At 36.6% G+C, this 70,456-nt stretch overlaps 8 protein-coding genes across 8 annotated transcripts; 4 read left to right on the forward strand and 4 right to left on the reverse strand.

The window, feature by feature from the left end:
* The first annotated feature begins 2,871 nt into the window (after nucleotides 1-2,871).
* On the forward strand, nucleotides 2,872-5,779 carry LOC126374076 (arylphorin subunit alpha-like). Its single transcript, XM_050020546.1, has 5 exons — nucleotides 2,872-3,005; nucleotides 3,357-3,490; nucleotides 3,604-4,431; nucleotides 4,521-4,687; nucleotides 4,859-5,779. Exons 1-5 carry the CDS (start codon nucleotides 2,912-2,914, stop codon nucleotides 5,736-5,738), a joined length of 2,103 nt encoding a protein of 700 aa, XP_049876503.1. The 5' UTR covers nucleotides 2,872-2,911; the 3' UTR covers nucleotides 5,739-5,779.
* Nucleotides 5,780-9,590: 3,811 nt separating this feature from the next.
* LOC126374082 (arylphorin subunit beta-like) lies at nucleotides 9,591-11,811 on the forward strand. Its single transcript, XM_050020554.1, has 4 exons — nucleotides 9,591-9,640; nucleotides 9,735-10,562; nucleotides 10,649-10,815; nucleotides 10,930-11,811. Exons 2-4 carry the CDS (start codon nucleotides 9,759-9,761, stop codon nucleotides 11,777-11,779), a joined length of 1,821 nt encoding a protein of 606 aa, XP_049876511.1. The 5' UTR covers nucleotides 9,591-9,640; nucleotides 9,735-9,758; the 3' UTR covers nucleotides 11,780-11,811.
* A 3,277-nt stretch (nucleotides 11,812-15,088) lies between these two features.
* On the forward strand, nucleotides 15,089-18,093 carry LOC126373725 (arylphorin subunit alpha-like). Its single transcript, XM_050019961.1, has 6 exons — nucleotides 15,089-15,299; nucleotides 15,847-15,983; nucleotides 16,086-16,913; nucleotides 16,996-17,162; nucleotides 17,265-17,586; nucleotides 17,740-18,093. Exons 1-6 carry the CDS (start codon nucleotides 15,206-15,208, stop codon nucleotides 17,947-17,949), a joined length of 1,758 nt encoding a protein of 585 aa, XP_049875918.1. The 5' UTR covers nucleotides 15,089-15,205; the 3' UTR covers nucleotides 17,950-18,093.
* Nucleotides 18,094-18,538: 445 nt separating this feature from the next.
* On the reverse strand, nucleotides 18,539-24,291 carry LOC126374081 (arylphorin subunit alpha-like). Its single transcript, XM_050020553.1, has 5 exons — nucleotides 24,159-24,291; nucleotides 21,365-21,426; nucleotides 20,108-20,914; nucleotides 19,865-20,010; nucleotides 18,539-19,465 (listed from the first exon to the last, which is right to left on the reverse strand). Exons 1-5 carry the CDS (start codon nucleotides 24,271-24,273, stop codon nucleotides 18,616-18,618), a joined length of 1,980 nt encoding a protein of 659 aa, XP_049876510.1. The 5' UTR covers nucleotides 24,274-24,291; the 3' UTR covers nucleotides 18,539-18,615.
* Nucleotides 24,292-25,772: 1,481 nt separating this feature from the next.
* Nucleotides 25,773-30,145, reverse strand: LOC126374097 (troponin C). Its single transcript, XM_050020573.1, has 5 exons — nucleotides 29,998-30,145; nucleotides 29,398-29,569; nucleotides 27,700-27,802; nucleotides 26,787-26,935; nucleotides 25,773-26,185 (listed from the first exon to the last, which is right to left on the reverse strand). Exons 1-5 carry the CDS (start codon nucleotides 29,998-30,000, stop codon nucleotides 26,157-26,159), a joined length of 456 nt encoding a protein of 151 aa, XP_049876530.1. The 5' UTR covers nucleotides 30,001-30,145; the 3' UTR covers nucleotides 25,773-26,156.
* Nucleotides 30,146-34,279: 4,134 nt separating this feature from the next.
* Nucleotides 34,280-38,649, reverse strand: LOC126374067 (arylphorin subunit alpha-like). The gene is made up of 5 exons (XM_050020526.1): nucleotides 38,553-38,649; nucleotides 37,412-37,545; nucleotides 36,290-37,084; nucleotides 35,892-36,016; nucleotides 34,280-35,729 (listed from the first exon to the last, which is right to left on the reverse strand). Exons 1-5 carry the CDS (start codon nucleotides 38,647-38,649, stop codon nucleotides 34,355-34,357), a joined length of 2,526 nt encoding a protein of 841 aa, XP_049876483.1. The 3' UTR covers nucleotides 34,280-34,354.
* A 4,668-nt stretch (nucleotides 38,650-43,317) lies between these two features.
* LOC126374069 (basic juvenile hormone-suppressible protein 2-like) lies at nucleotides 43,318-46,740 on the forward strand. Its single transcript, XM_050020530.1, has 5 exons — nucleotides 43,318-43,430; nucleotides 43,960-44,093; nucleotides 44,189-45,022; nucleotides 45,109-45,275; nucleotides 45,394-46,740. Exons 1-5 carry the CDS (start codon nucleotides 43,343-43,345, stop codon nucleotides 46,472-46,474), a joined length of 2,304 nt encoding a protein of 767 aa, XP_049876487.1. The 5' UTR covers nucleotides 43,318-43,342; the 3' UTR covers nucleotides 46,475-46,740.
* A 3,783-nt stretch (nucleotides 46,741-50,523) lies between these two features.
* On the reverse strand, nucleotides 50,524-53,771 carry LOC126374073 (basic juvenile hormone-suppressible protein 2-like). Its single transcript, XM_050020539.1, has 5 exons — nucleotides 53,677-53,771; nucleotides 53,089-53,222; nucleotides 52,040-52,873; nucleotides 51,780-51,955; nucleotides 50,524-51,664 (listed from the first exon to the last, which is right to left on the reverse strand). The coding sequence occupies exons 1-5, from the start codon at nucleotides 53,753-53,755 to the stop codon at nucleotides 50,620-50,622; spliced, it is 2,268 nt and encodes a 755-aa protein (XP_049876496.1). The 5' UTR covers nucleotides 53,756-53,771; the 3' UTR covers nucleotides 50,524-50,619.
* Between the last annotated feature and the right edge of the window lie 16,685 nt (nucleotides 53,772-70,456).

Raw genomic sequence — 70,456 nt, forward strand, 5'->3', positions numbered from 1 at the left:
ATAAAATTTTAATCTAGAAATAGAAGCCACATAAAGATGGTTAAAAATGAATCTCATTTTTCAATTTTACTTATTTTCGAAATTTAAAAAAATATATGAAAAAATGAGTACGATGGTTGACCGCTTTTTTTATTTATTTAACAGTTTATTGCACACAGAACAGAAAACAAAAACAATTAGACTAAGACAAACGGTTCAGTTTATATCTAGTACAAATCTCTTCCAGCAGAACGGGAAAGAGATAAACTTAGAAGTAAGAGAGGGTAGATAGGCATGTAGGTACATCAAAAACAAGTTCAATTTAGGAAAATAAAAAATATAGAAAAACCTACAAATTAGTATTAATTAATATATTTTAATGTAATTGAATTCCGTAATAATATTTAATTTCATTGAATTTTGAGTGACGTGTAATTATTATTATCAATAAATGACTATGACTATGTTAATAGTACTTTACATAAAAGTAATTCTTCATAAATATAAATCTGTACACTTTAATAAGTAAATAAATAAATCTATATCTTATATGAATAATGGGCCGTGGTAGTCCAGTTGGTTGAACGCTTGTTCTCTCTTTGAGGTCGCAGCTTCGAATTCAGCACAGGCCTAAACCAATGATTATCGAATCTATTTTCGAATTCATGTTTGGATCATAAATTATTTTCACGTGCTCAGCGGTGAAGGAAAACATCGTGAGGAAACCCACATTCCAAGGAATGCATCTCGGAGGTATGTGACATAACCTAGGCTGATTTCCCTTCGCGGGTTGGAAGGTCAGACAGGCAGTTGTTTCCGTAAAAAACCAGACCTGTCAAATCTTCAGGTTAGGTAAGCGGATCCTGTGAGAATCGGGATAATGCTAGGAAGATGATGATCTTATATGAATAATTATATTTTAATTACAATACCATATATTACAATACATAGAGGTTGATAGTGTTTCCTAACTCTTCGCTTGAAAATGTCAATAGATGTACTGTTTCGTATTGTGTAAAGAAGCAAATTCCACAACGTTGCTGCTTGAACGGTAAAGGAAAAGGAATAGAAATCGGAACTTATGGAAAGGAATAGACAACAACGACCTTACCAGAGGACGACATGGCTGATCGTGTGGCCGTCCAAATTTAAAACGGTCACGGAGGTAACTAGGAGAACAGGGATCATTGTAGAGGAGATCAAAAATATGATCATTCGAAAGCGGATTGGGAGCCTTTTGAGCTATGCACGAAATTGAGAAATGTGAGAAATTGAGATCAACAACTACTGTTCTTCGAGTGTCACACATAAATTTTCTCTCTCTCTCCGATGATATTTGCGAAGATCAAATTCAAAACGAATGCAAAGGTTTTGTAATTTCTCAAGCTTGCTAAACCGCTCCTTTTACACTTTTATTGATGACCTCACTCGCACAGAATTTTCAAACAAATTCAATAGTTTTTGTAAAGTAAGTGGTAACCAGGACCAACGGTATAACGTGCATTCCAAAGCACGGATCATCTTACTTTAACTAACTAAACCAGGGCTCATAAAGTGAGTCACCACCAGGATTGGAACTCAGGATCTTCGGATCGTGAGCCTAAACCTAAAGCACTGGATCACAGAGGCACATCGGCTAAAACGGAACGATATTGTTGAGATATAGAGTGTTTGGTCGGTGTCTATGGTTTTTTTAGTGAAATGCTTGTCGTAATACAACCTACCTTACCCCTTACAGCATCAAAGCGGAGAGCTCATATTAGCTTACTTTTCGATTTGTGATTCCAAAAGAGTTCAAATAGTGTGCACGATATGGAAGTATTTATAATAAACTACCTGTCAATACTATAGAGTCGACGAATTTTAATATAAAACAAAAACTTAAAAAACGTTATAAATATTCCCAATATTCATTACTGATAACTATCTTTTCCGAATGAAGAAGAAAAAGAAGATAAACCGGGTCCAATTACAATTTATGCACATGATTCCACAATTATTGTTTTCGTTCACCGTGATATCAATTAGATTGACACACAAACAACATTTTTCTTCAAATTCAATTTTAATTTCAAAAGTCCTGACCAGGTTTTTGAACATGCAAATTTCAGAGCTGAAACGCACGGTCAGATCAGACCAATAGACCATAACGACTGCGCAACAATTTTCAGCATGTGCTATGAACTAGAGATTTCAAATAATACGATAGACTGTATGACACCAGCTTTTGCTAGTTTCTAAAAAAATCATAGAGAAGAAGAAGAATAAGAATAAAATAAATTTAATGCCAGTAACAATTTACATTTGCTATAACAACTAGGTAATTATTAATATTACGAATACGGGCAAAAGGAAATGGCGAATGGAGAATCCCCGCATCATAGGCACAATTTCTCATATTTGGTTTGTGAGTGTACCTATACGATAAATGGACCGTTTATCTAATCTAATCTAGCCTACAAGATCCCACTGCTGGGCAAAGGCCTCCCCTTCCTCTTTCAATTTTTCGCGGTCCTGTGTGGACCCTGAAAAAATGCTTTATCCTGTTTGTAAACACTTTATACTTAAGGCATTAAATTAGCCATCGCAACCATGTTTTCTGAAATAGTTGTGTTTCACAAACTTACTTGTCGCTATACTTTAGCAAACTAGGACAGCGGAACTTGTTGGAAGTACATCGACTTAGTATTTAATGAAGCATAGTTCAAACTAAGAAAAAGTTTTGGAATATTACCTACTTAATTAGTGAAATAACAAACAAAACACGTTCAAGATGATATGCCCCGAGGTCACACACGAGATAGTCGATAAAGAAATATTGAATACAACTATTCGTTGCTATGTCTGATAAGGTGGGTCTGAATGCTCCAAAATCGTATAAAAGCTAACCCGAGTGAGTGTTGAAGCACAGTTGACCCCTTGTCTAGGAACAATGAAGACTGTCGTCGTATTGGCGGCCCTCGTGGCCTTGTCGCTGGCAGCTAACCTCCCAACTCCTTCTCACCATGAGGTTGAGACCAAAGCGGGTAAGCATTCTACAAAATATTCAAAACCTCATGTAATTAAATCTCCTGTAGTTTGAACACTCAAAAATGTTTTTTTAATATACTAACTTTCATTTATAATTTGCATTTTTTTACCAAGTTTCATATATGATAAATTCAGTGAAGATACAATTTGAAGATGCCATTGCTAATTCCACGTTGGACTAATAGATAGCACGGATAAGCATAGATCCTAAGTTCATGTTGCGATGGATGCACCTACATCTAACCGTATAGCCCATAATAATATGAACTGATCATTCCTCACCTGATTTTAATTTAAAATCAAGATAAATAAATCGCAATCCTCATTGTTTCATTCTTCTCCTTTAGTTGACGCTGAATTCGTTGCGCGTCAAAAGAAAGTCTTGACTTTCTTCAAGCATGTCGAGCAGTTCGACCATGAGGAGGAGTGGTACAAGGTTGGCAAGGAATACGAATTCGAAGCTTCCATTGACAACTACACCGTAAGTTTCCTTACAGTAATAAATTCATATTGACTGGCATAGTTTACATTTATAATTAAATACACATTTGTTAAAAGAAATATTTATCCTAATAGTGTGAATTTCCTTTACAGAACAAGAAGGCCGTAGAAGAATTCTTGGTGCTGTACAGAAGCGGATTCTTGCCCAAATTCGAAGTATTCTCAATCTTTGACGAGAGGATGCTGGAGGAGACTGTTGCTCTCTTCAACGTGTTCTACTATGCCAAGGACTTTGAAACCTTCTACAAGACCGCTGCCTGGGCCCGAGTTCACCTGAACGAGTACCAGTTCATCTACACATTCTACATTGCCATCTTCCAGCGCCCTGACACCCAAGGCATTATCGTCCCCGCTCCCTACGAGGTCTATCCCGAATTCTTCACCAACACCGAGACTATGTTCAAAGCTTTCCGTGTGAAGATGCAAGATGGCCTCCTCGATGAGAAGCTGGCTTCCCACCACGGCATTGTCAAGGAAAACAACAACTACATATTCTACGCCAACTACTCCAGCTACTGGACTTATGGACCCGAGGAGCAGAGGCTGGCTTACTTTACTGAAGATGTCGGCATGAACGCCTACTACTACTACTTCCATTCTTACTTCCCCTTCTGGATGAGCAGTGAACATAAAATTTTCAAGGAGCGTCGTGGTGAAGTTTGGTGGTTCTACTACCAGCAACTGTTGGCTCGTTACTACCTGGAGCGTCTTTCCAACGGTTTAGGCGAAATCCCTGAGTTCTCCTGGGAGAAGCCTATCAGGACTAGCTACACTCCTTTCATGTCTACCCTGTATTACCCCTTCATCCAGAGGAACGGTGAATACCATATTCCAGTAGAGAAATACACCGAAGAAATTCAGTTCCTGGACACTTATGAAAAGACCTTCGTTCAGTACCTGCAGCGTGGCCACTTCAAGGCTGTAAGTGTCTGTTATACCTAATTCGCATATTTATTAATTATTATTATAGTTTATTATAAAATTACTCATAATTACTATTTATTCTACAGTACAACCAGGAGATTGATTTCCGTAGCTCGAAGTCTATCAACTTCGTCGGCAACTATTGGCAGAGCAACCCTGACTTGTACTCGAACACTGAGCCCAGGAACTTCTGGAGGTCCTACGAAATCATCGCTCGTCACCTCTTGTCTGCGGTTCCCGAGTCCTACGAGAAGTAAGTACTGAAAAAATAACGAAGATTTGACTTAAAGTAACAGCAACATATTATACATCTATGAGCATTATAGTAACATTATACATCAATGAACGTAACAGTTGAACTGTAAAATTAACTTCTGTAGTGTCTAATCGAACATATTTATCTAAATCAAACTTTTTTGCGCAGGCACGCCGTGCTCCCTTCAGCCCTCAACTTCTACCAGACATCTCTCCGTGACCCCATCTTCTACCAGCTGTACGGCAAGATCCTCAAATACTTCCTGTTGTACAAGGAGTACCTCCAGCCTTACACCCATGAAAAACTTCACTACGTAGGCGTCAAGATCAACGACGTTCACGTTGACAGGCTGGTTACTTTCTTCGACTTCTTCGAGTATGACATTACTAACGGAGTCTACCGTAGCAACAACGAAATCAAGACTGGCACTGAGAGGTACCTGGTCCGCCAGCCGCGTCTGAACCACAAACCTTTCACCGTCACCATTGACGTGAAGTCTGACGTTGAGAGCGAGGCCGTGTTCAAGATCTTCTTGGGTCCCAAATACGACAGCAAGGGCTTCCCCATCACCCTGCAAGACAACTGGATGAACTTCGTCGAGCTTGACTGGTTCAAGCACAAGCTTACCAATGGCCAGAACAAGATTGAGCGTAGCTCTGAGGACTTCTTCTACTACAAGGACGACTCTGTACCTATGACTGAGATCTACAAGTACCTCGAGCAAGGCAAGGTCCCCAAGGACATGTCTGAGGACTTCGACTCTGCGCCCGCTAGGTTGATGCTGCCTAAGGGTACTGAGGGTGGTTTCCCCTACCAGCTCTTCGTGTTCGTGTACCCGTACCAGGGTGAAGCCAAGGCTCACGAATCGCTGATTGACAATACGCCTTTCGGCTATCCATTCGACCGTCCTGTCTGGGATGAGACCTATTTCAAACAGCCTAACATGTTCTCTGAGGATGTGTTCGTCTACTTCGAGGGTACCCACTTCCCTTACCAGATGAACAACCCCTTCTACGTCCCTCTTAAGAACCAGGTCCCCAAGCACTAAGAGGAGAGAGAAAGAGCATTGTTATGGTGCCGCAATAGAGTCTCAAATTAAAATGTGATTTAAAGATATATAAAATAAAAAAAAATAATGTATTTATAACATTTTCTTTCACTTCTTACTCTTTTTAATACACCCCAGTGACATAAAATTTTATTATTTTCATATATTAAAAGTAAATAAATTATTATTAGCAAGTAATAATAACGATACAACGTAATCACTTATAATAGCATTAAAATAAATGTGGTCTTTAGTATCACACAGTTCCAGTTACAGAAAAACAGGAATTAAAAAAGTACAAATGAAGTTGATTGAACAATCATTGACCAATCACACGAACTTCCACATACACGCAACAACGCACCCATTCAAAATCTGGCAATAAGTATAATATTTTTTTTTTTCATATAATTGTGCATTTATAAAGTTTATGTTTACTTAAATACAATTGGCTTGAGTTAGTAAGTACGTAGATATTAAATCAAAATCAAATAAAATATTAAGTACTTAATTGCATAATAACACAAACATACAGTATTTTCGTAAGAAATTAATATAGATGCGGGAATTATAAAATATACGTGAGTTCAGTTTTTTTTAAATATCTAGTATTAAAGTTATTTTGATAAAAAGAAGTTCAATTTACTTGTACAAGAAGACGCATTTAATCGACTTTGCTCAAAATGTTTAGCTAGCGAACACGATAAAAATCTTGTCAAGCTCCGAAAGCTCCAAAAACGTAGAAAATCCCCAAGATCCCGATGAATGTGTAGCAAATATCACACGTGAGAAGATGATAGCTACATTAGATTCTACAACTTATATTTGTACTTGGTTAACTAATCGCGTCATAGTCGATGTAAGGAGCCAATGGTTTTTCAACAGCAAAATTAAATTGTTTTTCAATTACAAACTTATTTGCAGTTGGTAAACTAATCGCGACCTAGTCGATGTATGAAGACACAGTATTCCAAGAACAGTTTTCCAACGGCAAAGAAAAAAGTTTACAAACTTATTTAACAACATAACATAGCATCACGCCTGTTTCCCCAAAGGGGTAGGCAGAGGTGTTGCTCCTTGCTATGTTACGTGCGTGCGTGTGTTGCGTTTGTTGTGTTGCTCTATTGTGTTATCTCTTTAATTGTTGTGCTATTTTTTCAACCGCAAAGTCAAATCTTTACTGTTTGTTGGCAACAACGCAGCACAAAGTGGGGTGTTATAAGTTTCATCCCGTCTATGTATCGTATCAATGCAATTTAGATGCCTTTTTTTCGTTTGATAGGTGGTATTATCGAGAAGGTTCTTAGTTACGATTTTTAAAAGTTCCAGGGTCTGATGATTCTCGAGTTTGGAATGGTTTAATTAGTCTTGATGAGCACTTTGGCCCTAGGAGGTTGGTATTCAGTGTCTGATGATGGCAAGGTGATCATAGTATATGAACTCGACATTTAAATGATGCACGACTCCCGAATTTGGACTTCTTTGATTTGTCTTGATGAGAAATCTGGTCCTAAGTGGTTGTTGGTGGTTGGTATTAAGGGTCTGATAATGGCCAGGTAGTCATTTGTGCGGAACCCTCGGTGCACGAGTCAGACTCTCACTTGACCGGCTTTTTTATTATTCATCCTTATAGTTTAGAGTAAACTCTTTGTCGTGTCAATGTACTATTATCGTTTTTTTTTGCAGAGCGAGGCTAAAAAGAAATTGAAAAAAAAAAATACATGTATGGTACATGAACGGCGCGCATAATAACAATCTTCATACATCGCTAATATCTTCGATAGGACTGGTGAGTTAACTAAATGCGATGAGGAGCGGACGTATGATCCAACTAAAAAGATAAAAATACTTCATGGATCATAAAGAACACCACTAATACGAATGTTACGAATTTTGTCTCTAAAGAGAATATGGATGAGCGGCGATCCAAGAACACCACCACCAGAATAATAATAATAATAATAAAAGTTTATTCAGGTAAAATCTACGACACACATATACATTTACAACATTAAAATATACACACGTTGACATTAATATTTAGTTGGTATACATAAAGGTATATGGGTGCCGCAGTTCACCAAAAAAGGCTAGGGTTCAGTGAAAATTTACCCAGAGGGCAACACTGATTTTCAACCCACGCCGATCGGTGAATCTGTTTCGGTAAAAGAACAAATGCTCAGTCATGATAAATAGGTCGAGCCCTGCTGCAAGGCAGTACCCTTAGCCAATAAATACCCACAAGCGACCTGAATCATTTAAAAGTTGGTGACTTAGTGCTTGCTAGGTCAGACATCTGAATAAAACACCTGGCCTCGATGAGTAGTCGACGCCAAATACTCTGGCGCTGACGGGTGGTGGACGTGTAGACTGTTCAAAGCACCTTGCAGCACCTTTGCCCACACATGCGGAGGGGAAAGCGTATTTGATATGTTTTTTTGATAAAAATAAAGTTAGTTGTCGTTGTGACAAACATGTGACTATTCTTGTATTACAAGATTTTCCTAACTCCACACGCCTTTTCAATTACCTACGTTAGCATCTATTATCTACCCATGAACTAGCTAATCTAGGTATGATAGGTGGTAAATATCAAGTATGATGATAGACTGATAGATTTCAGTGATTACAACATAATTATCATTGCTAGATATATTATGTTTCTAACAAAGTTTCTTATAAAATCCTCGCATTAGGCACAATTTATACCGTCATATTTGGTTTGGGGTGTACCTGTCACAAAGTACAACTTAATAAAAGTTTATAAGTAAATAGTTCATAATATTTAGTTTGTAATGAAAAATATTATATCGGACCCTAGAAGGATTATTTTGATGTAACTTACAATGGTTACTTCTTCTTTTTACATGATTTTAAAAAACGTCGAATATTACCAAACTAATTAATGATGAATCTTAAATGAAAAAAAAAAACAAATTTGAGATTTTTTGATGTAACTTACAATGGTTACTTCTTCTTTTTACATGATTTTAAAAAACGTCGAATATTACCAAACTAATTAATGATGAATCATAAATGAAAAAAAAAAAACAAATTTGAGATGGTTTACCCATAGGTCAGAGAATATAATTATTGTGATAAAGAAATGTTTAGTATTATTCATTTCTATATCTGATAAGGTGGGACTTAATGCTCCAAAATCGTATAAAATGTAACCCGAATTAGTGTTGAAGCACAGTCGACTGCTTCAGCAGGAACAATGAAGACTGTCGTCGTATTAGCGGCCCTCGTGGGCTTGTCGCTCGCAGCTAACTTCCCAACTCCTTCTCAACATGAGGTTGAAACCAAATCGGGTAAGCATTTCACAATAAGTAGTTAAGATTTTTATGCGATAGGCTAGTCCTTTGTCATCATAAGATTTATCATATTCACCCTATTAAGGACTACTGGCGTATTTTTGTGAATTCAAGGCTCACGATCTGGAGGTCCGGGTTCGATTCCCGATGGGGACATTGTCGAAATCACTTTGTGAGACTGTCTTTTGTTTGGTAAGCACTTTTCAGGCTTGAATCACCTGATTGTCCGAAAAAGTAAGATGATTTCGTGCTTCGGAGGGCAAGTTAAACCGTTGGTCCCGGCTATTAGCCGTAAAAGCACCTCCACCAACCCGCAATGGAGCAGCGTGGTGGAGTATGTGCCCAGCAGTGGGATGTATATAGGCTGTTCATAATATACCTGAAATTGCTATCACAAAACTCTTTCATTTAATTCTATCCTATTCAACAAAATATTATCTCTTACTTTTTGTAAGATGTAACTTGTTTGAATACCTTCTGTAAATTCTTCTCTTTCAGTTGGATCAGGCTTCGTTAAGTGTCAAAAGGTAGTGGTATATCGTTGGCAACGATTACAACCCTTTACTTTCTCTTCACAGATACGACGTAAGTATCCTCAATGTATTGTATTGACTGCCATACTTCACGTATGCTGTGATAAATGAAGAACCTGTCCTAATAATGATTATTTCTTTTACAGGACAGAAGGGCTGTAGAGGATTTTATGGAGCTGTATAGAAACGGAATGTTGCACAAAAACGAAGTTTTCTCCATTTTTGACGAAAGGACACTGGAGGAGACTGTTGCTCTCTTTGACTTCTTATACTCTGCCAAGGACTTTGAAACCTTCTTTAAATCCGCTTCCTGGGCCCGAGTCCACCTGAACGAGTACCAGTTCATCTATACTTACTACATTGCCGTCATCAGCCACCCTAACACCCAAAACATGGCCATCCCTGCTCCTTACGAGATATATCCCGAATTATTCACCAACTCCGAGACTATGTTTAAGGCTTTCCGTGTGAAGATGCAGGGTGGTCTCCTAGATGAGAAGCTGGCTTCCTACCACGGTATAGTCAAGGAGAACAACAATTACATCTTCTATGCCAACTACTCCAGTTACTGGACTTATGGACCCGAGGAGCAGAAACTGGCTTACTTTACTGAAGATATCGGGTTAAACTCCCACTACTACTTCTTCCACTGCTTCATTCCCTTCTGGAAGAACACTAAAGTCAACAATTTCAAAGAGCGTCTTGGTGAGTTCTGGTTGTTTCACTACCAGCAATTGTTGGCTCGTTATTACCTGGAGCGTCTTTCCAATGGTTTGGGTGAAATTTCCGACTTCTCCTGGGAGAAACCGATTAAAACTAAATATACTCCTTTCATGTCTACCCTACACTATCCATTCATCCAGAGGAGTGGTGAATATTATATTCCGGTGGAGAAGTACAACGAAGAGATTCAGTTACTGGACACTTACGAAAAGACCTTCCTTGAGTATCTGGAGCTCGAAAAGTTTAAATCTGTAAGCATTGCATATAATTCGCAAGTTTGTTACATTTTTAGATGCATTAATTATAATTATATTTAAAATTTATATTTCTTCTACAGCCTGACGGGGTAATCGACTTCCGTCAAACCGAATCCACTAACTTTGTCGGCTACTACTGGCAGAGCAACCCCAATTTGTATTCGCAAACTGAACCCAGAAAATTCTTGAAGTCCTACGAAAATATTGCCCGTCATCTCTTGTCTGCGGTTCCCGAGTCCTTTGAGAAGTAAGTATTTAAAAAAAGAACAAACATTTGACTTATAGCAGCATTACAGTGAAACTGTTGGAATAATTACTGTACCAAATCAAATTTATCTAAATAATATATTTTTATCCTTAGACGCACTGACCTCCCTTCAGCTCTCAACTTCTACCAGACTTCTCTCCGTGACCCCATATTCTACCAGCTGTACGGCAAGATCCTCAAATACTCCATGTTAAGCAAGAAATACCTATATCGCTATACCAAGAGAATTCTTGGCTTTGATGACGTCAAGATCAACGACGTCCAAGTTGACAAGCTTGTTACATTTTTCGACTTTTTCGAGTATGAAATTACTAACAGAGTCTTTAGGAGCTACAATGAAATAAAAAATGGCTCTGAAAGGTACTTGGTCCGCCAACCGCGTCTGAACCACAAGCCTTTCACTGTCACCATTGACGTCACCTCTAAGTATGCGGGCAAGGCCGTGGTCAAGATCTTTTTGGGTCCCAAATATGATAGCAAGGGCTTTCCTATCACCCTGCAGGACAACTGGATGAACTTCGTCGAGCTTGAATGGTTCAGCCACAACCTTACCGTAGGCCAGAACAAGATTGAACGTAACTCTAAGGATTTCTCCAACTACAAGGGCGACCCTTTGCCTACATCTGAGATCTACAAGTACCTTCGTCAACGCAAGCTCCCCGTGGAAATGTCTGAAGATTTTGACTGTATCCCCGATAGGATGATGCTGCCTAAGGGTACTGAGGGTGGTTTCCCTTACCAGCTCGTTGTATACGTGTACCGGTACAGGTATGATTCCAAGGCTAAAGGGATTCTGGTTGACGGTAAACCTTTCGGCTATCCGTTCGACCGTCCTGTCTGGGATGAGACTCGTTTTAGTGTGCCTAACATGTTCTCTAAGGATGTGTTCATCTACTTCGAAGGTAACCGCTTCCCTTACCAAATGAACGTCCTCGAGCACTAAGAGGAGAGTGTCAAATTAAAACGTGATTTAAAGATTTGTATATGATATGAAAAAAATATATTTATAGTATTTTGTTTCACTTCTACTTACACTTCAGTAACAGAAAATAATTTATATTCATAATATCAAGTAAAAATAATTTTTAACAGCTAGCTTATGATAACGACATAACGTGATCACTTAGAATAAGACGTGTTAAAATTGTGGTCTTTAGCAACACAATAGTTTCAGTTATGAAATATCAAATAAAATATATACTTAATTGTTCAATAACACAAACATACAAAATTTGAGTAACAAGAAATAATCTTTGGAAAATATACGTGAGGTCAGTATTTTTATATACCTACAGATAAAATGTTAAGGTCACGTAAAATTTTGATTATTATGGTTTAGATAAAAAGCGACAGCCACCGTGGTCTGACAGCCTCCGTGGTTTGACAGCCTCCGTGGTCTAGCGGTTAGAGCGTTAGGCTCACAATCTGGAGGTCCGGGTTCAATTCCCAATGGGGACATTGTCGAAATCACTTTGTGAGACTGTCCTTTGTTTGGTAAGGACTTTTCAGGCTTGAATCACCTGATTGTCTGAAAAAGTAAGATGATTCCGTGCTTCGGAGGGCACGTTAAGCCGTTGGTCCCGGCTATTAGCCGTAAAAACACCTCCACCAACCCGCAGTGGAGCAGCGTGGTGGAGTATGCTCCATACCCCCTCCGGTTGATTGAGGGGAGGCCTGTGCCCAGCAGTGGGACGTATATAGGCAGTTTATTATTATTATTATTTATTATTAGATAAAAAGCAATGCAATTCGCACTTTTGTGTCATAAACTCGAAAACAATTTTAGTTTCAGTGGTGTTCTGTTGACTTCTATTTTTCTATGTTCTCGTTCACCGTATTTTACATTGACACACAAATATAAATTTCAATTTCAATTTCTGTTGGGCCTGACTAGGGCCCTGCAAACTTCGGAGTTGGAATACGCGGTCAGAACACTAAATCATGATTTTCCAGCAATTTTAAGTATGTTATATGAACTAAGTGCGAAGGCTAAGTCTTATAACCTCTCCCTACCAACACCGTACCTTAGTCACAATTTGTGCTTTAACTTTATGGTTTGTGGTTTGTGAATGTACCTATAACACAAGAAATAAACTTATAAAAGAGAATACGTATCGATGTAAATGAGTGACTCTGCTTATTTTCTATACTTATGCTATCTTTGCTAAATCTTCTTCTGTCATGTGGGTTGTGAGGTGAATTACCAACCTCATCAACCCTGGTGTCAGGTTTATTATTGAGCCGCCAACGGCCCCTGACATGGCTCATGTAACGACTACTTACTTACTTTCTATCTTGGTAAGTAGTAACCGGGACCAACAGTTTAACGTTCCTTGCCAATCACGGATCATTTTACTTTTTGGACAATCAGGTGATCAGCCTGTAATGTCCTAATGAAACTAGGGATCACAAAGTGATTTTTGTGATGTGTCTCCACCGAGATTCGAACCCGGGACCTCCGGATCGTGAGCCCGACGCTCAACCACTGGACCACGGAGGTCGTATCTTTGCTAATGAAAGATTGATATACTTGTTAATAAACTAATAATAAATGGTATAAAAGTTGGGTGAATAAAGAAAAAAGAAAACGATGGATTGAAAATCTGATTTATTGTCTACACAATACTCTTATAACTGCGGTGTTAAATGATATTGATATCGTTAATAACATATTTTAAGTAGACAACTGGCAGTATGAAACCTTTCTGAGGGCATGTCATGTAATTGGGGCTCGCACACTAAAGGATAAAGTACTTATTATGAAACATCCTATTAATTTATATAAAATATGACTTGTTCGAATTAAGTAGATATACCAAATTGACATTTCACTTTTATGAATGAAATCGATGTAGCCAACATTACTTTTTTGCATGACTTTACAAAACGTTGCGGAATATTACTAATCTACTTACCTAATAAAATGTAATTAAAAAAAAATCTACGCCCCGAGGTAAAAAAAAATAATTATTGTGGTAAATAAATGTTTAGTATTATTCGACGTTCGGCAGCCGGCCAGCGCTGGCGTCGCGTCGCCGCGGCATCGACGTCGCGTGGACGTTGCGCGGATGCTGACACGATGACGACGCTCGAAAGCCGCTAGTGTGGGGGTCTCTTAAATGTAACCCCAATTAGTGTTGAAGCACAGTCGACTGCTTCAGCAGGAACCATGAAGACCTATAATTACCTCCTCCTCCTCTTACCTTATTGGACTGTCGTCGTATTAGCGGCCACGAGGCCTTGTCGCTCGCATTTAACTTCCCAATGCCTTCTCAACATGAGGTTGAAACCAAATCGGGTAAGCATTTCACAAACAATTCAAAACCTCATGAAATTAAGATTGGAGGGATTGTGTCCATTCTGACTTGATAAATGTTATCAGCGATAGGCTGATCCTGTGTCACCATTACGTTCATCATATCCATCTTAGGATGTCGTATTAATAGGGGCAGCAAGTTGTTTTTGATTGCTTGTGGATCTGTGCAACAAACACCAAGATTTACATACGTGTTTATATATAGTAAGTACCTATGTTATGTATCTCATCATCACTAATTTAAGAGCCACGCTCTTGTCGGTGTAGCATTCTCCATGCTACTTTTTAGGGAGAAATAAGGCAGTGGTTTCCTTCTTGCCTTCCGCCCCATGTTATGTATCTGCTCAAATCAAATTATGTAATTATATTACTTTTTATGCACGATCTTATAAAACGTCGTGGAATAGTACCAACCTAATTAATGATACAAAATGAAAAATAAAACATCTTTGAGATGGTACGACATGAGGTCAAAAATATAATTATTGTGATAAAGAAATGTTAAGTATTATTCGTTTCTATATCTGATAAGGTGAGATTTAGTGCTCCAAAATCGTATAAAATATAACCCAAATTAGTATTGAAACACAGTTGACTGTTTGGGTACTTTGTACTCGTACCTGTGACATAAAGTAAATAGTCCATAAGAGTTTGTAATGAAAAATATGATATCGGAAGCATTATATTGATTGATTTAATGTAGCTTACAATGGTTTCTTCTTCTTTGTAAGTACATGATTTTATAAAACGTCGAATACTACGAAACTAATTAATGACGAATCTTAAATGAACAACACACACACATAATAACCCTGACACCAGGGTTGATGAAGTTGGTAATTCACCTCACAACCCACACGATAGAAGAATGAAAAAAAAAGAAACAAATTTGGGATGGTTTACCCAGAGGTCAAAGAATATAATTATTGTGATAAAGAAATGTTTAGTATTATTCGTTTCTATATCCGATAAGATGGGACCTAGTGCTCCAAAATCGTATAAAATGTAACCCGAATTAGTGTTGAAGCACAGTCGACTGCTTCAGCAGGAACAATGAAGACTGTCGTCGTATTAGCGGCCATCGTGGCCTTGTCGCTCGCAGCTAACTTCCCAACTCCTTCTCAACATGAGGTTGAAACCAAATCGGGTAAGCATTTCACAAAATATTCATAACGTCATGATGTAATTAAGGTCGAAGAGATTGTGCCCTTTCTCACATACCCACTGCTTACACATATCGACAAAGGAAAAAATAGCCTATATTGAAACATCGATACATATTATTTTTGAGACAATTTCATTACCAAGTACTAATTGATTTTATAATTCTCAGCGTAAACAGGTGGTTAATGACCGAAGGGAAACTATTTACTAGCGTCAAATATAATGATTTATCTTATTAACTGAGCTTCATCCAGTGAAAATCTTGCTACGAAAATCTTTTTTTGGACATGTTCTCGCCCGACTTCAAACCGCATATTTTAGTACTTTCCTGTACTTAATTCGGCACGTTCTCAGTAATAATCTGAAAAAAAAAAACAATATGAACCTAAAATTTCGAGCACTAAAACTCTTTATTATGTCTATCCTATCAACAAAATAATACTTTATTTGACAGGTTTTTAAGTCGATTTATCTGTACCTACATAAATAAATAAGTTGTTTAAATTAATTTTGCAATTTTTTTGTTTCAGTTGACGGAGGTTACGTTGCGCGTCAAAAGGCCGTTTTAGACCTGTTCAAGAATGTCGACGAGCAGTTCGACCACGAGGAGGAGTGGTATAGAGTTGGAAACGAGTATGACCCCGAAGCCTCTATTAACAAATACACCGTAAATATTCTTATATAATTTGACTGCTATACTTCACGTTTATATTTGTATGCACGTATTAAATGAAATTACCTATCCTAATAATGTTTATTTCTTTTACAGAACAAAGAGGTCGTAGAGGATTTTATGAAGCTGTATAGAAGTGGATTCTTACCCAAATACGAAGTCTTCTCAATTTTTGACGAGAGAGTACTGGAGGAGACGGTCGCTCTCTTCAAGTTGTTCTACTACGCCAACAACTTCCTAGATTTCTACAAGACCGCTGCATGGGCCAGAGTTCATCTGAACAAGAACCAGTTCATCTACACTTTCTACATTGCCATCATCCAGCGCCCTGACACCCAAGACATGGTCATCCCCGCTCCCTACGAGATCTATCCCGAATTGTTCACCAACTCCGAGACTATATTCAAAGTTTTCCGTGTGAAGGTGCAGGATGGTCTCCTCAATGAAAAGCTGGCTTCTAACGACGGCATTGTCAAGGAAAACAACAACTACATATTATACGCCAACTACTCCAGTTACCGGACTTATGGACCCGAGGAGCAAAGACTGGCTTACTTCACTGAAGATGTCGGCATGAACTCCTGCTATTTCTACTTTCATTCTTACTTACCATTTTGGATCAACTCTGAAAATCACATTTTAAAAAAGCGTCTTGGTGAGCTATGGGTGTTCTACTACCAGCAACTATTGGCACGTTACTACCTGGAGCGTCTTTCTAATGGTTTGGGCGAAATTCCCGATTTTTCCTGGAAGAAGCCTATAAAAACAAGGTATACTCCTTTTATGTCAACTCTGCAGTATCCCTTTATTCAGAGGAATAGCGAATATCGTATTCCAGTAGAGAAGTACAATGAAGAGATTCAGTTTCTGGAAACTTTCGAAAAGAACTTCCTTCAGTATATGCAGCGTGGCATGTTCAAAGCTGTAAGTACAGTTATATAATACGCAAGTTTATTACATATAAACGATTATTATAATATACTTTAAATTTATTTTTCTTCTGCAGTATGGCCAGGAAACCAATATCCGTAGCCCTGAATCCTTAAACTTTGTCGGCAACTACTGGCAGAGCAACCCCAACCTGTACTCGCAAACTGAGCCCAGAAAGCTATGGAAGTCCTATGAAAACATTGCCCGTCATCTCTTGTCTGCAGTTCCCGAGTCTTTTGAAGAGTAAGTATTAAATAAGAAAAAAAATACCTACAGCAGCATTACAGTCAAACTGTACTTTATTAAAACAGCAGATTTGTCTAAGTAGAATATTTTTGTCCTCAGGCGCACTGTCCTCCCCTCAGCTCTCAATTTCTACCAGACATCCCTTCGTGATCCCATCTTCTATCAGCTGTACAGCAAGATCCTCAAGTACATCAAGCTGTTCAAGGAAAACATCTATCACTTCTCACATACCTACCTAAAGTTTTATGGCGTCAAGATCAACGACGTCCAAGTTGACAAGCTTGTTACCTTTTTCGACTTCTTCGAATATGAAATTACCAACGGAGTCTATAGAAGCAACACTGAAATAAAAAATATCACTAAAAGGTACCTGGTCCGCCAACCGCGTCTTAACCACAAGCCTTTCACCGTCACCGTTGACGTCCTTGCCTACATCTGAGATCTATAAATACCTTGATCAAGGCAAGGTCCCCATGGTAATGGCTGATGTTTTTGATTGTGTGCCCAACAGGATGATGCTACCTAAAGGTACAGAGGGTGGTTTTCCCTACCAGCTCGTCGTAGTTATGTTTAGTACTGGTTAGAATATAGGGCCCTAGAGACTCTGATTGACAACAAGCCTTTTGGTTATCCATTTGACCGCCCTCTCCGGCATGAAACTCCCTTCAGGGTACCTAACATATTGTTTAAGGATGTGTTGATCTACTTCGAGGGTACCCACTTCCCTTACCAGATGAACAACCCCTTCCACGGCCCTCCTAAGAACCAGGTATCTAAGCACTAAGAGGAGAGAGAAAGAGCATTGTCACGGTGTCGCAATAGAGTGTACATTTTAATGTGATTTAAATATATACAAAATAAAAAATAATTTATCTATTTGGAACACAACATTTTAACGTTTTCACACATTTTCTAACAAAATTTTATGTCACATTTTCACCAGTCGCAGAAAATAAAATAATAGTGACATGGTGTTCTTCTTCTATCGTGTGGGTTGTGAGGTGGATGACCAACCTCATCAACCCTGGTGCCAGGGTTATTATTGAGCCGCCAAAGGCCCCTGACGTGACTCATGTAACGACTACGTACTTACGGCAGTAAGTAGTAACCGGGACCAACAACTTAACGTGCCTTCCGAAGCACGGAGATATCCTATATAGTGTTAATTCCTGAAGACACCATCTTATTTTAAGTTAGTATACCTATCACTCTTTTATCCGCTGAAAATGATAAGGACGATAATTGCTGGCTGTTAATTTTACAATGAATGAGTGAATGAATAACTAACCCGGCCGAATCAAACAGGTACCTCGTTGGTAGGCAAACTGTTTGACGTGTGCTGTCAACTTATTAAATTAAAGAAAAGACACCAGTTATTTATAAAACACAACGTTTACTTTATAAAATAACAACATCAAAAACATTGTTATTAGTACTTATTAGTAAAAAATTAGTATAAATGTGGTGAAAAATAATAATCATCTGCTGGTCGCTTTTTATGTGAGACAGTCACGTTATAAAATCTGTAGTTGCTTACAGCACTCTTGTAATTTTTAGATGGCATATGAAAGGGGAAACCTAGGGGTCTGTCGTCAATTTCAAGGTTGGTAAGACTGTAGTAAGTATTTTTGTTCTTAACGTAATCAATCTTCTGTGATTCAAACGGCGCGGGCGTAATCATTACAAATAATGTCAAATTCAGTCCTTGTTGTACGCCTTTAGGAAGCAATAGGTTTCGAGGGAACTTATACATATTATACTCTGCGTTTTTATCAGATTGTGACATATCTCCTTTGTTGAACATCGCATCTGTGGTGTATCTACTTGAATTTTCTGGCACCCAACTTATAATGTTTTCACCTAACTCAAGTTTGAATTTAAACGCATCAAGTTGAAAATATTTACGATATTGTTCCCAACATTCTTCGCCTTGGCATGGTGGGCCTAAGAATAATCGTACGACAACTTCTTGTTCAATATTCGTTATAACATTGAAGTTAAATACAAAAGGAGAGTAATTAAGGCGTCTTTTTCTGACTGCAAAAGATACTATCCGATCTGGAGTATCTCCTATCGCTTCATCAATTGAGAATTCATAATTTTCAAAGAGTGTAGTAAGGGGACTGAACTCTGCATCTTCTATAACGATGTCACTATTTTCATACTTTGATACGTCGAATGGCTCAATAGATTTCTGATATTCCTTAATGTAATTCAGCAAGTACTGAATTATAAACCAGTATCCTGGATCTCTTAAACAGGTTTCAGGTTGATGAAACAGCGACGGAGCAGGGTTATACCTAAAAAAATATAATATATAATTAGTAAGTAAGGAAAGATCCGTTTTTAAGCATAATTGAAGACGGTAAAATATAACGTGAAAGTAATTATTTGATATACGAGGTATTGGATAATAATAGAAATAATGTTATCCTAAATACCTGCGTACTAGAAAAAGAAAAACATGCTATTTTAACACATTTAAATATTGAAACACAATCGGAAAAACTGTGAAGTCTCTTAAACCTGAATAAGAATGAAGCCCTGAATAAAATATACGTAATATTGGGCGTCTTTTAGTCGTCCTTCCCAATCGCAGACTATCACTTTCGCTCCGCAGCTTGCGAGTTTGGTCATAATTACGGTCGACAGAATATACCTACATAAAAATAAAGACGAAAAATGGTCAAAATACTTACTGGTCCAAAGGATAACCATTTCTGCCGTAACCATAAAGAGATCTCATAATCTTTGCTGTACTGTTGCCATCGTAGTGGGCTCGTATCACATTGGATAACACGTTTATATGATTCTCTTCGGTTAAGTTTATAATGGTACCGTTTTTCTGGGTAAATAAAACATAAATTAATAGGTATAAATACATCATGGTTACGTATAACTGCAACATGTTGATATGATGAAGAATGTAGATTTTTACTTACCATAACAACAGTCCCACGAGATATGTATTCCGTCAAAAGGATGTCAGACATTTTTAGTCTAGCCCTTTCCTCGCTCCATTCTCCTTGAATATCTGACCTGACTGGGAAAGGAACCCCATTATCATAAGTCAAATAAGAATATGAATCATAAAAGTTACACTCCTTTTCTTCTTGTCTCAGGCCTTCTTTTTCCAAGTTGTATCGAGCTATAAGTTGTTGGTGTCTGTAATAATAGTCTTCACCATGTGTGGGATTCAATTGGCTTAGTTCTTCGTTAGACATCCAGTGTGGATGTAGCAGATGTATGCCGAAATAGTAGGCGTTCAAACCAATGTCTTCTCTGAAGTAGTCGAGTTTATCTACACAACCCTCAGGAGGATCATTCCAATGAGAATAGTTGCTGTTTAAAGTTTCTATTACTGGAGTAGAAGGCCATGTCTCTCCCAAAGGTTTTCTTGGCAATTCATAACGAATTCTAAGTTTTAATGCTTTTGTAATAGTTTCAGCGTTTACGTAGAAATGCGGTCTTAACTGAAATGGGGGTTGGTTGGCTTTGAACCTAAATAGTATCGGATCCATTTTAACTAAAGAACTCATTCGTTCAGCGTAGTCATACATTTGTTTGTTTATGCCTGCGATTGAAGCAAAATCCCTGAACCTGGGTATCAATTCTGGATCGATATTTCTTATTATGTTAAAAATTGCTATAGTCGCATCCTTCATGTTGTCATCATAGATGTTGAAAGTTAAATTATTCGATATGTGTCCTTTCTGGAGGTGATTAGTTAATTTGATATTGGCTGCCAGCTGAAAAACGTTGTGTAATAATTTATTGGATACCTATTTTTAAAATGTACAGATAACATAATATAACAAATGCTTTATTGCACAAATAGAAAATAAAAAATACAAACAAAAGAGAAATAAAAAGAGTACAATAGGTGGCGTTACATTCGTATACGTTCAGTAATTATTAGGAAGCTATAAAATATTTCTGAAAATCAAACATCAATTTACCTATAATAATATATTTTTTATTTCCACACACAACAATTTACATTTTATTGGCAATTACATTGACAGTTTATAAGGTAAGATATTTATTGCATTCCTGATGTATATAATTTTGATGGTGGCTATTTAAAAGCAGAAGGTAACCCTGTCTCTCAAACTAGGGGACCTGTATCTTGAGACACAAAGACCTATACTGAACCATCTAATTGAAACAAAAAAATATCTATTATTGATTGTACTCACCATTAGTCTGTTGTTAGTTGTTTCGGGTTCGGTATGGTCTGACCGAATATTAACAATATGTTCTGTAAATTAAATATGATTATTTCTTTATTTAAGTATACAAAACAGGTTATACATACAAATATCTTATTAGGCAATATTATGTTTAAAGTTCAGAATATAAACTCAAAAAATGTAAAAACGGAACAAACACGTTATGTCCCTGTCTTCAATTCACATCAAATAATTATAGTTTAATATCGTGTATTATTATTAATTGTATCTCTTCTTCTATTGAGTGGTTTGCAAGATGGATGTCCAACTTTAGTAACCCTCGTGTCAATGTTATTAAGTAGATTGCTCTGAACATTTTTTTCTATGACACCAAACGTGTATGACCATTAGTTTGGCTTTAATTGGATTTTAAAAATCTCGATTTTTCATACAATTTGTAAAAAATAATATTATGTCCGTTTGGAAAAAAAGTGATACAGGCGTATTATAAAGGACCGTTACAACATTTATTAGTATGGCGCCAAACTTCTATGACCATTATTTTGACGTTTATTGGACTTTCCGTTTTGGTTAATATGTTAAAATGCCGGCAATCGAAAAGAATACGTCGAATCTGTCTAATAGTTGCTTCTCAATATTTCTTAATATGACACAAAACATCTATGACCATTATTTTGACTTTTATTGGAATTTACGTTTTAGTTCAAATGTGAAAAGTGCCGACCAGCAAAAATACTATATAGAGAGTATCGAGTAGATGCCTATTATCATTTTTTTCTATAGCACCAAACGTGTATGATCATTAGTTTGGCTTTTATTTTATTTTAAAAATCTTGTTTTCTTATTTATTTTGTTTAAAAATAAAGTACTTTGGGCAAAAACTGCGATACGGCGGATTACAAAAGACAATACAACTTTGAACATTTAATAATCTGGCGCATGATCTTAGATATGAATCTAAGATCAGATAGTATTATACTATCTGACCATTACAGATAGTATTATACTATCTGATCTTAGATATGAATCTAAGATCAGATAGTATTAATATAGAAGTTCACCTAACAACACACAAAACAAAAACACAAAGTATTTATCTGACTAATAACTAGTCATTGGGAAAACTACAGCCAACGTCATCGTTGGCTGTAGTTTTTGCATTCCACTCAACGTTACGGCCTAAGTTTAGGTTGAATTATTATGACCGTAGATGGTTACTACACTCCAAAGATAAGCTTGCCATCTAGTGACGAAACTCGTATTTTGGTATGACGTCTGAAGTAGCTGTTAGGGAAGACAGGAGTCGGGCAGTTGTAATTTGCATGTATGCCGATCACAATGTCCTGGTGCTACTCGGCCAATAACGTAGTACCTCTATTACCCCACTGTATTTTCCTTGTATACACAATTTTCTTAACAAAAAAGTAGCTTCTAAAGCGTAAACGCAAACCTATTTTTAATTTATAAAAATGTGTCAAAAAGACGACTATATTACGCCTTTAGCAAGATAGTTCCATTATCACCAGATAAAAGTTTTTTCGCCAAAGTGTAGGTATCTATGAAAACACCAGATTTTTGAAAAATCGAATTAAGTTCAAAATAGTGGTCATAGACGTTTAATTCCATTTAAATAACGCGCCTGTTATGTTTTATTTTTTTACAAAAAAAAAATCCAATTAAAATCCAACAAAAGCCAAACTAATGGTCATACACGTTTTTGTCATAGTGAATAATGTTTACGGGTATCTTCTCGATAGCTTTGACATGTGTTTTTTGCTGACCAGCACTTTTCACACAGAAACTATAACGTAAAGTCCAACAAAAGTCAAAATAATGGTCATAGACGTTTGGTGCCCTAATAATAAATGGTCAAACGGATAAGTTATAACGGAGTATACCAATATTGTTTCTTGGCCGGCACTTCACATTTTCACCAAAAATGTATGAAAATTCATGTTTTTTTTTTAATTCGAATAAAACCGAAAATATTGACCTTACAGCTTTGGTGCCATAGTAATAAATGCTCAGACGGATAAGTTCTAAGGATATATACCATTATTGTTACTTGGCCGGCACTTTACATTTTGACCAAAAATGTATGAAAAATACAGTTTTTTTAATTCGAATAAAACCGAAGATATTGACCCTACAGCTTTGGTGCCATAGTAATAAATGCTCAGATAGATAAGATCTAACGGATTATAGCAAAAATATTTTTTGGCCGGCACTTTGACTTTTGATCTCCTTTAAGACAACAAGCCTGGGTAATTACTTCATCAGCTTATTGTAGCGCTTTAAGCACTGAATAAGGGAAATCGTAGACTACACCGGGGCGGAGCCGAGATCTCTGAAGTGATTGCTGCCATGAATTGCTTGGCTACCTTTATGGCTACAGCAATCAGGTCGACAGTATCGTATATTACGCCCTTCGAGTGCCGATATTTTTCCGTACCAACTACCAAGGGATTTGGGTGGTGCGGAGCAGAATCGAAGAAAAGTTTATAAGCTGATATGAGCGATTGGGCAATGCATCTCTGAGCCACAATACTTAAACAAATTATTTGTAAAGTGAGAGCCATCACTGCTTCCCGTTTGACCGTGAAGTAGTAAAAATCCTTAATCCTTACGACACAAAATAAAATTACACAAAGATATGAACTGCATTCATGCACGAGTAAAAATTCAAACAGCTTAACCTCAGCTTTTGAATAATGAGGGCTAGTAGATATTTTCTTTAACTGCTGTAACAGAATTAACCTTTCATGAAGGCGAGTGGGAATAATTGTAACACTGTCCTTACCTAGGCCATTATTTTCGTCCTTATTATCTGCAGGGGCAGATAGAGCTGCTCCCATGAAGAGGAACCAGAGTAGCATATTTAACAGTATCCTCTGAACTGTTTGCACCGATGCCATGACGGTACTAACTGTATGGGTTGTAATCACCGCTTATATGCGCTTTAGATTGGTACGTTTCTCTCATCCAATTGAAATCCTGGGGTCAATTTAGTAGGAATAATTTTCCGTGTACATTCAATGTCACAAGTTTCGCTTAGATCATCAGCTGTTGTCAGGCGCCGTTTGCATATATCTACTAAACAATTTCTGAGTCCCTTTATGATATGTCATAATATGAATACTTTATGTATTTTGGTGTTATTTTATGGTTCATCCGTAGATGATCTATTGATAAAGTTATGATTATAATCTATTGACAAGTTATTAGTCGTTATATGAGCCTTATCAGCGGCTCAATAGTAACCTTGACACCAGGGTTGATGGGATTGGTAATCCACGTCACAACCCACACGACAGAAGTAGTGTGTAGGTAGCCTAAATTTACAATGTCAATAGTTTTTTGCGCACGAATGTATTTCATACTGTTCTTAGGAAACGAAATGCAATTGGTCAATTTTCCAATTGTGCTGCTTTAGATGTAGCTAATTTTAGTCGAGGTAAATAGCTCGTCACTTTCAAGCTATTACTGAGTAACTACTACACGTGAGGGGAAGGAGGGGCGTGATTTCATTACGTAACTGAAAAACAGGATGTGTAAATCATCCAGTGATTTATTGTAGCTAAATGCATGTGCAAAGTGCTATTTACAGCAGCGGGTTGATTTTCCTGTGTAAGAGGACTTGTGTTTGTGGCCACAGTCAATGTCAAGACTAATAAACTCTGTGTTCATACAATCTTCATTACAAATGATGGTAGTTCGACCAATATAAAATCATAGTTCAATGAAAAGTTAATGAAGCAAAAAAAAATAAAGTAGTATCAACATAATTAAGGTGTTTTTTTAAGTTGGTTATTTTTCATACGAATACTTAGGTTAAGGTATTTATTCATTTACTACCGGGTGAGATCGTTCAGCGCTCCCCATTTGTCCGGCCAAGTAGTTAATGCCATCTGTAGCAAATCTACAATAAATCACGTCAAAAAAAATGTATTTATTTATTATTTAATTTGTATGGGCTTTTCGAGCCTGATATAAATAGTTTATTATTGTCGTTATCATAGTTTATCTTGTTTTTACTATGCTTACGTAATCTAAAGTTATTGATAGATGTTTAGAGATATTTACTGTCTCGTAGGTAAGTATTTATTTTAGCACATGTCACAAAATACTAAGGAAACAGTAAATAAATAAGTTTAGTAGTAAGCTTTATGATAAAAATAGAAAACCTTTTTTTCTGTTTGCAACGCACTTACTATAAACTTTAAGTGCACGAGACATGGGCCAGTGAATTTTATATATTTTAGTCGAAGTAGGGTTTGAATTTTGGGCAGAAGGCTAGAGGGAAACCACTGTTCTATTTTTCCCTAAAAAGTAGCATGTAGTGGACAGGAATGCCATACCGACAAGAGCGTGGTTCTTAAATCAGTGATGAAGGGTCCAATAACAAACGACGGAATCTTATAACAACTTTTTATTATATTGTGAAAAGTATGCCTTGTAAATCAATACAACATAGGTAGTCCAAATGGAGTTGATGCGTTATAAATATTAGCATAAAATTGTTAACAATGCGTTCGTTACGTGTGAATTATCCTGGACATAATCCCTTAGAACGAACCTGGCCTACCGCTGTAGACTAAATATAACAAAAGTACACAAGTGCCTATCTATAAGATAGATTAAAACACAGTTCAATTAAAATTTTGCTAAATACAACCATGCTAATACCGCATATATTGGTTTTGTACTATTATCGAAGTCTTGAACTTCTTAAAGTATACAATAATAAAAATCTAATAATAACAATAATTTTAATACTATGGAAGTAACGACAAGTTGCTTAGTCGCCGGTCATCATCTCCATGAATTCTGAAAGGAATAAAAAATAAATTGCTTAGTAAAACGTAAATTAAAGAATGTGCTTATTACAACATTTTTACGATAAGTATTTTCAATGTGTAACTTAAGAAATTGGAAATTTTAAACGAACCAATTTTCAATTTTCATGACTTCGTATATCTATAACATAATAATTTCCAAACTAAAATACAAAAAGCTGTGACATATTTAACTCAAATAACGGTTTTGGTTTAGTTAAATTACACATACTGTTATTCTTTTTTATTATTATATGTGTAAAATATTTTTAACGCAATGGTTATCTGTAATGTTGCAAATATACTAAGTATAATATAAATAAGTAAATTCTAAGATCATTCAAATTGATGTTTATGGTGATTGTGAAAAAGTCTCACACACTAATCAGTGTACAATGAACGTAAGTAAACTACTAAAAAGATTTCAAAACATGAATGTAAATTTACATTTATGAAGAATTACCAATTGGATTGCTATTTATCAAAAATGCCGCCTATTGTACGTCTTCTGTCTTACTTGTTTACTGTTATTTTCTGGTGTGGTTCTGCAGTAAATAATTTTGTATTGTATTGAAGAATTTATATTTACTTACCATCGAAATCGACGGTTCCAGAGCCGTCAGTATCAATCTCAGCGATGATGCCGTCCAGGTCAGCGTTGCTCAGTTTGTCATCAAGGGCAGCCAGGATCTCCTTGAGGGTGGAGGTGGTGATGTAGCCGTTGCCTTCACGGTCATATAACCTGGAGATGGGGAGAATACATATCAGTTTATGTATAGATTATCTTTTATATTAACTTTAGTTTGCTTTTATTTACTTCTTGTCGCAACATCCCGCATATAACAACAACTTTGATTTGAATACAAGAGACGACGAAAGGGACATAAGCATTGCTTTGTATTATTATTACTATTGCTACTGCTGTTGCTCCTTTTATGAGGTAGTGATAGTGATCGCTGTGAATTCAAACTTCTGCTCTGTGTGCTAGTCATTTTTTTATTAGTCGGAGGTTTCCAGACACAATAGTAAAACAATGGAGTTTGAATTTTAAAAGAACTGTCGGCGTTACGACTTTAACATAAATTGACCACGTTAATGTTGGCAGAGCTTTTATCTAGATTTTATAATTATACAGGGTGTTAGTGACATTGTTACAAATACTGAGGGGCATGATTCAGACCATGATTCTGAGGTGATATCAAGTGGATATTCTTGTCGGAAAATTCATGAAAGTTTTAGTTTATTTTTTAAATTATTTTCCGTTTTATACTTTTGCGATGAAAAATTCTACTTGATATGAACTCAAAATCATCTCTGAATCATCCCTCAAAGTTTCTATTACGACGTCACACACCCTGTGTTAACGTAACTTTTGTTATATCGAGCATATATTGTTTGTATTCAGTGTACATTTGTTTACAATTACAATTTTTCATAGTTTCAGTTAGGTATAGTTAGGCTATAGTTCCATTTTGCATAAAACAGTTTTGTGGAACGTCAACTAACCTGAAAGCTTCCTTCAGTTCCTGTTGCATGGCCTCAGCATCTTCCTCCTCTAAGAAGTGAGAGGCGATGTTGCAGAACCCGTCGAAGTTGATCTTGCCAGAACCTAAAAACATACAAACGTTACATTTATAACTACATTATTAGACCTTGAGCATTCGAATAAACGAGTGACTTTGAAACTGGGAACTACTAATAGATGATTCTTGTTTTTGTTATATATAGAATCCAATTCCATTTTTTTTCGATTTTTTATGTTTCTAGAGTAAAATTACCAGCGGTATACTTTTGCTAAGAGCTATCAATGAAACCCACTATAAGACCCTACCATTTGCGTATATCGTTTGCCTTCAATAAACAAATCGTAAATCAACACTCAAATACTGACTAAATCCACTACTAAGATCACATCTGCGAATAGTCAGGATGAATGCGCTAAGATCTTTGAATGTTACGCAATTCACACGTGAACGCTATGAAGTGTGCGTTAGAAAAATAGCGTTTGTCTGTCAACAGTTCCAAAAACCGGCGCAAGGCGAGACGGTTTGAAGGAGCAAGAATTCCAAGGGACGGAAATAGCGTCACCTGAGAAAAATAGTCTGAAGTATACGATATGTCATGCGCGTGGCGTATTGGGTTTCTTTATTAATTGAAATCGAATTAATTGTCTGACCGTGTTACTTTATTCAATCCTGATGATTGATCTGAATTTTAGAGTTACATTGATTTAAAAAATTATAACATCCAAAAGAAACTAAAACACACAGGAAGTTTAAGACACGTTGAATATTTGAATTAATGGTTATTTAGATTATATGTGGAGAGTACCTATAATTGGTTTTGGTTAACTTCGACATGTGTTTATATCTGACCTTGATATAGTATTCCGAGACGTTTAAGAAATCGCATTCATAATCGCGCGCAATTATCAAAAAGAGTTTCAAAATTTCTAAGGCGTCTCTGAAGTACATAACGTTTGTAGTATCTTGCTCCTCGTGTAGTAACTAGCACTTGGCATCTCTTGGTGGCACCTAATTACCGCGTTACCGCGAATCTCGAAAAATCCTATTAGTTTCAATCCTACCAAAGAATATTTGTAGAAAAGTATGATTTCAAAAATACGACAAGAATATCTGACGCCTTTTCTGTAATAATATCTTGAGATATTTCCAGACGGCACATTTTTGTCTTTTAATGATTAATGGCAATCTCATTAGAATACACACGTTCATTGGTATTCTCGTGCCAAACCGCGGTGTTGAAATATTTCAAATGTCAACTGGTTTACGAGTTTTGTGAACAATTGTCGACAATAAAAGTTTATTATGCTTAAAATTTACATTTGAAATAATAGCGTGTGTAATAGAAGACTACACTTACAAGGATAATATGGAACGTACTAACTTAGAGGTTTTACATCGGTTTTTTATATCTAGGAAACTATTAGTTCGACGATGATTATAATTATAATTATAAGCCCTCAAGTTGTGAATATATTTCTCATTCACGTTGGATTTTTCATTGTTGTTCTAATGGTATTATTTTTATACATAATATCTAATGGTATATTTATATAGATGAAATTTAAATTGGATTTTTGAGTCATTTTGTTTTTAAGAATTTATTGCTCCAATACTAAAAAGTTTATTTTTGAAATTTTACTTTAGTAACACACAAAAAAAAAACTTTGAAGAATCTTACCTTCGGGGTCATTTTCACTGATGAGAGCCTGGAGTTCAGAGTCGTCGAACAACTGACCCATGGTGTTGAGGATGGTGGAGATCTTCAGGACATCGATGTATCCAGACTTGGTGGTATCAAACATCTGGAAGGCTTTGCGGAGCATCGCCATCTTCTGATCATCGTCAGTGTCCTAAACAATGGAAATTGTTAGATAGAAGAAGCCGTAGATAGAGACATTAAATACAGGAAGATAATATCGATAAACATAATTGCTGCAGTCTTTAAGTGCAGAGGCGTTGAGAGTCAGTTTTATTATATAGTAAAAGGATGGTTTGATAGCAAGATAGGCTGAATTTAAATTATTAGAAAAAAGGAGGTGATAGAGAATTAAATAAAGATTGATATAGTGAATTTTAGATAATTCAGTAAAATATATTAAAAAAATAACAACGTCACAAGTTAGTAAAATTAGTATTATCTCCTTAAACTTTTAAAATCAGCCTGTTTTAACTTTCAAGCACTATCCGTTTTCAATGTCCAATAAACTGTTTTCACATAATACAAAACACTTGAAGTCACTTATCACATCACTAAGTTATGCTTAAACTTGATCCTCACCATGTTGCTAGTGTAGGGTTGGCAGTAGTAACAAGAACCGAATCCGAGTGCGAGTGTTGTTACACTGAAACATACCTCACTTCGCCACCCCTATATATAGATCTCGACACTCTCCGCGGAAGTAAAGGAATACAAAAATAAGTAAAAATCTACTGTCTTCTTCCATCACACGTGGAGTGTAGTATTTATAGATTTCAGTGGTGGCTATAAGAACTGGCACTCCGCGAAAGGAATCAAAATAAATAAACTTTTCTAACGGACTGTAAGCATGTTCAACATTTTAAGCAAACCATGTGTCGATTGGTACGTTTAGATTGGTTATGTCATGTTTATTTTTATACAACTGTAGATAGAGCGAGGATGTTTAGAAACTCTATAAAAATGAAATACCTTCATAATAGGGGCACCTTACGCGGCTCCCTTGCCTTACAGTAACTGTAGTGATTTAAGAGATAGCTGTGATATATTCAGGATATTTCATACGTCTTTTCTATCCAAGCGCAAGATTCAATTATATGTACTTACCTATGTAAGTCATACTTTGTCACGAAAAGAAACATAATGAATCGTGACTCTTCAAAAGAATGATTAAAGGTTGCTGGTCAAAATCACCGATCGGAATCGCAACTGTGTATGCTCAACGTCAGTATCAGATTAAAGCATTCCAATGACGCGGGCGCATATTAAGGAGTTTCTTGATTAAGAGCAGGAAATTCCTTTGAACCGTACGCAACAATTCAGTGAAAATATTACGCGTGGCCACGTCACTACTTATTGGGATGAAAGACATAGTTTGCAGTGGTGCATAACACTTAGTATTATATTCTGGATTTTATTATTAAATGTGATCCATAATTTGCTGGCGTGCTTTTACCGAAACCAAATGCAGAGGCCTTCATTTATTGTAAAATCATGAAAATACAGACTAATTGATTGTATGTTAATATAAGTGGAGAATTCCACCATGTGCATTGTATTTGTAAAACCAAGGAAAATTTACAGAAATGTAACTATAATATGTTGTGCCTACCTAAATATTGATAGATGTCTAGCAAAAATCACGTTCACTAATGAATTTATTGATTTTTCTAAATGATAAATTCTACATTTTCAAAGGACATCGTTCATAATATATGTCAGTGAATTTAAAACCTTTGTGGAACCTTTTTGTTTATTGTCCTTTTGGAGAAAACCTAACTTTAATCATTCACAAAACTGTATAAACAGTAAGTTCTTTTTATATAATTTCCTTTTCACCGCCACGTGGCTTTTCTTCCAGGATTGGGTGTCTGCCGTCATCGATTGGCGACTACTGGCGCGTGAAACGGGTTATACGCCGGCGCCCGCGCAGATATAGAATGCCGGTGATCGACTATAATTTTTGTGTTCCCGCGTGAACCACTGACAGAAACGTCTGCGTACTGCGTGACGGTCGTTTTGTTGTGAATTATTGTGGAAAACTTGGAACTGGGTCATATATTTTTTTCGCTCTCTGTACACATTACTTGTTAAAAATAATAACACATTTTCAATATAACGTTTCTATTTATTGGACCTGTCATTCGTTTTGTGGTCTGTAATTAACGTGTCTATTTTTATTCAACTAATTTTTTTTTTCAATGCACTGCAATCTGCTATCGACTTGAATATCTTTATCAGATGGATTGTGGTTGTTTTTATTTATTTAGAGGTGCAGTCTAGTAACTGCTATCCTCAAGGCTATGTTTTACCGGTATTTGATCTCTATATTTTTAGAATCGCCTAAAAAAGTATATTTATTCACATTCAACTGAATAATGAAACTTTTTGAGGCGATTCTCACACACGGTACCCCGTACCGACGCGGCCAGCGGTGAAGCGGTCGGTAAGGTCGTATTGACTTGTATGTAATCCGCTGATGCCTAAACTGAAAAACCAACTTAACTTATCTTTTTTCTTGTTAACTGTTGGTTGGTGGCACTACTACTCTGTCCGGCTAAGTAGTTAATGCCATCTGTGGCAAAACTACAATAAGTCACATCAAAAAAAAAAATGCTCTGTTATGTATGTTATGTGTGTTATGTATGTTATGTACATATGTATGTTAGGATAATAATGTGTGATAAATGGGCGGGCGTGCATCCGTACACAAAATGATCCACGTGATATTAGATAACTATTTTAATCTCATTCATGAATCACTATAATTCGCTAGCGGCAGCGGTATTTGGGAAGAGTAATTAGGTGTATGTTTGGGCTTAGATTTAGCTAGATGTAGCTGGTATGTTTAATGGAGCAAGTATGTAGATTCACTTATAATTTCTTATAAATCGAATATTTCATTGCAACGACCCAACACTGCAAAGTTTTAATTAAGCTTGTAGAGTAAAGTCGCGCTACCATGCTGTCCTAATGACATAGACCCCTAGAGTGTAATCGAAATATAATTATGGAATTAAGTAACTCATTTCTGTAACTATATTTGTTATTTACACAAGTTTCTTTTAGACATTGCCATGTTATAGATTGAATTATTTCGGTTGTTGTTGTTGTGTGTTATTTTCTATTTTTTCCACATAATGTATTCCCATAAACTTGTTATTATGGAGTAGACTGACAGGCACTTACGTGTGCTAAGAATATTAGGAAGTGTTAATCACCCAAGGCAAAACAGGCATATAATTGCGTACATAAGAAAACAAAACAAATTACAAAAATGTGTTCGCGACTGCAATGTATTGCAAAAATAAAAGCGATTGCGTTTACATTACGGCAGGGGTTAACGGATTTGTCTGTCAGTTATGGTGAGGATATTGCGCGGCTCATCTATACGTAGGTGGCATGCGGCCCGCGACGGAGCCAAGACGTCCACCAATTTGATGCGATTACTCACTGCGATCACAATTTTGACGCAACATAACTATACGTCAGAACTAATCTCCTTCTCATAGACATCTTTTAATTCCTATCCAGTTGTAAGTAATATTAATTTAATATTACTTTAGAAATGTGTGAAGTTTATTTAGATTTATTTGCCGATCCGTAACCGACAGATGAGCAATTTATTGCGAGTGCATTCAGAAAACTAAAATAATTGGATATCATAGCCAACAGCAATATTTGGATAGTTCCCATTGCTGCGGTCTTTGAATCATCGGTGTCAATGGAGTGGAAATATAACTTGATTTTGGCACGGAAACTACAATTTTCTTGGAGAATGTGCTATAAAGTTTACTCGCTGTAAATGCAATGTTTGTTTAGTACCTATTCAGATTCGTGGCACGAGGACGGCATTGGCACTGAATATATAATTATTGTTTGCAATGGCAAGTCTGTGTAAATCAATGATAATCAAACGCAATCTCTCCTGTACTTAACATACCTTCTACACAAACGATGTCGATAGGATCAGACAATAATTTAAGAAAAGACAGTGTCATTATCTATCTCACTATAAATAAAGATCGTATAATAGGTAAAAGGATAAATAATTGCAACTACAATTCTATTATTGAAAAGTTATAATATGTACATTTTTTTTTAATTACCTTCGTGCATATTATGTATTCCATCTGACGCATTCATCGGATATTTATGCGCGTAAAACATCATTAATCTTTTATTTACTTTAAACTATAGAAACAGATGATGGCAATAACATTTCTCTATTTAAAATTCATAATATCCTGCTGGCAACAACTATTTAAATCTTTCATATTATGTCACTCACCGTTGTGAAGGTAGGTTTTATGAGTGAATTATCTGTAATGAAATTTTAATTTATCGCGAGTGTAAGATTTAAAATAATTTACTGTTATAGTTATTTTTGTTTATTAACATCTATTTGGTCAGCGAAATAATACTTCTTAGATTAATGAGGACATTCACTATCCAGAGAGTCCATTTATTATTCATGTAACATCATAATAATATTGATATTATACTCATGACAAATCTATAGAACACAAAAACCTTGTAACCGACTATAAAAGTATTTCTATTTGTATTCTAGCTGTTGTCACAGTAGTGAGCGATGGTTTTTAAATTTTCAACGATGAAAATAGGGAAAGCGAATCGTCGTTGTAAAATTTTTGGACCCATTCCAGAAATAATGATAGAAAACCGCGTGAAATAGCAATAATATGCAATAATTTCCCTTGTTTTAGTATTTATAAAGCTATTTTAAGTTCAATGAAACTCGATATTTTATTATTGTCTTAATGATTCGGTTTAAAGTGACATTACGGTTGCCACATGGTTTATTTGAAGTAACTTTGTATAGGTAGACAATAAAAGTCTGAAATTACGTAGTTAAAATAATTTATTCAATAACATTTCCGTACATTTTACATTACATAACATGATACTTAATTATACTTTAATAATATACTTCATCGTTTGTGTGAATTTCGTAACTATCAGGATAAAGTTCATCGTTATTTAAATTTCTACTAGTAATGTAATCGTATACTGAAGGTTTTTTTGCTGTGGTCAGAAAAGAATATAGTTTTGCATAATAATTATCTGAAATATCGTCATCAACTAGCTGAGAACCTTCTTGCTGTTTAACAGGCTTTTCTGTGAACACATCGTCGTTATCTTTCTCCAGTTCTACTTTTCTAATTGTTTTGTCATCAATTACATTTTCACCTGCATACTCATTTAAATCCTTTATGATAACATCTGAATTAATATCACCGTTGTCATTTGTGTTTGTGACTATGTCGGTATCCTTAGAGTCATCTTTTGTAGATGGATAATCATTTTTTTTTCCGTATTGACCTTTTTTAGCACTATAATCAAAATTTCCTTCCTTCTTTCCATATTGACCTTTTTTGGAACTGTAGTCAAAAGGTTCTTTTCTGTTAGCTGCATAATCAGATTTAGTTTGCCACTTTTTTGTCCCACCAGTGCCTCCAAAGTTAGAGACTTTATCACCTTTATGAGTAATAAGAACATCTTTTACAATAACGTTTGGGAGATCAAACAACTGGGACTCTGTAATGTCTAGATCTAGAGGATATCCGGGAGACATCACTGCTGAATTGAATTCTACATTTGGTGAAGCAAATAAACCACTGATTGTGGTTTTTATAAACGGTGCAACGAAAACAAATATTTGAAGAGGAAGTCCTTCGGGTGTACCTTTAGGTAAAATAAGCCGGGATGGGAATCCTGTCAATGATTCTATATCCTCAAGAGGCAAAGAGTTTAATCCAAATTCTGCGTCTTCTACGTTTTTTCTAAAAGTCTTCAAAGATGTAAAATCATTAGATAAATTTGTCATTTCCTCTGAAGATCTCGTTATGACATTTGTTCCAATCTTCAAATTACATTCAAAATTGTCAAGTAGCATAAACAGATTTTTCTTCAATGCAAGATCACCGGGAGCTATTTTAGGTCCCAAATATATTTTTACCAGTCCCTTTTGCGTCACAAGCGAAGAAATGTTTACTTTTACAACGAATGGCTTGTGATTTAATCTTGGTTGACCAATTTTTACTTGGAAAGCAGTGTTGGTTGACGCTGTTTTCAAAGCATCCGTCACGTCAAATTGGAAATAATCAAAGTTGGTCATCATTTTCTTCACGTCTACGTTTAATATTTCTACTCCAGGAAAGTAAAGTTCGTTTCTTGTGTAGGTAGGAAACATTTTCAAAGCATTATCAACCAGGTCAACGATTTTTTGGTTTAGTGTCCAGAATATAGGATCGCGTAAAGAAGTCATGTAGTGGTCGAGTACGGAAGGTTGGCTGAAATCAACAATACTATTTACTTAATACATGTAAAAATATTATTATTAAAATATGCTGAACACGGTAGCTGATACAAATAACATAAGGTTTAGTTTGTATCAGTTAATGTAATTATATTTGAACTTATTAGACAATTTGAAAGAGATAAACTTAATATACCTTTTAGTAAACAAGTTGTCTTTGCCGACATAACTCCTTAACACTGTTTCAAAGCTTCGTTCTTCCGTGACAAGGATACTCATAACATGATTCAAAATCTCCGTTTTATTATATCCTGTGTCTTTCTGTAAATGTTTAAGGTTTTTAGTAAAAAATATTTGAATATAAGTACCTACATTATGAAATTATATCTCCACCAATAGTACCTTAACACTTTTAATACAGTAAAATAAATGAAAGCTGGGCTACCCTGAAAAATTAAGTTGACTAATAATGTTTTTTACTATCTTCAGAAGAACACCTGAGTGAAATGTTATCCGTTTCAACACATGAAGGCAGGCCCTAAGCTCTATAATGGATGGATGAAAGTTGATAGACGTAAGTAAATGGTGTCTTACCATGTGAGTGACAACTGTTGCAATGTTATTCTCAATAGTTTCCAGAAATTGTAAATTTTCAAAGCCTGTCGTATCCAGAGGCGAAATTCTATGTCCAAATTCGTTACCATTCGAATAAATTAACAAAGGATCATAAGGGGCAACGCTGAATGTATCCCAGTTTATTACAGATTCCACTTCAGGCAGTCCGTTTGCATATCTCTCCATACCGTATCTAGCTACTAGTTGTTTCATCATGTGATACAAGTATTCTCCGTATCTGCTATCTGTAGTCGGAGTAGTATTAAACCAGAAAGATTTCCTAAGTTTTTGTAAGAAGTAATAGGTATTCAAACCAATATCCTCGTGAAAATATGCAAGTTTACTTTCATCGTCGTTGTCTACGAAATCAGCTGTGTAATTAGCATCTAGTACATATGAATTGCCTTCATCTCGAACAGTATCGGATAGGATTACCTCTTTACCAGAGAGCAAAGCTGAAGCTTTTATGATGACATCTTTTTGAATGAAGTAATTGGGTATTAATTCATACGGGGCTGGAACCGATAGTTTCTCAGTATCTCTTCTATTAAGTAAAGCCAAGTATATAGCATTGACAAATAGCCCACAGTTAACATTCTGGCGTGCCCAGGCTGCAGCTGTGAGGAACGTATCAAAATTTTTGGCGTAATAAAGAACTTCGTATATAGTTTTCAGCTCATTTATGTGGTTAGGATCATAATTTGTGAATATTTCGCCCTTATGAAGTAAACCCTTTGTTTGGAGTGTCTTGAAGTTTTCTATGACTTCTGGTTTCTGTAATTGTAATCAATTTTATATTGTTAGGTCTCTCATTTTTAGGCTTTTCATTTGCCCCATCTATAGTAACGGGGCTCTATGCTAACTAGGGTAACACAGTTAATTGAAAATTTTAACTGACCACTTATTACGGATCATGACCACATACTCAAAAAAATACAAAATATTTATTATTTATCAAATTAATGCAATAAAAAATTATAACGAAATTTATTTTATCCTTTCGGTGCGCGAAAAAAATATTAATTTTAATGATCATCATGATTTTTAGCATTAATAACTTTTAAATTTTCAGTATTAAACAAATGAACAGAAAAAACTTACCACGAATGCTGCGCTTGTAGCAACGAGGGTAAAATTTTGAGCTAACCTCACAATTACTGGGTCAGTACTGTCTTCACACACGTTTTCAAACAATGGAAGTATAAGTTTTTGTAAATGCACCCATCCTGTTGGGCCTGAAATAATGAAATAACAATATTAAAATATTTTTCAATTTATGTACTGATAGTACCCGTGGTAGCCCAAGTGGGAAGAACACCTGACTCTCACTGTAGGGTCGCAGACACCAATCAGTTTCGAAATTGTTTTCCAAATTCATGTTTTAATCAAGAAACGATTATCGCGTGCTCAGCGGTGAAGGAAAACATCGTGAGGCAATCCACAGTCCCGAGAAATGCGTTCCGGAGGTATGTCACCAAACCTGTATTGGGTTGGGAAAAACCTTCCTGGTTTGTGACATCCGACAGGCAGTCGTTTCTGTAAAAATACGGAACGCTAGGGAGACGACGGTGTATGGAGCGAATAAATAAACATAAAAAACTGATCGAAGTATAGTGCCCTTTTCTGAGTGAAAGTTATTATATGAACTATTACCACACGGTTCTTTACATCCATATTAAGACTCAAAACTGACTGAAAGTTGTCTTAGTATTATTTTAGCTCTGTCCATGACGTCATAAATTGTCTGAATCAGACGTATACGGCCAATGATGATGGTGAATGGAAAGGGGTTACGGGCGCGAAACTATGTATGAAGTTCCATTTTAAAACAACCGAAAACTGAAGAGTACAGATATAACTGATTCACATTAGATATTTTCTCCTAAATGCTATCAAGCAAATCAAATTACATAATATAACGTAAGGTATCAAAAATAAAGGTTGGTTTGTTAATGGTCGACACCTCGCCGGCGCGGCGTGTCGACGACGCGACGTATCGACGACGATGCTAACGATAGTAAACTAGGCGGTAACGTCGACGCCGCTAAGCGACAAGTTTTTATTACTAACAAACTGTATAGGTAATATAAATTGGGATTGGTCGTTAAACATTTTTATGAAGTCTATTAACTAATAAGTTATATACTATATCGACTTAATCATACTAGTTAAGTATATACATCAAAAGTAACGTTTGACAAATAAGTAATTTGAAAACAAAAAAATATAGCTATGAATTTACCTTTGTTAATCTCTGTAGGAGCCGTTGGTACTTTGATGAGGAAAGCTGAGGACCCAGTTATTGCCACAGCTAAAACAAACACTGTGATCGTCTTCATTTTGTCTAGAATACTAATTAATTATTGCAAAACCGGCCAATTTATATCAAAAGTATTTGTAAAGTTCATAGACATAGAAAGTCGATAACAGGTTGAATACACTTACTTATTATGCACGATTGCGACATTCGCAAATGACATAAAGTTATTCAGTAATCCTTCAAATAATTGATAAAAGGGTTAATCACACGACTTATTCAAAAGAATTATCATAACAAGACTATATATGCATTGACTGGGATATAAAGAACGACATACTACTGAAATATAGCGCCGCCCAAAGGACAATATACGATTTTGACGACCCTTTTACTGTAGCTATAGAGGCGACAAAAACATTTCAGGACCCCAATACCGACTCCGCGGGCGCTACGTGGTCTACGATTTCCTTCAGCGCTTATCGCTATCGGCCCACTAACTTAGGTCGATTAAATCTTTCAAATATATCTATCTCAGACGACGTCCTGAGCCGAAGTTTGCGCCCAATTGGGCACGCTCAGGCCTGTTTTTTTTTGTTATCGAGTAAGAGCCTTTTTGTGGTTTCTATTAGTCTGGCTAAGTAGGTAGTTAAAGCTATCTGAGACATTCCTGTAAACGTCAAAAAAGAACATCCGAGGGTCATACGACCATGTTTTATAGCTTGGGGAGAGAAAAACTAACATCCCGAATGACAATGACGTTGTTCAATAATGCTTCCGATGAGTTTGGATTGCCCTGTATGGACTATGGAAACATAAAGGTTGGACATCATCTTTCCAGCGTTATCCCGTTCGTTTTCACGGAGTCCGCTTACCGATTTTTTTCTTTGCCTGATCTTCCAACCCGCGAAGGAAAATCTAGCTCCGAACGGAAATGTGGGTTTCCTCACGACGTTTTCTTTCACCGCTGATCCAAACATGAATTCAAAAGTAATTAATTTAGGCCGTTGCTGGGATTCGAACTTGCAACAACACAATCGTTCTCCTACCTGGGCTTCCACGACACTTAGTTTCCTAAGATGATTTATTTACTGCTAAGGTTACATTTACACATTATCATAACTGGCTATTCCTTAAATAATGCTACAGAGAAAAAAAGTAGGTATATATTAGATAACAATTTATTAAATAAACTATTAACCATAATAACAAAATTAGAAATCTATAAAAAATATCAATAATATTCAATATATCAGTTCACGAAATGTAAATAACATTTTTGACATAAAAATTTTGAAGTAGCAAATGGAGAATTACCGCTCTGTTATAGCGTTGGTCCCGGTTACTTCTTATTGATGTAAATAAGTAGTCGTTACATGAGCCATGTCGCGGGCCTCTAGCGGCTCAGTAGTTTTTTTTTATAGTAAATACAAAATAATTAAATGTGGAGAACTGATATCTCAACTAGGATACCCTGTGCTTCAGGTTTCCCCAAGTTACCCTGGCACCCCCCCATAACACTCACGATAGAAATACAAAGTAATGGTTATGATTTCGTGGTTCAAATGATATTTTTTTACTCGTAAACTGTAAGTACTCATCATCTTACAAAACTTTCGTTCATACACTTACGGATTTATTTATCATGATAATAAATGACATTCAATGTTGATACACTAACAAACGTCGTGTATTTCGTGTCGTGCAATGGTGCAGTGCGATGCAAGATTGAGATAACGTACATCTCACTTTCTAGAAGCATTGTTAATATCTTGAAGAAATAGCTTCAAGTGACACCAATAAAATATTTTTTTTATAATTGCTTATCTACTGCAATAATAAATAATACTGTAACCCAATTGTGTTTTTGTTGATTGATTTAGTCAGAATCTATAAAATGACCGTGACAATTTTTTATCACGTTGCACATGTTAGCCCTGCAGAACTATAATTATTTATCGCAATTGTGGTAGTTAAAGGTACATCCATCGCTTTCTGTTAGACCAACATTATAGGTATCGCCGTCTATAATGATCGAGCCAACTGGATTAGTGATTTAGTGAAAATTGCACTAATTAATTCGTATTATATTATTCGTATTTAAAATTTAATATATAAACATAAATATTACGATCGACAAAATTAAACAAAAAGAGTTCAGTTAGAGTCATTCGCTAGATTGGTGCCCGTGTAGAAGATTATCATTTCGGGTTTCTCCGTGCGGAGAAGACAATCATTGGTCCCGGCTTTTGAGACACGCTATGATGGCTGTTTTATCATAATAAAGTACAGCAATTCGTTCCGTTGATATAGTTATAAATTATTACGAAACTTGATGAACAATAAACTACATCTAATGCGGGGCATACATCAAAATGGCCATCGTAGCTTGCCGGTTTAAAAATCGTCATCTCTTTTACAAATAGACTTACACCTTGTTTACAAATTAAATTACGTGCGTTTTAAATAAACAAGTTATGTCTGTTTGATAATAATTTGGTCAAGATGCGATAACGTTTGACCCCGTCTAATAATGATTTAGTTCAACGCACTCCTGACCTTGAATTTATTTATTTTTTATATGTTATGTAATTGTTGTATACCTCTGAACAGTAAGTTGTATACCTATTTCATATTGTTTATTGTTACCTTATCATAAGCCACGTTCCGTGACGGTCAGTGACGAAAAAAACGAGTCTAAAAGAGAGAGACCTACTTTTTTTTTACCCGATTACGGCAAAGCAAATAGGAGAGTTATGTGTTTGACCGCTATGTACGCATGTATGTATTTGTGTGCACGCTTGTTGCTTATCAGCTAACTTCTAAACCACGTGTCATAATTTTTAACAAAAGACGTATGATTAGAAGCATCCTGATTGTGCGGTGGTTATATGCTATGTGACGTAACGCTAAATTCAGTGTGGCGCCCTCTAGTGGACATGACTGAGGGCATTTTTTGTATTCCAATGGTATTGTGTTATTGTGTTGGGTTTCAAACATGTACATAGATTTACCCGCGAATTTACTTTTATTAACTCGATAATTATGTTGAATTGATAACGTAACTCGTCAGACATGTTCCGGATAGGTTTTATCCCCAAATCTTGATTAACACACAAAATTATAATATATAACACACATAATTTATTGTGTGTCGTGTGACCGGACCTTCAAGTCGGAAGTTCGGTTTCAGCCAGCCACATCAAGCCCACCACAACAATGACTCGCCGTTGCCGGATACGTTTTGGACGACATGATGATGATGAATACACATAATGGAAGCGTTCGTTATAAAAAAAAAATAAGTTTAAAAACTAAATCCCGAATACGCAAAAATTATGGAACAAGAAAATATACTTTTGTAGTCGGGTTTTAGTTCTTCAACATTTATTTTTATCTAAGGGTGTGGTCTATTCTAGGAATAGTGATGAACCATATGTCATTAAATAGGTTCTCCAAGGAGCTGAATTTAAAATAGAGAAGTGTATAGAACATACTCCAACATGCTAGACCAGTGTAGATTGGTGGAGGAGTTTTAAGGAGGTACGGGATAACTAACTATAAATAACACTCGATAGTGTGTTTACAGATGTAAATGAACTATCAGAATAACGTGACGTCCCACATAGGGTCAAAGTTAGTACAATATTATCGCTATTGTTTACAACAATAGTAAAATGAAACTAGTTAACGTTGGTTAGATAAGCAAAGGTAACTTTTGTCAGCGATCTTTCACGTTGTTATATAGAAGTTTTAGTCTAGGGAATGCTACGAATAAATAATAAGTCGGGAATGATACCTAAACTTAAATATCGATCACCTAACGCCATTTATAGATGCACTAGGACATACCTTTCCATCTTTTACCAGACTGTCGCACGAAAACAGAGAACTCAGTTTATCAATAGAAATCTTATTGTAGGGAAATATTGATTCTTCGCCTGTGAATTTGTTGAAGTTTTAGCCAATCACGCAATAACTATAAGGTGTGCGACTGCATACCCCAAATAAAACTGGTCAGTATTTCGTGGCTCTTGATAAAATAATATACGGATTAACACGTAAAAACTATTGGAGAATGGGATCCAAAGAAAACCCCCCTTGTCTTTATAATTCTTCAGCAATATTGTAATCGTCCAATCTGTGTACATAACGCACTTGGCACATTTGATTGTTTAATTCCTCATGTAAAAAGGTTTTATTTCTCACCTCTACTATATAATATATTTATCAGTCTATCATCTAAAGCTCATTATGATCATGCTATTCTTCGCCCTTATGATTTTTTAAACAAGTGACAACATCCGTATATAATTGATACCGGGCCTTCAGCGCTCCCCATTTGTCCGACCAAGTAGTTAATTCCATATGTGTCAAATCTACAATAAGTCACGTAAAAAAAAAGTATAAAATTAGCCCAGCTATTAATTTAGGTCTCAACATTTGCTTGTCTTATTCTTATCCTGTCTTAAATGTTGCATCTACGAGTGTCCTAATTCTCCAAAACAAGTAGTTTGTACAAGTAATATGAAATAAAATACTTTCTATTCGTCCTGTGCGTGGATCACGCAATAAAGCACAGAAAAAACTCAGTTTTTATTACTTATTGCTAACCAATAAAGTAATAAAATACTTATTTATTTGCATCACCTTTTCTTATCGGAGGATGTTCACTTTCTATCCAATTGCAAAAACAAGGTGATAACACGGATTGTATATAAGGCTGATGCATCTGTAGGTGCAGCACAGTTGATCTCACCGAGTCGACTGCCAAAATGAGAGGGATTGTCGTTCTCGTATTGGCCTTGGCCGCCATGGCCTCGGCTCGGCCGGACACCGACGACACCACGGTTATGATGAAAGGTAAATGCAGTTTATACATTTTTCCTTTATTACATATTTCATTAGGAGTTGAGTAAACTCGAATGCGGTTAGTAACTGGATTAGAGGCCGTTAAGTAGCTTTCCTTCGAGCTGCCAATGCCCGTGAAATGTTTGGTACTGGTAACGCTAAGTCGGAAGCGTGCAAGCGACGTTCAAGCGGCGGAAAACTCTGTCAAATGAGTTGGTTATGGACCCAAACTGCCAGTATACCAATTTGTAATGCTGCACGTGAGAGAATGTATACCTATCCTATACGATTCATAAGCTCGAGCATTACAAAATTATCGGAGAAGGGAGACTATAATTCAACAAACGACAACTTAGAGCCCTTTCGGTATTTGTCTTTCAAATAATAAAAATACAATCAATGGTAACCAGCCTCTCGCTTGTGATCCTAATGTTTAATAATAATGTTTTGTTTAATTACACGAGGCTTTTCATAGCTATATTTACTTGTAAGATTTTTCCAATCACTACTACGATGTATTTCAAAATATTTATTATTTCAGGTACTATGGACATCAAGCAGAAACAAGTGATCATCCTTAAGTTACTGAACCATGTAATTGAGCCGCTCATGTACATGGATCTCGTCGACATCGGCAGGAACTACAAGATTGAAGAGAATTGCGACATGTACACCGTAAGTATAAAATACCTCTAATAAATTACAATTTTTTATTTATAAATGGCAGGTAACGCTAACAAGATCTAATTCTCAATTTTCTGCTTCTTCAGAAAACTGATGTTTGCAAGCTGTTTGTGACCAACATGAAAATGGGTTTCCTGCCGCGTGGTGAGATCTTCACCCTTAACGTTGACCGCCAACTGAAGGAAGTCGTTACCATGTTCCATATGTTGTACTACGCCAAAGACTTTGCCACCTTCATCAAGACTGCATGTTGGATGCGCCTCTACCTCAACGAGGGTATGTTCGTCTACGCTCTGACCGTTGCCGTCAGACACCGTGTAGACTGCAAGGGCATCGTTTTGCCTCCGCCTTATGAGATCTACCCCTATTATTTCGTGCGCGCCGATGTCATACAAAAGGCTTACATGCTGAAGATGAAGAGAGGAATTCTTGACACCAAACTGTGCGACTTCTACGGAATCAGGAAGACCGATAAGGATGTGTACATTATTGATGAGAATGTATACGACCGCCGTGTGTGGCTCAATGAAGACGACAAGCTCCGCTATTTCACTGAAGATATTGGCCTTAACACCTACTACTACTACTTCCACGTCGACTATCCGTTCTGGATGAGGGATGAGATTTACGATAAGTTGAGATGCAGGCGTTTCGAACTTACTCTGTACGTATACCAACAAATCTTGGCCAGATATTACTTGGAGCGTCTATCAGTAGGTCTGGGTGAAATTAAGACACTCACTTGGTACAAGCCTGTCACGAAAGGTTACTGGCCATGGATGATGCTGCACAACGGTGTTGAACTTGGCAAGAGAAACAACAACTATGTGATCGCTCGTGATGACAAGATTGACCTTCTTCGTCTGGTTGAAAATTACGAAATGATTATCAAGGAGGCTATAATGAAGGGCTACATTGAGGTGAGGGCTTTTTAAAAAAGTAATTTTTCTGGTGAACAATTAAAACTTAACAAATTTTCAAATGTACATTAATGTTCGTTTTCCAGATCAACGGCTTAAGGCTTGAGCTGACCAAGACCGACGACATTGAGATTCTCGGCAAGCTTATCTTCGGCAAAATTAACAAGATGGACAGAATGGTTGTTGATGCCTACCGCTACTTGCTGATCATCTGCAAATCGATCCTTGGATTGAACACTATGACCAGTGACAAGTAAGTTACTTCGTTGATGTAAAATTTATGCGATATTTTTTTTTCTTGACTAAGACTAATTTCTTACATGCATTTTGTACATTGTTTCTGAGTTTCAATAAGCTTACTTCTTTTACAGATATTTCGTCATGCCTTCCGTTTTGGATAGCTACCAAACAGCTCTTCGTGATCCTGTCTTCTACATGCTTCAGAAGCGTCTCTGTGACTTAGTTTGGCTCTTCAAGATGCGTCTGCCTAGCTACACTAAAGAAGATCTTCTGTTCCCTGGTGTTAAGATCGACAATATTGTTGTTGACAAATTGGTGACGTACTTTGATGACTACCTGATGGATATGACCAACGCTGTTATTATGACTGAAGATGAGAGGAAAAAGACTACAACTGATATGAAGTTCTTGGTCCGTAAGCGCCGTCTAAATCATACGCCATTCAAAGTTACCCTCGATATTATGTCTGATAAAACTGTTGATTGTGTTGTTCGCATCTTCCTTGGGCCTAAAGAGGACCACTTGGGCCGTGTGATTGACATCAATAGGAACCGTCTCAATTTCGTCGAACTCGACACCTTCCTGTACAAATTAAAAGATGGAAAGAACACCATTGTCCGGGACTCCATTGATATGCACAATCTTGTCCGCGACCGCATCATGACCCGTGATCTGTGGAAGAAGCTCGATACCATGACCGACATGCGCGACATGCTCATGAAGGACCTCAGGAACTGGCACACTGGATTCCCTACTAGGCTGCTTTTGCCTAAGGGACGCGTTGGAGGTATGAAGATGATGCTGTTCTGTATCGTGACTCCTTTGAGGTTGGTTGATGGAGTTGACCTTAACATTCTGGATATGAACCGCAGAGATCTGTACGTTGACTTCAGATCGACTGTGCTGCTCGATAAGATGCCTCTTGGTTTCCCATTCGACCGTTACATTGACGTTGCTAGGTTCTTTGTCCCCAACATGAGGTTCGTTGACGTCATGATTTTCCACAAGAAAATGGTGTGCGACATGAAGACACGCTGGGATCGCTGGGTCCTGAAGAACTACAGAATGATGACCATGAACCCCATTGAGACTGATACCTACTTCGTAGATGTAGACATCGATACCATTCATGATCGTGATATGACGACGATGTATAAAAATACCGTGATGGACTACAATACGATGATGAACAGAGACACAATAAATATTTAAACGCTTAATATCTACTCGCTTAGAAAGCATAATATTAGACGGAATTTCTTTAGTTATGTATTGATTAAGGTAAAATCTTTTTGTGAAAGACGGATATTTCATTTTTGCTGATATATCATGTTTTAAAAGTCTTGTATTCGGTATAGTAATAATAATATATTGAGTTGTAAAGTTTTTGAATAGTAGTAAAAAGAAATGCCGCCTAATAATAGCTTGACTTAACTATAAATAATTAATTATGAAAGCAAATAAAAATGTGCCATAAAGCAACGTTTTTAATTCTTAGTACCTTACAAAAACCTATAACATTTTGCAAATCATAATTATTACTTAAATACACTACTGCAACACATTTATTAAATTATACTTTAAGCTATATGATAAATTATCATAACAAGTGTTATTGTTAAAAATTCTGGACACTGATGATTAGGGTTATAGACGGTAACCACGTCCAGATGAGGTAGGCTACATACAGATTGATTGCCGACTTGCAGTGTAATTAGTAACAAACTCAGACTAGCTTGAACTTGAAAAAAGCCATGGGTTCAAATCCTATCTGAAATCTATTATAGGACAGCTCAAAAGTTATGATGTTCAGGAATTTGACACCTACCCTCATAACAATACTACTTACTTTTATTTGATTTTTATACAGCTACAGCCTAAAACCTACAGGTGCTCAAACAGAACATTTCATATTTTTTTCATTTCTGATCATACGTGAAATAAACAATACTTGATAATCAATATCATTGACTTTGGTATATAGTAATTAGGTACCTATGAAAGCAAAATGGTAGGTGACAGGACTTTTTTTTTTGACGTGACTTATTGTAGATTTTCCGCAGATAACATTAACTACTTGGCCGGAGGTAACAGGACAAAAACATAGAAGTAAAGTAGGAAAATTAAACAAAAGAACGTTTAGGGTTTAAGTAAAGTTGATTACCCCGAGGGGGTAATCAGGGGGTGTTGTCACACAATTACCACAGGACCAATACATTGAAGATTCAGTCAAATGGACATCTTATATTTGCTTTTTTCTTGCAAAAGGAGAGAGGGTGGTAAGAAGAAAGGGTTAATGAAGTGATGCTGTCATGATCCTAAACGTGTCAAAATTGTGTCAGCTGTGTTAACAGAATTCGTTCGTCTGTTACTAGGAGTCTAGAGGGTGTATCGTCGATGTTTGATTGTCAATTTTCAAATATAACATAATACATAACATAAATAGCCTATAAGGGCACATGCCTCCACTCAATGAACGGGAGCGGAGTAATAATAATTAGGTATATAAATAGATTTAATTAGCAAATGGAATTCCATAGTCTCTACTTAGGTACTCCGGTGGGAAATAGACGTGAGTGTATGTAAATAGCTATAATGGGTTCAGAATAAATCGGCCGGAGCAAAGAAAACCAGTCCAGGAGGGGTTTCATAGAGGCGGGAATTCAGTGTGAGTGTGGAGCAGCTCCACAGACCAAACCTAATCGTAGGCCACTGTGCCCTGAAACTTGCACGCGGAGGTCCTGATGAGCGCTTCCGCCCCTGCTGTTGCCGTGGCAGCATATTGGGCTGATAAATTATAAATCACGTTGTTCGACTTCTCATCGACACAAAAGAAGAAGAATAAATCCTTTTTTACATCACTTATTTTAGTTTAGCGTCCGATGGCATTAACTACTTAACCGGAAGCAGTATAAATCTGTGCTGGTATAGAGTCAACAAAGTATCTACTTACTGATTTTCAACTGCTCCCTATTTCAGAGTAGTGTTGAAACGCAAAATGTAAAGACCCCAAAATGCAATTTGCGACATAGCCGCATACAAGGCAATTTGCGCCACTGTTTAATGGCATTGTTGACCATAGATTAAAAGGCTATTTTCCTACTACTCAAATTAGTTAGTTTTTACTAAACATCAAAACACGAGATTACATTGGAACTTGTATGAAAAAGCACACTGTGACGTCGTGGAAATTTTTTAATAAAATGTCATAAAATGTACGTTTGTCTTGATTAAAATTCATACCTAAGTATATAAGTTAAATAGACAAAATGTGTTTCGTGAGTTTAGATCTATCTTTACGGCAAACTCGTCCCTGGGCCCAGTTTAAGACTGGGACGAGATGTCCCCCCCTAAGCCATCAGAATTTCATAATTTATCTCGAACCTAGTACCTACACGACCCAATAATTATGAACTATTTCCTTATTTATTTATCCATCAACATTGACCAGTCATGTTCATTTAGATATCTTTTACAACATAGGTACTTACCCAAAATACCAGAATTTTTACATTACCAGAATTTTCGCGATTCTATAACCCACCTAGCCCACCTTGTCTGAATATGGGCTTCCCCATTTGAGGTTACTGGCGCCACCTAGTGCATAACATAGGTACAATTTCGTATGTACCGTGTGAAGTATGTTTAGGGAAGATGTCATTCTCTATCTAGGATGGGCGATTTTTGTATAGAGGGCTCTAGTAGCAAGAGTAATAAAGGGATTTACAGAATCTTCATGCAATATTCAGTATTTGCGATAGTATACCTGGTGTATGTGCAATATGTCTTTAAAATAACCAATAAAACTTCAAGAGAGCCTAGTTAGTATTTATTAATCTGTGACATTATAATATAATATTATATTGATTAGTGTAGGTTGTAGCGTGCTGTCTTATGTAGTAATTTTCCGATATAGCCTTTAATATAGGTAATCATATTGCTACATAAAATAAGTCTGTAAATACACACTAACTAATGTTAATGTTATTAAACCTGATGAGGATTTCATTATGGGAACAAATATTAAGTTTGCCCATTTTTACATTATACTGAAGGTCAAAATATTAAAAAAGTTTTACATTTTTTATTACGCCCGTGCTAGCCGGGTATTAGGGTAACGCGTGACTTTCATACAAAAAAAGTTTGGGAACCCGTAGTGCCTGTTTAATAAACATTACAGTTGAAAAATACATTTGAATTAGTGGTGATGCAATGACCACGAAAATATTATTGTATTTTACAATACCTAGTAATGTTTATTAGGCAGGCCCCTGGTAGAATTATTTCTTATTCTGGATTGTCAGTGAATCTAAGGTTATTACGTTTAAAATTCTTTCACTTTATTATTTTGAAGAGTTCCACGAGAACGTAATTCTCTTCTCATCGTTGACATAGAACAGGTATAACACACGGTTAGCAATGTTTAAGTGTTGTTGCCACGTTCAAAATTGGTGAACGTAATATTTTTGGAGCTTTTCATCCATCACAGATTAGTGTTTGATTTATTTTAGAAATAAAAGATATATTTATGAGTAGTTAAACAGAAACTATACAAAAAAGGTTATTATAAAGTTAGTGATTATTTAGAAGATATGAATGCATGGGATTAACTGTCTGAGAACTGATATTAGGCAGCTAAATTACTCAATTTGTGTAACGTCTAGGGCCCTGTGCCGAGGTTTTTCTTGCAGCTTCTTTTCCCCGGCTATACAGGTTATGAGAAGTTGCAGTAGTTTTAGGCGGATGAGACGTTCGTTATGTAAAAATTAACGATTCAAAGTGTAAAAATGTTACCTACTGAATAAAGATATTTTTGAATTTGTCATTGCCAACGTAGCTTCTCCGTACTGATTCGGGCTCGACTTTGTAAATGTGCGTAATAAATTTTGCAATATTATCAGTATCACATAATCAAATTATTTATGTCATCCATAACACATAAGATAAAAAGCCTATAATTATACGCCCCACTGCTGGGCACAGGCCTCCCCTCAATCAACCGGAGGGGGTATGGGTTATGTCATCCGTTTTACTAATTTCAGAACCACAAAAATAGTAATAGGTAATGAAAAATCAGCAATATTTAGTATCAATTTGTGTATGATATTGTTATCTTCACCTATATGTAAGGAAATAAGTGTAATCTTATGTAAAGTAGTAGTAAAGTGATAGTCTGTGCATGTTATGTCCGTACCAAATTAGTAATACGTTTGTTTTGTTTTCGGAATTATTTCAGGTACTTATTGATTAAAAAAGACAAGTTTATAAAATATTTAATTTATTAAGTATGTTTAATATATATTATATCTAATTTAGAGATTGGTTGGAATTAATATTGATGAATATGATCTAGCAGTTTAGAAGTCGATGGTCTTGTGGTGAGTGTAGTCGTTGTGAACATTAACTGTGGTGTCAACGTCGACATCTACGAAGTAAGTGTCGTCATAGATGCGAGTCACGTCAACCATGCGGTAGTTCTTCAGCACCCAGCGGTCCCAGCGAGTCTTCATGTCGCACACCATCTTCTTGTGGAAGATTATGACATCAACAAACTTCATGTTGGGAACAAAGAAGTTAGCAACGTCAATGTGACGGTCAAGAGGGAAACCAAGAGGCATCTTGTCGAGCAGAACAGTTGATCTGAAGTCAACGAACATATCCTTGCGGTTCACATCCAGAATATTTAGATCAACTCCATCAACGAGCCTCAAAGGAGTCACGATCACGTACAGCAACATCTTCATACCACCGACGTGACCCTTAGGCAGAAGCAATCTGCTGGGGAATCCTGTGTGATAGTTCCTAAGATCCTTGATGAGCATATCCTTCATGTCAGTAATGGTGTCAACCTTTTTCCATAAGTCACGGGTGAAAATACGGTCGTGCACCAAATTGTGCATGTCAACGGATTTCCTCTGAATCGTGTTTTTCCCATTGACCAGCTTGTGAAGGAAGGTATCGATTTCGACGAAGTTGAGGCGGTTCTTGTTAATGTCAATTACACGTCCGAAATTGTCTTGTTTTGGTCCTAGGAACATACGAACAACACAGTCGGCAGTCTTGTCCGATACCAGATCAAGATGGACTGTAAACGGTTGGTGATTAAGACGACGTTTGCGGACCAGGAATTTCATATCACTTGTGGTCTTCTTAAATTCATCATCGGTCAAGATGACAGCGTTTGTCATGTCCATTAGGTAGTCGTCGAAGTAAGTTACAAGTTTGTCGACAACGACATTGTCGATCTTGACTCCTGGGAAGTACAGATCTTCTTTGGTGTAGCATGGTAGACGCCTCTTGAACAAAACAACGAAGTCAACGAGACGCTTTTGGAGTTTGTAGAAAACTGGATCACGAAGGGCAGTCTGGTACTGGTCAAGAACGGTGGGAACAACGAAGTATCTGAAACATTTGGAATTATTGAATATTTCAAAAAAAATGTAAGTATATTCAATGAGTGAATATAACTATGGAATAATTTATAAAATATGCACTTAAAACCTGGTTTTATACTTACTTGTCTCCATGTATGGTATCAAGACCAAGAATTGATTTGCAGATGATGAGCAGGTAGCGGTAGGCATCGATGCGAGTCTTGTCTACGTCAATAACCCGGTCAATCTTCCCGTAGATAAGTTTTCCAAGAGTCTCGATGTCATCAGTCTTAGTTAGTTCAAATCTCTTACCGTTGATCTGCAACGTAATATACATATATTAATTTTGTCCTACAAAATAAATAAGTAATGTTACTTATACGCCAAAGGTCAAAATATTTACCTCAACGTATCCTTTGATTATAGCTTCCTTGATGATCGTTTCGTAGTCCCGGACAAGACGAAGAAGGTCAATATTGTCATCACGTAAGAGCACAAAGTTGTTTGTTCTCTTGGCAAGCTCAACACCGTTGTGTAGTTTCATCCAAGGCCAGTAGCCCTTCTTAACGGGTTTGTCGTAAGTGAGAGTTTTGATGTGACCAAGTCCTACTGAGAGACGCTCCAAGTAGTACCTGGCTAAGATTTGTTGGTACACATACATGGTTAGTTCGAAACGCCTGCACCTAAGCTTGTCAAATATTTCATCCTTCATCCAGAACGGATAGTCGACGTGGAAGTAGTAGTAGTAGGTGTTGAGATCGATATCTTCAGTAAAGTAGCGAACCTTGTCGTCCTCATTTAGCCACACACGGCGGTCGTACACGTTCTCATCAATAATGTAGACATCCTTATCGGTCTTTCTGATTCCGTAGAAGTCACACAGTTTAGTGTCAAGGATTCCTCGCTTCATCTTTAGTAAGTAAGCCTTCTGAATGACATCAGCGCGCACGAAGTAGTAAGGGTAGATTTCGTAAGGGGGAGGAAGGATGATTCCCTTGCAGTCCATACGATGTCTGACGGCGACGGTCAAAGCGTAGACGAACATACCCTCGTTGAGATAGAGGCGCATCCAGCATGCAGTCTTGATGAAGGTGACAAAGTCCTTAGCGTAGTACAACATGTGGAACATGGTAACGACTTCCTTCAGTTGGCGGTCGACATTAAGAGTGAAGATCTCACCACGCGGCAGGAAACCGACTTTTAGGTTCTTGACAAATAGTTTGAAAACATCAACTCTCTGCAAAAAGAGATACCCAAAAAATTTAAATAAGAAAGAGGACGGTATTTGTTACAGTTTATAGCAGTGATATGCTTCGATCATGGTTAGTTATTTTAGTTATGTTACAGTGTACCTACACACTAAGTGATGTAAGTTATGTTTCGATAGCTCTACAATTTTTATTTCTTAAGGAGCTTTTAAAATATTTGTAGGATAAATTTTATTCAACTCACGGTGTACAAGTCAACGTTCTTCTCAATGTCGAATTCCTTGCCAATGTCTACGATATCTTTGTAAATGCACGGCTCCACGACATGGTTCAGCAGCTTCAGAATAGTTATCTGTTTATCTTTTAAGTCCATTTTGCCTGTTGAAAAAAAAAAAACTGTTAAGAATATGCTCAGACTAAAATTCATACACCGTCTCCGTACCGTCGCGGGTAAAAATGTACTTTGGCGACTGGCGGCGATCGACAAAATAAAGGAACTGTATAGCGTGAATTTTTAAAACACATGAAGTAGTCTATGAAGTAGTTGAGAGACCCAGGTACAATCAAATCAAATTAACACAGCAGTGTTGTTTGTGGGGAGGCCTGTGTATTTCCGAAAAGGTACATTAGTACACCTACTCCTCGCCATGTAATAACAGGGGGCGCGCCTATTGCCATTAACCGGCACCTCAATCAACCGGAGAGGTAAATCGTAAAATACTCCACCACGCTGTTTCACTGGACTCTACTCATTCAGCAGAATTTTGAATCGGCGATTTGACGCCCTCCAAGCAAGGAGAAGATGATGAAAAATAAATTGGGGAAAACTTACCAAGCGTAGTGTCATCTAGGACGGGTGTAGCCGTGGCCACGGCGGCCAAGCCTAGTACCAATAATGCGTAAGCCTTCATTGTGCAGTCGACTCTGTATGAGCACAACTGTACCTCCTCAGATATTCCAGGCCTTTTTATACACAAATCACACTGACCTCCTGCATAGTTATTGCTGACAGGTCACAATATTAAAAACTTTCGATACGTTATCGGCAACTTTGTTGTGGTGACAGACTTACTTTCTCGTGTACAGATACAAAATACTAAGGTAGTAAAAATATAAGTTACGGTCTAATAAGTATGAAAAAAGAGTACATACATAGCGATCAAACACATTTACCCCTCTTTTGCTTCGCCGCCGTCAGGTTAAAAAATACGATTATGATGTTATTTTTTAAAGACAATTTAGCTACAGTATTCATTTGTAATGGAAATAGTTATAATTATATGCTATCCGTTACGTAAATACATATTGCCATTTTGAATCGCTACTTTGAAGTATTCATGTATTTTTAAAAATGCGTCCAAAAGGGCAAATAATTTTAGATTATACCGAAAGTACCTGTAATTTCTTATCTGCCGAACCTAGTAACATTATACCTCAATGGCCGTTGTATGACTTAAATAATAAATTGGAAGATAAGTGCAGTGTATAATTTGATAAGTATTTATATTAAATCGAATAACTTTTACGAAGCTAAGTAACTTAGCAAGCTACCTAGAAAGTGCAAAATGTCTATATTATTTTATCTCCGAACCCTTATATCTCTTTTATTTTACGTGCATTTATTAGGTTTGAATAATGATTTTAGTTTCTATTTTTCAGTATTGAATTAATAAAAATGCTTTTAAGGGTGCCCTATCTATCATAAAGGGAGCGTATTACTAAATTTACGCTATCTGTCGGCCTGTCCATCTTGAGCACTCCAATGAAATTTTGACTCGCGTTTTACGAAGAAGAAGACTGGGGAACAACTTACTATGCTCCTGCGAAGGATTGAGCAATTTGGACCGGTTACTTTACCTAATAAAATATTTATTATAAGCATCTATGATCAACGGCCTCCGTGGTCCAGTGGTTGAGCCATATCACAAAAATCACAGGCTGATCACCTGATTGTCCGAAAGTAAGACGATCCGTGCTTCGGAAGGCACATTAAGCTGTTGGTCCCGGTTACTACTTACTGATGTATGTATGCAGTCGTTACATGAGCCATGTTAGGGGCCTTTGGCGGCTCAGTAATAACCCTGACACCAGGGTTGATGAGGTTGGTATTCCACCTCACAACCCAAACGATAGAAGATCTTTATTTCAGAACAGGCTGCAAGTTGCCTTCTGATTACTTGTGGTTATTTCCCCCAAACGCGTATTAAATTCGTAAATATTTAGATGTCTTGCGCTAACAACTTGCTGCATGCTTGTTGCTTGTGGTTTTTGACTTGTTGTAGCCATGTTGTACCAAATAAACGTATAATAAACATATCAGTTAAGTGACATAAACAGTTTTAGTAATTCCATAAAAAAAAACAAATTAATTTCATAAACGCAAACAATGCGGCAAATCTACAATAAGACACATAACAAAATAAGGTTGTCTATTATATTCTTTCTATTTGTCCTTTGTATTTCCTCTGTGTGCAATAAAACATTTGTTATGTTAAACGTTTTCATTTTGTAAAATCTTATTATCGTCTGCAAGTTCTTGTATCAGTAAAAATAAAGGTCTTTTTTTAAAAAAACCGCCGACCACGATGAGGGAAACTTTTTTCAAGACGCAAATCGCCCATTTTCCGCAAACGAGCCGCGGAGCAACGTCAGTTTTTTTTATCCAATTAGTGTTTATCGCGCTCATTATGTATGAAGAAACTCAGGGAGGTCCTTATTGTTTACTATAACCCTCGCGGATGATTTATTTGTTTACGAGTACTTGTGATATCTTTCATTAACAAGTAAAAGTAAAGCCTCGCATCGAATGTTGGTGATTTTTTTAAGAAAGAAAGTTAATAGATTTATTTCCATGTTGGACGCCACACTAACAAATTTAAATTTACTTAAAAAATTATAAGACAAAAATAATTAAAAATATATCTATAACCTAATCTACACATTGTGAAGGGCGTCCAAAATAAAAAAAGGATCTTACGTACCTACAGTATTTATTTATTCAGAAGATCTTTCTCTAAGTATTAATTACATTACGCTATGAACGTACCTCCACTTTTCAGATCGTCTATTTCTTTATTCTTAGGTCACAGAGAGTGTGTAGTGTCGTTCGTCGTACAGATAACAATATTACAGGGTCATTAGACAATCACTTAGTTGGTGATAATAAAATTATCATAGTAATAAGCTTTAAGCGTATTATTTATAATGAGTTCGATGACTACCATAAGTTGATTGTTGATGATGTCCTAATGATCCACCGAAAAGCAAAGGGACCCGCGGAGGTCCGTGTTGCTCTATGAAAGGGACAGATGATTGATAACTGTTCATTTTAAAATGAATGAGCGAATACAATAGGTATCTCGCCGATATGTAACTCATTTGAGGTGTACTGTCAACTTTATTCCGTCAGGTTTTTGGCTAATATACAAAAACGTGTGTTCCATAAATTGTATGCCTGTCGATTACCTATTCCTTTCCTTTTCAGCGGATAATGACATGGCAGGTGTAACCTAAACTAAAGTTAGATAGTGTGCACGGTCACGAGTACTAATATGTATACACTTTGAAACCATGTCACGTTAACTTTTTTGACAAATTAAATCGTAAGTCTCTTTAAATATCAAATATGATAGTGCGACAGGATTCTAAAGTGGGTACATGATATTGCTCATGACTCTACAGGAGTCAGCACTTATATAGATCTACAGTGTAGGAAAGGAAGCTAATGGACCCCAATATTCATTCGGGAGTCGTCATACAAAAAATTGCTTCATCGCCTACACTACTACGTCATAATATATTATTTTGTCTTAGTAACAAGAGGCAGAGTTTGCAAAAGAAAGACTTCCTATGTTTATTCTGTGTCGGTTTATTAGGATTTATGGCACGACGTGGTGTACTCCGGGGAAGGCAAGGAAACGAGCGACCTCAATATTTATGTGCCGCAAAAACTAAAGGATGCCAGAGATATAGACACCGTTAGGCAATATATGTTATTGGAGTTACCAGGATACAAAATAGTAATAATGTTTAGTTTCTTGGGAGATAAGGAAATTTAACGCTATACGTATGGTACTAGTTTAGGCAACAAATTCGGTACATAATAATACTAAATACACGAATAACTATTTACATAACTTTAGGATAACAACTACTTATTGGCATATTCATTTGTACCTTATATATATATTTAGTTCAGGCAGTTAAATATATTCTATGATATTATTGCGTTTATGGCAATGATATTGACTTGAGTTTTAAAAAAAACAACCTTTTATTGATCATAGAAAAGTTCCCCAGTTTTTTTGATCAGACACGTTTTAATGCGATTTGTAACTTTGTAGATAAATCACCCGGGGTGAGAGGACTGTTTTAAAAAAGACAATTTAATTGAATTTAAAACTATTTATTTAGAATAAGACACACGTATTGTCTAAAAGAAGTTCAGCTTAAGACTACTTTAAAAACTAATGGGAAGGGACCAAGCGTCTGATCTCATCACGGCTTATCTTATGCAACGTAGCGCATTCTCTAGGCAGTCTAGACGCTTCATGAGCTTATCTTGGTGAATGTGCAACGTGGCGCATTCTCCAGGTAGTCTGGACGCTTAACTCCTCCCTCCATAACTTCGAAATTCTCAGGGGATGATTTTTGAGACTGAGAATTTCGACGTCTTCTTAAAGTTATGAAGATACCGATAAAAATTGTTAAAACTAAGATTATATATAAAAATAGAGTTCCTATACTAATGCTATTTATATTTACCGCACTTACACTTTTATCACTTTCACTTAGCACAACACTGTCAGCTTTTTTTAGGGCGTACGACAACACTTGGAGATGTCGCAGGTCGACCTCATCCAAGTTGATAGGCTTCCAGGGCGATGCTGCTGCTGAAGTTGGGATTTCCGGAAAATTTATAAGAGGTAACTTGGGATATAGTATTGGAGATGCTTCGGAACTATGATGCCTCAGTGTGACGTCATCGATTTTTAGTTCGCAGTTATCATCGATCACAGCCAGGTAAGTACCTCTGATGTAGATTCTGCTCATCTCACTTCCACAGCGTGTCTTCAAAAGGATGTTGGCTTTAGAGTAGAGAATCCATCGATTAGGTTGTATGGGCTCTACTTTAATTGTCTTCACTTCCACCAGGATAGGATAACAGGTGGTAATATTCATAGTAAACTTCATTAAGTCCGCCACACAGGTATCCTCCATGGATCTTGGGGGAATGTGTTCTTCGTAGCAAATAAAGAAGCCTCTCTCCAACTCTTTGCAGCGTTTGGTGAGTGAGAATGTGTTCGAACCATTCGCAATAAGGTAAGGTTGTTTTGGGATAATTAGGACGGATTGATTTAGGTTGTTTGTAATAGGTAGAGGAAAGACGTGATAATAATCGTATATTCCCTTTTTGACCAAGGGAACTTCGATGATAAAGACTATCTGATTTTCTTTGATATATGCCTTAATCTCTACACACTGCTCTATTTTAATTAAATTTACATAATTTACGGGATATGCAAGGCTCTCTTTACGTTCAATTTTTCCTAAAACAGTTACAAATTCGTCAGTGTCTAATATTGACTGGTGGAGAGTTCCCATTTTGCTAAATGCTATTGCTGTTTCTATTTCATCCAATCTGATATACAACATTTGGAAGTTATGTAAAAATAAATTGTAAATATGAATTAATCTATTGTTTGTAAAATTTGTCATTGACTCATTCAGTATTTTTCTAATGTCCCAAATTTCCCTATCCAATTGGATGAAATTATTTTTTGTTACATTGCTGTTATTCGTAAATGTCCCCAACATTTCAGTGACCAGACTCATTTTCTTTAATTCTGAAATTTGTCGAGTTTTGAGTTCATTTAACATTTTATCATACTTCACAGCATCCTCATTGTCTAAGTTGCCAGTTATTACTTTTATAAGTGACCCTAAAGGGTTTAGTAGTCCACGTTTTATTCTTTTTGATGGATTTAATTGTCTGAGTTTAGTGAAAGTTATGTGTTTTAGGTGATCAGTTTGACTTTTGACATTCGCAAGTTCGAAATTAAAAACATTCTTGCCAAAATGGTTTAGGACGTGTTTGTTGAGGTTCGCATAGCGGTTGAAATTAAACTCTATATCATCGTATACTAAACTTAAATCTAGATTCTTAATTATTATCCACTTATCGTAACTTATAATAGCAGTTCCCTCTTTTACAGGAAGTATCCCGGGATTGTGTTCAATCCGTTGTAGCTTGGCCTCCTCCTGGCTCTGGCTCAACTGGACCACCAGCAGGAGCACGACCCTGTGGAGGACGACGAATGTCCTTAATAGGTACATTGGTATTACGGTTCCTAACATCGACAGGTACTACATTCCTACTTATCTCTCCAACCACTTCTGCTTTTTGAAACCGGGGCTTATCTTTACCGGGGACACCGTAAAATGAAAAGTATTTTATCAGAGCTCTTACTACTTCCGGTGTAGAGCGATTAGGAATTTCGAAAGCCTGTCCTAGTTTACTAAACGCATCAATGATGGTCAGGAAGTATTTCCCTTCTATTGAGAACAAATCCATAAACAATTCTTGGAAAGGTTTTGTCTGCGTCTGTGTCAACTGCAATTCAGGTTTGTATGGTTTGCGGTCGTACTTCATTGCTTTACAAATTTCACACGCGTTTATCACGCTACTGACTGTTATGTTCATATTGTTCCAGTAGTATACGCGTTTCAGCTTCATGAGAGTTTCGTTGATTCCTCGATGACATGTCTTACTCTCGTGGTATTTTAAAACAATTTGTCGTTGCTCTTCTTCGTCCTCTACATGTATAACTCTTTTAGTGCATTCAAATAGTTTGACTGTCCCTTTTCTAAAAAGTTTTATAGCCGCTTGTGTAAACTGTTTACGGTGAATTTCATTTTCAAAATATATGAAATGCTTAGTTTTCGGTTTTACATATTCTTTTAGGAATTGAGTGACCAAATCTGGCCTATTTGTTGGTAAATGTGCTTCTAATATCTTTTGATTGTTACTAGAGATATTCTTTACAGCCGTTTCGTTTCTGTTCCATGTATAAATTAACATCTGATTAGGTTTAGAGTCTATGGCTTCGTTTAGAATAGGTATGCCATTTGTGTCCATGTCTGGTGCCGAATGAACAGTTTGTGATAGAGACATGTTACTCATCGTTCCTTCTGGTATTGTAATGGTGCTTTCAGAAGGCGATAATATAGGGTACTCAGTTTCTAACTCATGCTTTGTTGTTTCTTCTTTCTCTCCACTGCTTATTGATATTACTTCGTCTTTCCGATTTGGTTGCGCGTTACTTAACCTTTCAATTTCAGAAACCACATCATCCAAGTAAGAATGTAATCGTCTTTCAGATTCGTCTACATTCACCTGCATGGATTCAGTATCGTCTTTACCTAAAGCATTTAGCCTTATATGGGATAACGCGTCCGCGTTGATATTTTGCTTGCCATTCTTGTATGTCACTATTGCGCTCGGCATACGCACGTCTTTACCGAAATCTACGAAATTAATAATCGCCTCTCCATCTTTCAGGTCCGCAGGAATCGTCACGCGTGTTTCAGTACGTGGTTGAAGCTGCACTTCGTATGGTGGGTTATATATTATTGGTATTTCTACATTTTTCGTTCGGAGAACTTGATTCTGCATATCGATTGTGGCGCCTAGTTGTTTTAGAAGGTCGGAACCGATCAAGCCATCGTAGCGATTATCGACGTCATAAACATAAAACTTATGTTGTAACATGCTCTTAAAAGTTTTCAGAAGGGGTATGACGATGACTTCGTCGTGTCTGCTACGAGCGTGAGTGCTTACAACCTCGAAGGGTTCGAAGAACTTATAGTTGGCGAAGAACTCGTCAACTTTCCTTGGGCTGATAAACGATCGAGTGCTTCCCGTGTCTATCATAAAACGAGCATTTATCTCAGGTAAGTTGATGTGTGGTAATTTTAATAAGCTATCACAATTAAGATTTACTATCTCGGGTTGTTGGGTGCGGCCGGCTCGTGAAAATCCGGGGTAGTTTTTGGTTGTTTCCGAGCTGGTCGGCTCTTCATACAGATCGTAATATGCTTCATAATCTCCTTCATTTGGATGACAGTAAGTTTCCGCAAGTTCGTAGTTATAGAAAAGGTTATTATTACCTTCAGGTTCATCTAACATGTACTGTCTTGTTGCTGTTCGCATAGAGACATCAGTGTCCAATGGTTTGGAGTTGTTTACAGGGGGTCTGTATCCCTGAGGCTGGGGTGGAATCCCGAACCGATACTGATTGGGAATCCCGAATTTGAAACCCTGTGTGTTTTGATTGAGGTTGGGTCTAAAACCTTGAGGTTGGGGAATACCGAATTTAAATTGAGGGTTTGGTTTAAAATTATTTTGGTTTTGGGTCAGGTTTGGCTTATAGCCCATCTGCTGTGGAATCCCAAATTTAAATTGAGGATTTCCAGGTAATGGCATCCGGAACTGTTGTAAAGCACTTGGTCGAAAGACAGGTGTATTTTGTGGAATATTAAATTTAAAATTCTGGGGTTGAACATTTTGAGAATTTTGTGGTTGTACATTATGTGTTGAAGTTAACTGTTTGTGTTTAGAGTTATATTGGTGCTGGAAATTCACCTCTTCAGTTACGATGCCTAACGCATTTTCGAGAGTGGAGCAACCTTTTAGGCGAACAATACGTATTAGGTTTTCCGGAAGGTTATATAGAAAAACATTGAGCGCGCTGTTATTGTAAATGATCATTTTGGCTGCTTTCACGCCTTCGTCGGTCAACCGGTTTACTTTAGCAAATAAGGCGCTGCGAACATGTTGAATGCGGTTACAGAACTCATTGTAGGATTCCCCCGACTTTATTTTCATGCTCTCGAGTTCAATACTAATGCACTCCTCTGAGCGTGGGTCACCGAAATGCTGAAGTAACACAGATTTCAATGCATCCCAGGACGTAATGTCTTGTCTCTCACTGATAAGGGTAGCTGCTCTATCTACAAGCCTACTACTTATACAATGGAAAAGGTATGTGCTCTGAGCAAGGTTACCCTGTATCGTGTAACTATCTAGTACATATTGAGCTTTAGATAAGAATAAATTAAGCTGTTCAGGTTGACCACTAAACTTCGGTATCAAACACAGCATTTCTTTGGGAACTAACGTTACTTGAGCCATATTTAGTTTTATAACGAAACACACACAAAATAAAATAAATGTAACAAACAAAAGTAATAAAAATACTTAAAAGTTCACTTATCACCTATTTTAGTGCGATATGTGAAAATCAGATATTCTTTATCTCAGTGAAGTTAACCGAAACAAACTATATAGAGCTATAGAGTTCACTTATTAATAATTGAGCCCGCAACTAACAGGAATAGATAAGCATAAGAAGTGGAATGCGAATTAGTCACTCACAATCTGCTCACTGCCATATCCTCCACGATAAAGCTGCACTGAACTTCGTAGAATTATGTGTCTCTCGTATTATGTGAAAACGATTTTCACTCTGTCCGCTCACTCACTTGTGTTTAACTTATTTATTTGGTTCGTGGATATCTGCGACTTTTTGACCCGACGACCGATTTTCTAGTCCTCAGGTGCAGCCTTAATGCAAATATCCTACCGGCTGCGCCAGATAAATCACCCGGGGTGAGAGGACTGTTTTAAAAAAGACAATTTAATTGAATTTAAAACTATTTATTTAGAATAAGACACACGTATTGTCTAAAAGAAGTTCAGCTTAAGACTACTTTAAAAACTAATGGGAAGGGACCAAGCGTCTGATCTCATCACGGCTTATCTTATGCAACGTAGCGCATTCTCTAGGCAGTCTAGACGCTTCATGAGCTTATCTTGGTGAATGTGCAACGTGGCGCATTCTCCAGGTAGTCTGGACGCTTAACTTTGTAGCATAAAAAAATATTTACACCATAAACAAAACAGTTACACTACAGAAATAGACTAAACAAACAAAACAAAAATATAATTTTATTAAATTAAACTAAAACAATTAAATGCTTTGTGGCATTCTCGTAAAGATAAGCAGCATGTTATATTCGAAGTTTTTCTTTATGTTTGAATTTCCTTTTTCAATTAGATTAAAATGAAAGCTAAATTTCGTAACCACAAGTAAATTATAGTATGTTTTCTTAGGATTACACAAGCAAATCGAATTTTCCTTCAAGCGTCCATCCACTCTTCAATGTTGTCAAAATATTGAAATACTCTGCTAGGAGTGATATTGGTAATACAAACGTAATATAAAATTTATATTCGCTGATATCTACTAGAAAAATATAAATATTTACACAATAGAGACGAAAAACTTAAATATTAACTGAATTTACAAGCCTCTTTACTTTGTAGAATTAATCTGTAGGGTTCATTTAACTTGTATTCATATTTTTCAGGCTACGAGTATTTTATTAATGATAAGTACCTTTAGGACAAGTCCTTTTAGGAAACGTGCCGATATATCGGCAGATATCAGATTTCAGTTCCCGACCCAAACACGTCTCTCGACACTATTACGTCACTAGGCGCGTTCGTGTCGAACAATAACAATATAAGCTCATGACTTCTTCTAATCAAAGGTAATCAAAGGTACCATCCATTGCAAGATGAACTAAGTACCCACACCTCACCGAGCTTTTTGTTAGACCAACGTGACAGGTAGTGAGCCGTACCGGCGTCTATAATGGTCGAACTTACTGTGTTAGTGATTACTGCACTTAAGATAAATTAACCTCGACCCCTGTTATCAACCGTCAAAATATAGGTATAAGTATTATACATGTTTATATAGATACTAAGAGTGTGTAACTACTAACATCTGATGGACAATCTTAATTTGAAATTTTATATTTTTTTATACTATTCACATTAGTTTCATAGACAAAAATAATCTTTTCCTGTATACTCCGATAGGTACAAACTACGATTTCAGCAATATTTAATTAAGTGTTACCCTTGTCGTTGCATCATCCCGCATCTAAATATTGTATTTTGTGTTGTGATAATTAGTAAAAAGGAACTGATTTGACAAGTTGGAAACTACCCTATTGCACTATAATCTTTCTAGTCTATGTTTTAAAATGTTTCTTGTAGTATGTATTTTGCGCTCGGTCTGCGATTGTTGAAGTTAAGCAACTTTTGCAAAGGCCGGTCATAGGATGGGTGACCACAAAAAAAAAGTTTTCATCTCGAGCTCCTCCGTTTCGGAAGGCACGTTAAGCCGTTGGTCCCGGCTGCATTAGAAGTCGTTAATAACCATCAATCCGCACTGGGCCCGTGTGATGGTTTAAGGCCCGATCTCCCTATCCATCCATAGGGAAAGCCCGTGCCCCAGCAGTGGGGACGTTAATGGGCTAATGATGAGTATGTATTTTAATCACAGAGTTTCATTTAGGTACCCGCTTGGTGTAGTCTAAACTTTTTGTCTTACTTAGCAATATTCAAATATTATGACGTAATGGTATGAGGAAAAGCGGCTGTATATGTCTCTGGGGACCCAACTTTCCAGCAAAATGGAAGAAAGCAAAGGTAACTCGTAGGCACTAGGTACTCTTTATTATAATATATCCAGGGAATACTCTCGACTTTGAACCAACTCAATGTATTCAAGTAATTTGCCCAATTATTAATTGCAGTGGAGTTTCTCTTAGACTTACCTACGTCTGTTGAATTCATTAACATTAAATATAATTATGCTAAAACGTATTCTCAACGGATATGAGATCGCAAGTAATTTAGATTTAAAAAACTGACTTGAAAGTTTCAATATGTAACAGCATGTCGCATTTGACAAGGGATGATCATTCAGCCTAAAGTGGATTTATTTGAGAGAATGTTCTGTTTTCCCATGACGATTGTAGCAACTCCAAAAATGTACTTATGCAAGTTGTTTCCTGTCGATTACTTATCATTGGCCCATTTCCTCGACTTTTTATTAACTGACTTTAAAAAAGAAGGAGGTAATTTATTTTCCTCGTTTAAAATTTAAATGTTAAATGTTTTCCACTTTTAAATCGCGGCAATCCGTTATGAAATAAGGGTCCAGGATATATAAATTAGACATGTCATTTGCATAAGTATGATTAATGCGAGAAATTGTAGGTAGGTAAGTTATACTTACTACAGAATTTCCTTTCCTATATAAGCTGTATGTAGTAGTTATGCTTATATATTTAGGTACTGTAGCATAATTGGGTCGTGCCTTGGATGTCACGTCGCAGTCACGACGGGGATATTAAAACTAAAGTTACGATTGTTTGACTTAGAAAACTTACAGTTTTAACGAGTTAACGGAACCAATGTAGGTCATCTCTGGAAAAAGTTTCATAGAAAAATAAACTTAGTAAGGTAGAACATTTCTTCGCCTTATTACAACGATAACATTATTAAACTGCATTGTTTGCACTCCAATACTAAAACCACATTGAAAATTAAAAAAAAACCTGATAAAAATCCCAGACAACCGTCATAATTGTCATGAAAACACATTTTTATATATGGCGTAAAAAACCTCTTTCATTTAATATTAATGTAATATTTTCACAACTTTTATCTTATCTAGCCTAAAGTATCCCACTGCTGGGTAAAAGCCTCCCTCCATTTCTTCCAGGAATCTCTCTCCAGTGCTTCTTCTGGCCCGCCTTCCAGGAAAGCATCCAAGTCTTTCTCTATCTGTTTCTATTCGGAGACCATTCTGTGGTGATCTTAGCCCACAGGTCGTTAGGCATCCGACAGACGTGACCGGTGACCTGCCTAATCCCACTTCAACTTGGCGCCTGTGTGGAACACTTCCGCAACTTTTATACTTACCGAAAAATTTTCCTTGGCTGAAAAAACGCCATAAGTCCCCAGCCAGAATTATTATAAAAGCTTTTACAAGCTTCGTTATTCTGCTTTGCCTATCCCGCGGCACTGCATTACTTCCGACATAGCCTGTTACTCGACTGTAACTTTTAATAATACGGCGCTAGTAACATTTCTAGTGGACATGGCTTTTTAATCTTGTACCTAAACTATGCAGTGCAAATTTTTATTGCCTTCCATTTATATTATCTTCCTATAAGTATCACCTATTACTTACTTAAGAAATATATATCGACCCAAATATATATCTCACTAATTATCACTCTGGTGTCCCCAGTTTAGTTAGGACATTACAGGCTGATCACCTGATTGCCTACTACTTACTCATATAAGTAAGTTAGCAGTTGTTGCATGATCCATGTCAGGGGCATATGGCGGCTAATAACCCTGACACCAGTATTGATAAGGTTGGTGATCCACCTCCCAACCCACACGATATTAGAACTAGATTGTCTCTGGGTAATTGGTACGGGATCCTAATTGTATCTGCCGAGTTATTACAATTTCTTTACTACTATATGTCAATTACTTTGCTACTTAATTAGGTTTAAAATTGTAGGTACCTAATGGTTCAAAGAGGTCTCGCAGCGGACATGTAGTTAATGCCATCTGATGAAAACTTGCTATAAGTCGCGACAAAAAAGTCGTATCGCGACTAGGAAACGTACCTAATTTCTCTTTTATATATCTGGCAACTCTAATAAACATATTATTTTTTCAGTTTCATGCAAAGGTTAGGTACCTACTATCTTTGTTTATGATGTACAGATTTTACTTACTATTCAACCTCATCAAATCAAATCAAATATACTTTATTGCACAGAACTAAATTTCAACAATCAGACATATTATAACACATCATTGGGTAGAACAGTCAAAAAAATGTCGAGAATGTTCAGCATAATAATTATATTGCACAAAGTATATAATTTTATCATAATGAAAACAAACTTAAACAAAAGGCACCTCTTATATAAATCTTTATTAAAATGTAGACAAAGGAAGAGTTCAGGTTTTATGCAAATACTTTCTAAAGGTTGTTTATCTTGGGAGTTGAATTGCGCTTATAACATTAAAGTGAATTTTTCTATTAGAGTTTTCTTTTTAAAATTCTTTAATAATGCCGACTCTTTAAACATGCTTATTTTAAAGGATGAATTGAATAAATAAAGTAGACGAAAACAGAATTATTTTTCGGCAGAGAGAGAAAGTAATTTATTCTCTGCATTCCATTAATAATGTAAATTGTACATGAATATTAAAAACTTTTTTTTTATAAATTAATATTTGATTGTAATAGTGTAACTACACTATAGCGAAGTCTTCACTATAGTCTCCTTGCCGCAATATGTCGGGTGACAGCCCTCAGCGCTCCCCATTTGTCCGGCCAAGCAGTTAATACCGTAACTTTACGGCAAACGGTCGGCAAATCTACAATAAATCTCGTCGAAAAACAAAATCGCAATTTTTTATTGTATAAGTAACTTTATCGTGCTAATAACGTTAAAAACTTGATATTACGAACCGCGGTTACTTTAAGCCGTGTATTTTTTATACGTAAGATTGTTTGTGTTTTTTTTTTATGAAGAATAATAGGATTATGAAAGCAGTATATAAAGCGAAGGTTGGTGGTAGGGCTGGCAGAGGTAGACCTAGAAGGATGTACATTGACCAAATTGGAGATAACCTTAGAAAAGGTTCAGTACGATCTACTCTGAACGTGCGTGTATGAAATGAAGTGTGGATGAAGCAAGAGAAGTGTGTCAGGATCGAAGCAAATGGAATGCCGTAGTCTCTGCTTACCCCGGTAGAAAATAGACGTCAGTTTATGTATGTATGTAGTTAAGTTTCTATGCGCTGCAAAGAATTTGTCTATACAATACATTGGTAAATATGTGTACTTATTACACGAATATTTTGATCTTGCCCTTTCAGTCTCTATTCTGGCAACCCTAACCCCAATTTGATCTACTCTAATGCAAAAGACATTTTACAAATGTTTTTCGCCTTCAATTGCATTCAATAAGAAGATAAAGCGTTTTCATTAGAAGTCGCTGTATTTACATAATGCATTTTACAACTTTAGCTGTACACAGACTAATAAGTCCTTGTAATCTTGTTAGTATTAAACTTTCCAGTACAAATCCTACACAGCGTAAGTAAAAGAATATTTACGCTTATTTTATGAACTATAAAAGTAAATTCATGATCAATACACTTTATTTACGACGTAGTGACTACAGAGTTTGATTAATGTCGTATCTTCGAATATTTACCTTTAATATTAAAGGCAAATTAATTATAAAAACTATTATGTATAATAGTATATGTATAGTTTCTTAACAAAAAATATGCCTGTAGGAATATGATTAGAATACTATGGTAGGATAATGAATGGGGATTTGGTTATTAATTTATGGTATGAATTTAGGATAGTTAATGAATAGGTCGGAAGTTAGTTTTGTAAAAATATATAAAGGGTTGTCTTTTATTAGATTGGGGTCGGAATGTAAGGGGCATTTCTTTTTTTTTTTGGGTAAAAAGAAGAAAATAAAAGGAATCAAGATAAATAAATATTCCATTTAATTCTATATTCCACATACCTACAAAAAAATAAACTACCTACATACGTTCCACTGCTGGGCTCCTCAATCAATCAGTGGGAGTAAGGAATCACTAGACTAACGGAAACCTTCATTAATCCTCAATGGATTATATTTATAAAACATTAATGTAATATTACATATACATAAACATTGTTTTAAGTTTACGCGGGTATTGTCATAATTAAAACACATAATAACGGGTCCTAACCACGTTTAAAGCAGGGATATGAGACTCCCTCATTCTCATATCCCTGCTTTAAACGCGGTAAGAACCCGTTATTATGTGTTTTAATTATACATAAACAGCCTATACACGTTCCACTGCTGGGTACAGGCCTCCCCTCAATCAACCCTAGGGGGTATGGAGTATACTCCACCACCACTGCGGGTTGGTGGAGGTGTTTGGCCTGGGACCAACGACAAATATAATATTAGTTAAAAAATATAAAATTATTATCATTATTATGATTTGGGGTCTAAAAAACACATTGAAGCAATTCATCTTTAAAGCAATATTTGTATACATTTGCGCATATAACAGTAATTACGCAATGTTAACAAGTATCAAATAGCAATGTGGCCTTTTTAGACCCTCTGTGCTTTGTTTGGAACAAGTAATTCCTGAGAGACTCTTCTTCTTCTTATCGTGTGGATTGTGAGGTGGAATACCAACCCCATCAACCCTGGTGTCCGGGTTATTATTGAGCCGCCAAAGGCCCCTGACATGGCTCATGTAACGACTACGTACTTACATCAGTAAATAGTGACCGGGACCAACGGCTTAACGTGCCTTCTGAAGCACGGATCATCTTACTTTCGGACAATCAGGTGATCAGCCTGTAATGTCCTAACCAAACTAGGGATCACAAAGTGATTTTTGTGATATGTTCCCACCGGGATTCGAACCCGGGGCCTCCGGATCGTGAGTCCAATGCTCAACCACTGGACCACAGAGGCCGTTTGAGAGACTCTGAAAGGGTATGAACAAAATATTCATGTACCTAATATGTACAAATATTTAACCAATGTATAATTTATCACCCCCCTAGCATTATCCCGTTTATATTTACCAATGTATATTGTACAGACAAATTCTTTGCAGTGCATACAAACTTAACTACATAGATACGTAAACTCACGCCTATTTTCCACCGGGGTAAGCAGAGAGTATAATATAATTCTATGGAAAAATCTTTCCCCTTAGTTTTCGTTACGACGTCATTTACACCCTTTATATTAGCATAGTTCCCGTAATAAATAATTGTGAGGTGTTGAGGAGCTCGGTGGCGCAGCGGTAAACGCGCTCGGTCTGCGATTGTTGAAGTTAAGCAACTTTCGCAAAGGCCGGTCATAGGATGGGTGACCACAAAAAAAATTCATACCGAGCTCCTCCGTGCTTCGGAAGGCACGTTAAGCCGTTGTCCCGGCTCCATTAGCAGTCGTTAATAACCATCAATCCGCAATGGGCCCGCGTGATGGTTTAAGACCCGATCTCCCTATCTATCCATAGGGAAGGCCCGTGCCCCAGCAGTGGGGACGTTAATGGGCTGATGATGGTGATGACCTTATTTAAGAGCTGCGCTCTTGTCGGTGGAGTATTCGCCTTCAACAGCAGCGGCTGTTTGGTAAAGTGGACAATTACGTCTTCGATTTTTGTCGGGTGGCGAGTCTTCCACGAACTGACTGGTAGACGCGCGTCGGCCTCTATACGACCTCGTCCTCGGAAATGTTCCACATGTTGATAGAAGTACATATTCACATATAAATAACTCACTCTAGGCAGCCGTGTATCGAGCAACTGTAGACATTGTGTCTAGGTCCATTCCAGTCAGTTTACAATACAATTATTATGATTAACATCGAGGACCTGATCCGAGGTTCACGTCCAACCGGGTATCTTCAGGCCTATCTTAAATTTTGTACCGGGTGAGAGCTCTCGAGCTCTTCATTTGTCCGGCCAAATAGTTAATGCCAAGTTAAGTCAATAAAGAAGTCTTCCTCGAGTGTTTTTAATTGATAGAACTTTCTGGAGAAGATACTTTTATTGATGTTGTGCTACATAGCCCGGGTGAGAGCCTTCAGCGCTCCCCATTTGTCCGGCCAAGTAG

Source organism: Pectinophora gossypiella, chromosome 16, assembly GCF_024362695.1.
Source record: "Pectinophora gossypiella chromosome 16, ilPecGoss1.1, whole genome shotgun sequence".
Lineage (NCBI taxonomy): Eukaryota > Metazoa > Arthropoda > Insecta > Lepidoptera > Gelechiidae > Pectinophora > Pectinophora gossypiella.

What these genes read in the sequence shown, in the direction of transcription:
- LOC126374097 (XM_050020573.1), bottom strand. An exon ending in CAGTGAAAATGACCCCGAAG is followed by an intron (nt 27,803 to 29,397) that starts GTAAGATTCTTC and finishes GTATGTTTTTAG; the next exon opens with GTTCTGGCAAGATCAACTTC. An exon ending in GAACTGAAGGAAGCTTTCAG is followed by an intron (nt 26,936 to 27,699) that starts GTTAGTTGACGT and finishes CCCCATCTCCAG; the next exon opens with GTTATATGACCGTGAAGGCA.
- LOC126374069 (XM_050020530.1), top strand. Translation starts at nt 43,343, where the DNA reads ATGAGAGGGATTGTCGTTCTCGTATTGGCCTTGGCCGCCATGGCCTCG. An exon ending in TAATGAAGGGCTACATTGAG is followed by an intron (nt 45,023 to 45,108) that starts GTGAGGGCTTTT and finishes TTCGTTTTCCAG; the next exon opens with ATCAACGGCTTAAGGCTTGA. An exon ending in AACACTATGACCAGTGACAA is followed by an intron (nt 45,276 to 45,393) that starts GTAAGTTACTTC and finishes CTTCTTTTACAG; the next exon opens with ATATTTCGTCATGCCTTCCG.
- LOC126373725 (XM_050019961.1), top strand. Translation starts at nt 15,206, where the DNA reads ATGAAGACTGTCGTCGTATTAGCGGCCATCGTGGCCTTGTCGCTCGCA. An exon ending in TGAGGTTGAAACCAAATCGG is followed by an intron (nt 15,300 to 15,846) that starts GTAAGCATTTCA and finishes TTTTTGTTTCAG; the next exon opens with TTGACGGAGGTTACGTTGCG. An exon ending in CTTTCACCGTCACCGTTGAC is followed by an intron (nt 17,587 to 17,739) that starts GTCCTTGCCTAC and finishes AGTTATGTTTAG; the next exon opens with TACTGGTTAGAATATAGGGC.
- LOC126374067 (XM_050020526.1), bottom strand. Translation starts at nt 38,649, where the DNA reads ATGAAGACGATCACAGTGTTTGTTTTAGCTGTGGCAATAACTGGGTCC. An exon ending in TCCTACAGAGATTAACAAAG is followed by an intron (nt 37,546 to 38,552) that starts GTAAATTCATAG and finishes TCATTATTTCAG; the next exon opens with GCCCAACAGGATGGGTGCAT. An exon ending in GACAACTTGTTTACTAAAAG is followed by an intron (nt 35,730 to 35,891) that starts GTATATTAAGTT and finishes TGTTGATTTCAG; the next exon opens with CCAACCTTCCGTACTCGACC.
- LOC126374082 (XM_050020554.1), top strand. Translation starts at nt 9,759, where the DNA reads ATGGAGCTGTATAGAAACGGAATGTTGCACAAAAACGAAGTTTTCTCC. An exon ending in AGCTCGAAAAGTTTAAATCT is followed by an intron (nt 10,563 to 10,648) that starts GTAAGCATTGCA and finishes TTTCTTCTACAG; the next exon opens with CCTGACGGGGTAATCGACTT. An exon ending in GTTCCCGAGTCCTTTGAGAA is followed by an intron (nt 10,816 to 10,929) that starts GTAAGTATTTAA and finishes TTTTATCCTTAG; the next exon opens with ACGCACTGACCTCCCTTCAG.
- LOC126374076 (XM_050020546.1), top strand. Translation starts at nt 2,912, where the DNA reads ATGAAGACTGTCGTCGTATTGGCGGCCCTCGTGGCCTTGTCGCTGGCA. An exon ending in AGCGTGGCCACTTCAAGGCT is followed by an intron (nt 4,432 to 4,520) that starts GTAAGTGTCTGT and finishes TTTATTCTACAG; the next exon opens with TACAACCAGGAGATTGATTT. An exon ending in GTTCCCGAGTCCTACGAGAA is followed by an intron (nt 4,688 to 4,858) that starts GTAAGTACTGAA and finishes TTTTTTGCGCAG; the next exon opens with GCACGCCGTGCTCCCTTCAG.
- LOC126374073 (XM_050020539.1), bottom strand. Translation starts at nt 53,755, where the DNA reads ATGAAGGCTTACGCATTATTGGTACTAGGCTTGGCCGCCGTGGCCACG. An exon ending in AGAACGTTGACTTGTACACC is followed by an intron (nt 52,874 to 53,088) that starts GTGAGTTGAATA and finishes CTCTTTTTGCAG; the next exon opens with AGAGTTGATGTTTTCAAACT. An exon ending in TAATCAAAGGATACGTTGAG is followed by an intron (nt 51,956 to 52,039) that starts GTAAATATTTTG and finishes ATTACGTTGCAG; the next exon opens with ATCAACGGTAAGAGATTTGA.
- LOC126374081 (XM_050020553.1), bottom strand. Translation starts at nt 24,273, where the DNA reads ATGGCATCGGTGCAAACAGTTCAGAGGATACTGTTAAATATGCTACTC. An exon ending in GGACGAAAATAATGGCCTAG is followed by an intron (nt 21,427 to 24,158) that starts GTAAGGACAGTG and finishes TTTAATTTACAG; the next exon opens with AACATATTGTTAATATTCGG. An exon ending in CAACTAACAACAGACTAATG is followed by an intron (nt 20,915 to 21,364) that starts GTGAGTACAATC and finishes AACGTTTTTCAG; the next exon opens with CTGGCAGCCAATATCAAATT.